General features: G+C 38.2%; 4 protein-coding genes across 8 annotated transcripts in view; 2 read left to right on the forward strand and 2 right to left on the reverse strand.

Annotated features, from left to right (window-relative positions):
• The first annotated feature begins 1,178 nt into the window (after positions 1-1,178).
• LOC127656106 (serine/threonine-protein kinase Sgk1-like) lies at positions 1,179-5,576 on the forward strand. 2 transcript variants are annotated; one of them, XM_052144289.1, is made up of 12 exons: positions 1,179-1,358; positions 1,712-1,760; positions 2,151-2,205; positions 2,467-2,504; positions 3,275-3,332; positions 3,432-3,515; positions 3,606-3,737; positions 4,017-4,129; positions 4,223-4,442; positions 4,558-4,713; positions 4,818-4,907; positions 5,002-5,576. In XM_052144289.1, exons 1-12 carry the CDS (start codon positions 1,292-1,294, stop codon positions 5,158-5,160), a joined length of 1,221 nt encoding a protein of 406 aa, XP_052000249.1. In that variant the 5' UTR covers positions 1,179-1,291; the 3' UTR covers positions 5,161-5,576. The 2 variants fall into 2 exon arrangements, with proteins under 2 accessions (XP_052000249.1, XP_052000250.1); XM_052144290.1 differs by having other exon boundaries at positions 4,035-4,129.
• Positions 5,577-8,806: 3,230 nt separating this feature from the next.
• Positions 8,807-27,575, forward strand: LOC127655919 (lethal(3)malignant brain tumor-like protein 4). Of its 4 annotated transcripts, XM_052143987.1 has the most exons (22): positions 8,807-8,846; positions 11,878-11,907; positions 12,045-12,155; positions 13,959-14,148; positions 14,239-14,449; positions 14,543-14,657; positions 14,767-14,818; positions 17,391-17,485; positions 17,844-17,948; positions 18,034-18,169; positions 18,399-18,490; positions 18,599-18,750; positions 19,467-19,543; positions 19,732-19,817; positions 20,142-20,252; positions 20,376-20,490; positions 20,910-21,009; positions 21,095-21,298; positions 21,411-21,472; positions 25,596-25,741; positions 25,869-25,931; positions 26,072-27,575. In XM_052143987.1, the coding sequence occupies exons 3-22, from the start codon at positions 12,045-12,047 to the stop codon at positions 26,198-26,200; spliced, it is 2,352 nt and encodes a 783-aa protein (XP_051999947.1). In that variant the 5' UTR covers positions 8,807-8,846; positions 11,878-11,907; the 3' UTR covers positions 26,201-27,575. The 4 variants fall into 4 exon arrangements, with proteins under 4 accessions (XP_051999947.1, XP_051999946.1, XP_051999948.1 ...); XM_052143986.1 differs by lacking the exon at positions 11,878-11,907; XM_052143988.1 differs by lacking the exon at positions 8,807-8,846 and having other exon boundaries at positions 11,156-11,926.
• Positions 27,576-40,168: 12,593 nt separating this feature from the next.
• On the reverse strand, positions 40,169-53,421 carry epb41b (erythrocyte membrane protein band 4.1b). Its single transcript, XM_052144379.1, has 23 exons — positions 53,387-53,421; positions 53,178-53,282; positions 52,144-52,362; positions 51,970-52,057; positions 50,916-51,068; positions 50,676-50,770; positions 50,272-50,423; positions 50,073-50,174; positions 49,833-49,916; positions 48,959-49,612; positions 48,687-48,800; positions 46,295-46,600; positions 45,983-46,210; positions 45,637-45,900; positions 44,226-44,456; positions 43,889-44,137; positions 43,018-43,260; positions 42,731-42,919; positions 41,409-41,605; positions 40,881-40,907; positions 40,720-40,788; positions 40,447-40,635; positions 40,169-40,198 (listed from the first exon to the last, which is right to left on the reverse strand). The coding sequence occupies exons 3-23, from the start codon at positions 52,326-52,328 to the stop codon at positions 40,169-40,171; spliced, it is 3,849 nt and encodes a 1,282-aa protein (XP_052000339.1). The 5' UTR covers positions 52,329-52,362; positions 53,178-53,282; positions 53,387-53,421.
• A 1,577-nt stretch (positions 53,422-54,998) lies between these two features.
• LOC127656109 (zinc-binding protein A33-like) overlaps positions 54,999-57,831 on the reverse strand; it is a 4,212-nt gene continuing 1,379 nt past the window's right edge. The window contains exons 4-6 of the mRNA XM_052144292.1: positions 57,753-57,775; positions 57,450-57,568; positions 54,999-56,656 (exon numbers count right to left, since the gene is read on the reverse strand). Coding sequence (XP_052000252.1) covers positions 56,121-56,656; positions 57,450-57,568; positions 57,753-57,775 — 678 coding nt within the window. The 3' untranslated portion in view covers positions 54,999-56,120. The remainder of the gene's footprint in view (positions 56,657-57,449; positions 57,569-57,752; positions 57,776-57,831) is intronic.

The following is a 57,831-nucleotide window of genomic DNA, read 5'->3' on the forward strand; positions in this document are numbered from 1 at the left end:
GTAGTAGAAGGGAGAAGTTTGTAGATGCGTGCACGCCATGGCTGCACAATGAGCAAATCCATGAATAGTGTGTTCGCAGGTGAGTGTGGTTTGTGGAAGTCAGGAGCAGATTCATAGGAATCCTCCGTTGAAGCGTAGTGAGGTGCAAAAAACAGCGCCCAACAGACAATCACTCTCCCAACACATGGGCAGAGATGAGGAATCCTCAGTTGAAGACTAGTGAGCAAAGAGAACAAGTGTACAGCAAACTGGAAGGCAACCACACTCCTGAAATGCAAGCAGAAACAGGCAACCAAACAGATAGAGGACAAACAGATACATGAGACAGGACCAACTAAGCATAGATAGTGTGATAAGTACTTCACATCAAACAACAATCTAGCAAAGATACTGAGAACATGAAGGGCTTAAGAAGGGAGTGAACCATTGGAGAACCAGGTGCTGCTAACACACTAATTAGTGGCATGATCAGCGGTTCCCTGGAAACACTGATCATGCATGCCGGCATCGCCTGCGAGGCATGAGGGAAAGAAAATAACAAAACACAGAGCAAAATGACAAACTCACCGGAGCAGCGACAGCTAATAAAAAATTTTTTCACATGAATGCGATATTTTCCACATAAGATAATTATTATTATTATTTATTTTTTTTTTAACTTTCAATGGTGTCTTGTACATAAACAACATGACATCATACAATTCAATTTGTATCAAAGTTCCAAAGCTCCCAGAAAGAAAGTTAGAGACATCTATCCAAAATATCCTCTAGTGTACACACTGAAAGAAGAGATGTTTAGCATACAGATTCTTTAGAAACACCACAGAATTCACACAATTTTTCAATATCCAAATTAAAACGTTAAAATAGCAGCTTTACATGGAACATTATATGTAGTATTTTAAAGGGATACATCTCAAACTTTTTTTATTATTTATAAAAAAAAAAAAAGTTTGTAAAACGTCCCGACTTAATGCTTTAAAAAAAAAATAGATGACGAAAATATTGTTAAACATGGCACATTATTCCTCTTAAATTTCTTTTAAATAATATATTCTATGACTGCATATGTAGAATATCCAGAATTCCGTCTGTCATGTCATCCTTCGAATAACGGGCGTCGTGACGTCACAGATTTTCGGAGGCATCACGTGTCCTGCAAAAAATAGCCGGTGTCACAGTTGCCTTCATGAGGCATCGCTCAACCAGAACTGACCGGTAAAGAAACCAGCCCACAGACGGACTCTTAACTTATAGCTGGTTACCTGTGCTTTTCTTTCCTGCTGAAAATATGGTTAAAAAGACTAAAAGTCCAGTTACTTACGCAAAAATTAAAGGAATAGTTTCATATTTTACTGGTAAGTTTACAAACTTATTCCACATTCTCAAACTTTAATAAGTAGATTCATATCTTGATATTTCTGGTCAAATGTACCACATAACTTATTTGCTTCCATACATTTTATATTTAAAGATTAAAATTAAAGCTAAATGTACAAACATTTGCAATACATATTTAAATATCTTTATACACATCTATCTATCTATATATTTTAATAGTCTTGTTATACACATCTATCTATCTATATATTTTAATAGTCTTGTTAAGGTTGTTTGCTGTACAGTATGCAGCAGTTACTATTTAAACATTATGAATTTTCCTTTACCTTAAAAAATTGCTTGGTTTTAAAATGCCATTTTATTTTCTCAGCTTTAATAAAGGACAAGAAGCTTGGATCCAACTATCCCATATGCCAACAGTGAGTTTCATCATAGTCATACTTTTCTTGTGCCATAAGCTACAAATGAGGCAGAACTTGTTATGTGTTACAGTTCAGGGTTCAGAAGAAAGACTGATTTTATTATGTTACTTAACACACTATATTAATAATAATGCAGATCCGAATTTCCGAGTAACTGGAACCTTGCATTGCACTCACTCTGTCGTTTTAGACTGAATGCCAGTACACTAAGACCATGACCTACTTATAGCGGCATTGCAATGTAAAACCCTGGAGTAAAGAGCCGTTACATAAAGCAGTTACACCCAACCCTTTATATTTATTTAAAATGTATTTTAAAATGATAATAGTGCTTCTCATATCCCCAGCAATGATTTCTGCCTCACACTCTCTTTTTTTTCATTCTAGGATGGGCTTCTTGCAACATGAGACTAGTCTGTCTAGTGATGACGGAGCAGCAGCTGTAAGTGAGCTCAAAGTAGTTCAAGTTCATTTCCACTTGTGCTGATACTGTACAGTGGACCTATATCTTACTTAATAAAGAATTAATAGAGGTCTCCAGTCTATTAAAAAAGAATAGGTCAGGTCAACTGCCCCGACCTAAGTTGCTGAACCAGTTGACCTAGTGTAAGCTAACAGGAAGTGAATAGAACTGTGGTGTGGATTCATAAGTCATTGGAGTAAGTTGCTGAATCTCTTCCTCTCCCTGGTCTGTCTCTCTCAGGTCTCTTTTAGTAATCCAACAGAGGAGCTGCAATCTCGGTAAATAGGGTGCTCATACCTTAAAGACAGATTTCACCCAAAAATTTAAATTCTATCATCGTTTACTCAACCTCATGCTATCCAAGATGTGTATGACTTTCTTCTGCTTAACACAAATGAAGATTTTTAGAAGAATATCTCAGCTCCGTTGGTCCATACAATGCAAGTGAATGGTGGCCAGAACTTTGAAGGCCCAAAAAGCATATAAAGGCAGCATAAAAGTAATCCATATGACTCCAGTTGTTAAATCCATATCTTCAGAAGCAATATGATTGGTGTGATTGTGAAACAGATCAATATTTAATAATTTTTTTGTTTTACTATTAATTCGCCTTCATGCACAGTAGGTGTTGATATGCATGCAGAATGTGAATCGCCAAAAACAAAAGAAGAAGAATGTGAAAGTGGAGATTTATAGTAAAAAAGGAGTTAACTATTGATCTGTTTCTCACCCACACCTATCATATATCACGCTTCTAAAGACATGGATAAAACCATCTAAGTCTTTTGGATTACTTTTATGCTCCCTTTATGACTTTTGGACCTTCAAAGTTCTGGCCACCATTCACTGCATTGTATGAACCAACAGAGCTGAGATGTTCATCTAAAAATCTTTGCTTGTGTTCAGCAGTCATACAAATCTTGCAAGGCATGAGGATGAGTAAATGATGAGAATTTTCATTATTGGGTGAACTATAACTAAGATATCAGCCCATATGGACTAAGACACAAAGAATTACTCATCAATATTTTTTTATGTGTGATTGTAGGGTATCTGCAGCTGATTTTGACTATTTGAAGGTGATTGGGACAGGGAGCTTTGGCAAGGTATCATATATAATTAAAGCTCCTTCTGCCTTGTATTTGCTATAATGCATTTATTGAACTTATTTGAACATTTTGCTCCATTTAATTGTCTTTTACCAGGTATTCTTGGCCACACACAGGGAGGATGGCAGATACTATGCAGTCAAAGTCCTACAGAAGCACGGTATCTTAGAAAAGAAGGAGGTAGGTTTCCATATTTGTTGCTAAATGTATTCAATTTATAGAAAATGTGTCTGTGTATATTTATTGTGTTGTTGTTTTTTGTGTGTGTAGGAAACACATGTCATGTGTGAGCATAGAGTGTTGTTAAAGACTCTTAATCATCCATTCCTGGTGAAGCTTCACTTCAGCTTTCAGACTAAGGACCGACTTTACCTGGTGCTGGACTATGCATGTGGAGGAGAGGTGTGCTTACACTCAGACACAAGCATGAATGTACAGCTTTGAATCTGAGCTTGTTTGTGGAGATGAATCCATCATAATAACAGGGTTATCCTATCAGAACTAAGCCTGACAGAATAATTTATCAACTAGGGCTGAAATGCTAAGCAGGAGGAAATTCACAAACTAAATGTGTAAAACAAGAGAAAGTTTTTTTTTTTTTTTTGGCATACCCAGGTAATTATGACTTTCTGCATATACTGTTTAATAATAATGTTTTCTTTTCGCCTATTTATTCTGCAGCTTTTTTACCATTTGCAGAGAGAGTGGGTGTTTGGAGAACCCCGAGCCAGATTTTATGCTGCTGAGATAGCCAGTGCTTTAGGATATTTACACTCCCTGAATATTGTCTACAGGTACAGACACTCTGAAATATCTGTGCAATTCTTATGTACTTAATGGGGAAAAAAGAAGACTTCAAGTAATCCATCTCTCACAAATGCTTACAGGGACCTGAAACCAGAAAATGTTCTGCTGGATTCTGCAGGTCATGTGGTTCTGACTGATTTTGGCTTGTGCAAGGAGGGTGTGACTGGACGTAGTACCACTAGAACCTTTTGTGGAACGCCTGAATACTTGGCACCTGAGGTCCTCCAGCAGCAGAAGTATGACAGGAGTGTCGACTGGTGGGGTCTGGGAGCTGTTCTCCATGAAATGCTCTATGGCCTGGTGAGAAAACCACCAATGCAAATGAGTACATTGTTGTAGGCGAATCAAATTATAAGTAGACAAATCTGAACGATTTACCATTTGTTATACAGATTCTGTCTCTTTCTTATTCTAGCCACCTTTCTACAGTACAGATCGTCTTGAGATGCTTAGAAATATTATTTCTCAGCCTTTGGAACTAAAACCTGGAGTATCTAGTGCAGCCAGAGATTTGCTGAAGAGACTTCTAAACAAGGACAGGGCCAAGAGACTAGGGGCCAAGCGTGATCTGGTAACCCAACACGCACACCCACACATTCCCAAACAGTCGCACTATCTCAAATGAATTTATGCTCTGCATAGCTAAATGTCATATTGTTCTTTTGGGGGTTTTAGACTGATCTGCAGTCTCACGCATTCTTCTCCTCTATTCAATGGAATGAACTTTTTGCAAAGAAAATTCCACCCCCTTTTGTTCCCTCACTGGTAAGTGTGTAATCGACACATTTGTCTAAAAACACTTGTGGGAGATATTTTAATGTGTACATAATTTATATCCATTTATATCTCTGTCTTTCAGTCTGGCCCTGGTGACCTCACAAACATTGACCCACGGTTCACAGAACTTCCTGTTCCACAGTCACTAGGTGCATGTGAGGAGTACGGAGCAACTTTTCCTGGCTTTACTTATATCAATGACAATATTCTCTCACTGTCAGCACAGACTCGTGGGCACTAAAATTAAATTTTGTCAGACCAGAAGAGATTTTGGCAGCATGTGAACACGTTTCTACAATACGGTTAGCAGTTGAAAAAAGAATGGAACCAATGATGTTTTACTTAGGAAAACACTGAAGCACAGTTAGTTTTTTTTTTTTAAATGTTAGCTGGACCAACGCATTTGCAAAGTTATATCAAAAGTGACTGTGTTTTTCAAACATTCATATAATGTATTTAAATATTTTTTTAGCCCTGTTGTGAATGAGAACAAATATGTTTGTACTGAAATACATAACGAGGTACTGACCCATCATCCAGATTCAGGTGGAATACCATGTTGTAAAGACTAAATGTTGCATCAGATGTTTGCAGATTTTATGGAAAGAATGTTAAATATGAAGGTTAATGTATGGTTGCATATAATATAAAAATGGAATTGGCAAGTGTTTGTGATTTTTTGTGTGATCACTTAAGGCACGATAAACTATGGAAATATATAAAAGATTAACTTGGACTATTTGTAAATAGCACCTGCCACACAGCATGGCTATTTGCACTGCAATAGTCTTCAATAGTCATTGATTTGAGAGAGAAAATTGGTTGTGGGAAAATGAACCATGGTTTTACTGTAGTAATATTGTAGTAACCATGTTTTTTTGGCAGAAGCCATCATTTTAATGCAAGTAGCCATGGTTTTACTAGAATAATATGGTGATAATATAGTAACCATGTTTAATTTTGTGGTTACTATGGTTTTACAACAAAATGCAATGGTGATACTATGGTTACTGTAGTAAAACCACAGTTCATTTTTGTTTTGGAAAGTTAGGATTAGGTTTAGGGGTTGGTGAAGGGTGTTTGTAGGACTCTAAATAAACACAACAAACACTCTGCAGTGATGCCCCTATACTGTTCTGTATTTTAGTATTTAATTAGGGATGGAAATAATATTGGTAGAAATAGCATTAGGGTTCCCACATGTCTTGGAAAACATGGAATTTTGCAATGCAGTTTTCCAGTCATGGAAAATTCATGGAAAATTTGAAAAATACCTAAATGTCCTGAAAATAATTAGTTATTTTCAAATAAAATATTTTAGTATAACAAAACAGTTTGACTGTGTCACTAATAAGGTATTTGTTAGATGTACAAAAACATGTTAACAATGATTCACTAGATAGGTGTCTAATACACATTTGCATAGTTTTGCAGGCTGTGCTTTGTGAAACAACATCAACAGTTGACTGGGGTGAACGAAGACCTGTCACGTACATTTCCTGGTAATTTGCTGTCATCTCTGCTTTGCTCCAACAAAATGGTTTAATATTGATATATTGCAAAATAGGATTTCTGTTCCAAAATTGCTGTTGTGTTAACCACAAAAACATTTGAGTTTTAAAGTTTAGACAATGACGAAGCAGTCAGACCACTGATGATTTTTAAATAAATTCACAACCTGATGTGGTAGCATGGTAATGCAGCCTTTGCATATTGGGATGTGAATTCATTTTCAATAATTCAGCGATCGGAGTCCACTTATGGTGCCATATTTTCTTTGATGTGGATGGAATCATTTAGTCCAGTCATAAAACATTAACAGCTATAAAACCCAGAATTTGACATATTTGGTACAAAAATAAATGTTTAAATGTACAATTAATCTAATTGAAATGTTGATATGTCCTACTGTGATTATTAAAGCACAAAAGGCTGCATCCACTGGCAACACAGAGTCAAGAGCATTGCATGCTGTGTGTGTAGTAGATAACAGAAAGCAGATCACTCTGAAACACGCAGCACATACATGTTGATTTAAACAAATTTCATTTTTGGGGTTTAATAATCAAACTGGGCCACATAAAATAAACAAAACAAATGGCAAAATGAAAGCTACACATAGCTTCTGCTATTTTTCTAAGATAATGTACGATAATGTTGTTCTACATGGCGTGTTATGTTTAAAGGTGCACTAAGTAACTTTTGTCTTTATTAATGTCATCTTGGACTTACACTGACTCCTAGCAGCTTGAATGCAGCATCATTAAAAATCAACAGTTTTCAGTTTCAGATGCCATTGTAGAAATGTAGTATTCACAGTGAGACATAGTTACTTCAATCAATGACTAAAAATGTCAAATAACAGAATGGATACTGAGATTATGCAAGTAGTATTCAGTAGTATTACACAAATGTGTAAACTGTGTTTTGTGTAAATCAGATGTTTATGTAATTGTCATACTCCTATGTTGCTTGGAACCAGACCCAAGACTTTCACCCAATGTTGCACTTGTGTATATTGTTGAGTGACAATAAAGGGATTTGATTTGATTGATTCAGCTGGTTATGTAATTCTAAAATGGCAGCCCCCATGTTCAGACCCTCTCCATGTAGAATAAAACAGCTTAAAAGGTTAATGACTGGAGTATTCATTTTAATGTGAGTGGTCTTGATTTCCTACATATATTGCAAAATTACAAATCATGCCTTCAGGAGTTAAACTTTTTTAATGAGTAAGACATTAAAGAGTGAACATTTAAATTGCGTGTAGATGATGTATTACAAATGTGTCGTGTTGGTCAACATATTTAAATAATATATAAAGATGTTACAATTGCATGAGTCGCGATGTAGCACTCGGTTTATATTCATAGCAGTGACGTGCACAGACCTTAGCAGAAGCGGGGACAAAGGTACATGGACGGAGTGTGAAAAGTAATCTGCCGTCAATAGTTGAGCTTGTAGTAAAGACGCCTCCGCTTAAATCTCTGCGCTATTAAAGGCACCTCCGCTTAAATGCGCACCTTTAGATTTGTGAATGGCAGGGGCTTCTGCCCCTCTAGCCCCCGTTCTGTGCACGTCAGTGATTCATAGACAGCTGGAATGTTTGAAACTACGGGATATACCTTTTAATTGTCGTTTCTATAGATGTAATAATGCTTTGTTGCCTGACTGTGACTTGCACCTACTTTGCAAAATCAAAACACCACCGAACTGTATGTAGTAACCTTAAATGAACTCAAAGAGCCACTTCTAAGCACACAGCGGCATCTGGTGGTGTTTATTTTGTATGGCCTCCCAGTCAACACTCCACACACTGCGGCTGTCAAAACCGCCAAAACAATGAATTTGAGCGTTCTCTTTTCTCTTTTAGAATTCTCTTTAAAGCTCGAGACGTTGTTGTATGAAGACGCTCTCTCAATTTAGAATGTATTGCATATGCCCAAAGTTTTCCATTTAAAGAGATTCAAGGAGTAAACCCTACACACGTGATTGTTACAGGGAATCAAATCAGAGAGAAACACCACTACTGAACTGAAGAGATACAGGACAGATCCCACTCTGCAAAACAGCACGTTTCAATGAGCAAGCACTTGCAAGATGTTGTTAACGGAATAATCTGCGCCCCTGTTTAAACATAAGCATAAAGCCATTTTTGTTAAAAATGTCGTATAAAGTGTTGAGAATGAAACCCGTTTTCATTCTGTGCTATATTAAGGCCTTCAAATGCTTTTGTGCAACAAGCATCACACTGATATTGCTCAAGCAGAACCAAAAGGATAAATTCACCAGATTCGAGCACCGTTCCATCGACAGTATGTTGTGATGAAGTTGATCGGGGCTGTAGAAGTTGGCCAGAGACGTATCACCCCGCGCATGCGCAATAACAGCTCCATCCAGCTCTAAATAAGAGTTGAGAGAAACGAGGTGAGTTGCACGTTTATCAATAAATATTACGTTAGTGTCGTCACTCACGCAGTAAACAATGATACTAACACAGAGCGAATTCCTTGTTTAACAATTTTCAACCAATACGGTTATTTTTAACGACGTTCAAAAACCGTAAAGATAAATAGAAGTGACAAGTTTGTGCAGAAGAAATTAAAAGCATGCAATTTTTTATTTCTACGAGTATCTGCGCATCCGAGTTGTTATGTTTACACGAACGACAACCCCTTTCACGTGCCTCGGGGAATGTTTTTCTTTGTAATAAGCACATGAAACTGTTGATTTGGTTTATTGTAGGCTGTCCTGCTAATGTTACAGCTAGCCGGGTTATCTGTCGGGCTAACGACATTCCGTGACAAGGGGAAAGTAAGGAGTTTGTTGACGGAGGGCAAAACATTACGTTTTAATAGAACAAGTTGTACACTCGTCCTTTCCGTATTGTATGAAGGCCCTAACGACGTAAACCAGACCAGAGAAGTGTAACAATTTACAAACTTTAAACGTGTCGGCGGCCCTTTGCTATCCTCCGCCATTTTGTGTCTGACGAATGCTAATAATGGGCGCTCGCGTATTGCACTTTATTTATGCGCAGAATAAATTCCGCCATTAGTTGAACATCCAAACAATACGTCTAACGATCATTTGGGGGATGCGCGTGGGGTGCCGTCACTGTACAGTCTGAGATTTTGAGAAAATCTTTATTTATGATAAACGACAGGTCAAGAACGTTATTACAGTATCACTCCCAGTATATGCATGGCAACGTGCGTAAAATAATACTTTCCTCTTTTAAAACAAATTCGAATTGATTATGTGTGTTTTATCGTATTACCCCGACTATCTGTGCGCTTGTAAAACTCAGATTTAACAATATTCTTTAAAAACAAGAAAAATCCGAATTTCTTCGTATAACTTTACTTTTCCTCGGTTTTCCTCATCAGTAACCTCCAAAGTAGTTCAATTGTGTAAATGAGAGTCCATATACATGTGTAGTCCGCATTAATTAATATCATAAACAAGTATAAATAAGTATTTTTGTCATCGTTTAAGTACTGGGTGCAATCCGTACTACAAGTAGCCGTTGCCCTCTAGCGGAATTTTCTGTGTAACTACAAGTGACGCGCAGGTATTTCGTAAATCCGAGTTGCGGTTGTTTTTTTTTTTTAATCCGCAGTCAAACATGGCTTTTGAGGCGAGCTTTGTTCTTTTAGAACCAGAGATCGACGATTTTTATATATCAAATATGACCGTTTTCTTTGTATTAGTGAAAGCAATGCATGTCGAGCTTCCGTATGTTGTATTAAAAAGGTCTTCGTAAATTTATCCCACCCTGTTGGCATATGGAAATGATCACGTCATTTTATTTTCATCTGAAATTTTGCCTGTTTATAATGATCAATTCGAGGTTTTGCAACAAGTTACTTCTATCAAACAGGCATATCGTGCGACTCACACTTGTAAATAGCAAAAGGAATATTCCGGGATAAATTCAAGTTCACCTCAGTCGACAGCATTTGTGGCAAATTGTTAATTACCACAAAAAATATATAAAAATACACAAACGCACATATATATGTATATGTATATGTTTTTTTTTTTTTTTTTAGACTGGTCACTCTCGGGGCCAGTCAGTAAACGTTCAAATATCCACTGTTTCAAAAGCATAGACTCGAGACATCAACAAAATACGTGTTAATATGAGTTGAATATGATAAAATCGCTTACTAACCTTTTCAGTGTAAAGTTATAGCCAATTTAACACCTTGTTACCATGGTGATGTAATATCAACAACCTCTAAAACGACTGTTAAAAAGATGATTAAACTAATTTATAGCTCCAATAATAAACAAGTTTTAACAGAAGAATGAATGTAAGAAATTTAGGAAAAATAATGTTTTACGAAATTATAAGCTTCACATTTCTGCTTTTAAACCCTCCAAAAATTGGCTCCAGTTCTCTTCCATTGTAAGTGCCTCACTGTAACCCAGATTTGTGCTTTTTTTGTGTGTGTAAAGAAAAGGAGACTAGTAAAAAAACATATATATATATATATATATATATATATATATATATATATATATATTTATATATATATATATATATATTTATTTTATTTTATTTATTTATTTATTTATTTATTTTTTTGTGGTATATTATATTATTATTATGCCACAAATGCAGTTGATTGTGCTTAACTTGTATTGAACCCGTAATATTCCTTTAAAGTTTTAACTGTTTTTTGTTGTTGTTGTTTTTTAGCGATCCAGTCATAAATGTTGAATCATGAAAGCAATATTAATGGTTATTAATGCTGCCTTCACGTGCTATCTGAATTATCGTAAATACGAGTTTCCCATTCGGAAGTTGCACATGAATGACCCCTCAAGTAATTCAATGACTATTAATCTTGATACCAGAGTTTCTGAGATGGGAGGAGTCCTAAACTTTCAACATGGTGGAGGAGAGTAGTTGCTGTAGTGATTGTCAGGTTTTGTTAATTTTTCTAATTACAGCTAATTGTTAGTGCTTGCTAACACTATATTTATATAAGCTTGCTGACGATCATGGAATTTTGGTCAAATAAAAACTACTATCACAGTGTAAACATGTGTACAGTTGTTGCTGATATAAATAAATGAATTTGACCAAAATTCCATTATCGTCAGCAAGCTTATTGAATGATATGTATTATGATGTCAAAATAAAAGTTCCTCAAGAATTATGTTTGAATGAACCTGCTGTCGTCTATATTTCCTTTTCTTTCTGACAACAAAGCACATGAACACGATATACCTGTAATTACCACTTAAGAAGTGGGAAGTAGGATAATTCTGATAGCACATGAAGGTAGTATTATTCCTGTCTTTTATCTTCTGCTGGATTCAATTAGTGTATCCAATCCAACTTTTTATTGCCTTTATTTACTGTCTGATTCAGCATGTGTATCTCTGTCTCTTATACTAATGTTTTTTAAGATGTGTTGTTACTTGTAAATTCTCCCAAACATAGGCCTACATACACACAGAGAGAGGATGAGATGTAAGTGCGTCACAAAAATGTTGGTTGACAGACTTCCTTTTTAAAATATCCTTGTCACTTTAAGTTGCTTACTTAAGATATCTTTCCATGTTGCAATAGTATATTTTTCTCTTTTGTCTTCCCCCTCTCATGGAAAGATGGCAGACACATCTACAAGTGATGGCCCTGCTACAGGAACAGATTTTGACATGATTAGTGCTCTTGACTGGAAGGACGGCATAGCCACACTGCCTGGGAGTGATATTCGGGTACAAATGCTTACTACAGTCAGGTCCATAAATATTGGGACATCGACACAATTCTAATCTTTTTGGCTCTATACACCACCACAATGGATTTGAAATGAAATGAACAAGATGTGCTTTAACTGCAGACTTTCAGCTTTAATTTGAGGGTATTTGCATCCAAATCAGGTGAATGGTGTAGGAATTACAACAGTTTGTATATGTGCCTCCTACTTTTTAAGGGACCAAAAGTAATGGGACAATTGGCTGCTCAGCTGTTTCATGGCCAGGTGTGTGTTATTCCCTCATTATCCCATTTACAAGGAGCAGATAAAAGGTCCAGAGTTCATTTCAAGTGTGCTATTTACATTTGGAATCTGTTGCTGTCAACTTTCAATATGAGATCCAAAGAGCTGTCACTATCAATGAAGCAAGCCATCATTAGGCTGAAAAATCAAAACAAACCCATCAGAGAGATAGCAAAAACATTAGGTGTGGCCAAATCAACTGTTTGGAACATTCTTAAAAAGAAAGAACGCACCGGTGAGCTCAGCAACACCAGAAGATCCGAAAGACCACGGAAAACAACTGTGGTGGATGACCGAAGAATTCTTTCCCTGGTGAAGAAAACACCCTTCTCAACAGTTGGCCAGATCAAGAACACTCTCCAGGAGGTAGGTGTATGTGTGTCAAAGTCAACAATCAAGAGAAGACTTCACCTGAGTGAATACAGAGGGTTCACCACAAGATGTAAACCATTGGTGAGCCTCAAAAACCGGAAGGCCAGATTAGAGTTTGCCAAACAACATCTAAAAAAAGCCTTCACAGTTCTGGAACAACATCATATGGACAGATGAGACAAAGATCAACTTGTACCAGAGTGATGGGAAGAGAAGAGTATGGAGGAGGAAAGGAACTGCTCATGATCCAAAGCATACCACCTCATCAGTGAAGCATGGTGGTGGTAGTGTCATGGCGTGGGCATGTATGGCTGCCAATGGAACTGGTTCTCTTGTATTTATTGATGATGTGACTGCTGACAAAAGCACCAGGATGAATTCTGAAGTGTTTCGGGCAATATTATCTTCTCATATTCAGCCAAATGCTTCAGAACTCATTGGACAGTGCTTCACAGTACAGATGGACAATGACCCGAAGCATACTGCGAAAGCAACCAAAGAGTTTTTTAAGGGAAAGAAGTGGAATGTTATGCAATGGCCAAGTCAATCACCTGACCTGAATCCGATTGAGCATGCATTTCACTTGCTGAAGACAAAACTGAAGGGAAAATGCCCCAAGAACAAGCAGGAACTGAAGACAGTTGCAGTAGAGGCCTGGCAGAGCATCACCAGGGATGAAACCCAGCGTCTGGTGATGTCTATACGTTCCAGACTTCAGACTGTAATTGACTGCAAAGGATTTGCAACCAAGTATTAAAAAGTGAAAGTTTGATTTATGATTGTTAATCTGTCCCATTACTTTTGGTCCCTTAAAAAGTGGGAGGCATATATACAAACTGTTGTAATTCCTACACCGTTCACCTGATTTGGATGTAAATACCCTCAAATTAAAGCTGGAAGTCTGCAGTTAAAGAACATCTTGTTCATTTCATTTCAAATCCATAGTGGTGGTGTATAGAGCCAAAAAGATTAGAATTGTGTCTGTCCCAATATTTATGGACCTGACTGTATATCTGAGCTCCCAGCAGAAGTTATTTGCATAGAGAACATTGACACTATAATTGTAATGTAATATACTAAATATGAATATAATACAAACTTAATATAATAAATTGTGTCTAAATATGAAGTTTGTTTGTTTTTACAGTTTCGGATGACCGAATTTGGCACACTGGAGATTGTCACAGAGGCGGAACCTAAAGATAACGGGGCGGAGTCTACAAACCTACAACCTCAAACTGCGGTCACCAACAACAGTCATTCCCCTGAACAAAACAAACCTTCAAATAAGACTGCAATGCCCCAATCAAATACAGATCATCAGAACAATACTGTGGGTTAGTACCTATAATATGCACATATTCCTACCAAATAGATCAGCCTTGTTTACCATTTGTTTTTTTTGTTTTTTCTCTTGCTTTTGCCAGTTTCCACTGACCCCAACAGGCAGGCAGAGGGACACAACACAAGGAGCCCCAGCCCGGAGGGAAGCCCAAGCATGAGCATAGTGTCTAATGCAGCAATTGCTCCTAGCACTGAGGTGGCAAACTGCAGGTCCTGTGGTCGCACTGGTTCACAGGAGTCTTTTCTACAGGGTAAATTTTGCAGCGCTCCATGTGTGCAACCTACCAGTGGCAGGTACTTGTATATATTGATGCTCACAGAAATTAGCCAGTTGTAGGCATTGCATGTTAAAGGTGTATTTCTGAGATTTTGAGTGTGTACGTGCAGGTCAACCCCAGCTGAGGCAGTCGAAGGAGAGCGTTTAGGGAAACGTGTGAGAAAGAAGAAGAAGATGTTTATGGATTCTGGAGATGAAGAGGAGGACAACATAGAAGAGGATGAGGTAACACACATACACATTCCCACTCTTTGATACAAAGGAACATGCATCCATTCTGAACAGGATGTACTGAATTGCGCTAACATTGTTCTTTTTTTTGTGGGTCTTCCAGGAAAAGATGAAATCTTCAAAGGGCAGAAGAGCAGCTAAAATTGCTAGACTAGGTAGGTAATATCCATGTAACACACAAACATAGGTTTTTTTCACTATATTAGTATGGACATTTCATGAGGCCAGTTAACAGTGCCACAACAAATGCCAACAAACATCAACATCCAACAGATTTCTGGCATTCGTTGACATCTGTTTTCAATGATTAAACATATTCAGTCAGCATTTGTCGGGTCTTGGAATGTTTAAGCAGTCTGTTATGATTTTCCTACAAACTCTGATGTAATCTGACTTAATTGCAAACCGTTGCCATGGCAATGAGGTTAGGATCCCTGTCAGCTCATAGAAAACTTCTTTGGTAAAGCAGAAGAAATGCAGTCAATCACGAATAATACAAATTTTGTAGCAAACTTGTTAAAGCATTCCGTTTTATAATAGCGTTGGTTTGCTTGTTTCAATAGTTTGTGTGGATGAGACATGTGAGGGAATATACATACAAATAGGCTATATTCAAGATGCGGACAGAGACAGATTTACATGAAAAGCAGATTATTTATTTCTCAAACATTGTCAGTTTACATAAGCAATGCAAACACTGAACTCAGTGTAGATCTGCAAAAATAAAAAAAATATAAACTTTCCCCTCATTTTATGGACATAATCTCATGTGTAAAATATTTGTAGCACTAGATTTCTGTACTTCGACAGAACTCTTTAAATTAAGTTATAGACTAATGTCACATTGAGTACATGCTTAATATATTTATTTAATTAATCAATCAAGCTTAAAGTGTACCTTTATACACTAATGAGCCAAAATATTATGACCACTCAAAGGTGAAGCGAATAACATTGATCATCTCCTAACAAGGCCACATGTTAAGGTCTGGGTAGATTAGATGTTAAGCGAACAATCAGTTCTCGTAGTCAACGTGTTGAATGCAGGAGAAATGGGCAGGAGTAAAGTCCTGAGTGACTTTGACAAGGGCCAAATTGTTATGGCCAGATGACAGGGTTAGAGCATCACTGAAAAGGCAAGGCTTGTGGGGTGTTCCCGGTCAGTAGTGGTGAGTACCTACCAACAGTGATTATAGGACAGTGGACAAACAGCAAACCGGCTACAGGGTGTTGGGTGCCCAAGGCTCATTGATGCACGAGAGCAACGAAGGCTATCCAATCTGGTCCAAATCAACAGGTCAACTGTGGCTCAAGTCACAGTATATTTTAATGATGGTTACAGGAGTGGTCACAATACAGTGCATTGTTCCCTACTCCTTATGGGGCTCTGTAGCCGCAGACCGGTCAGAGTGCCAATGATGACCACTGTCCACCTTCGAAAGCAACTACAATGGGCATGCGAACATCGGAACTGGACCTTGGACCAGTGGAAGAAGGTCACCCATTTTATTTTACATCACGTGGATGAATGTGTACGTGTGCAGCGTTTAGCTGGGGAAATAATGGCACCAGGATGCACTGTGGGAAGACAAGTCAGTGGAGAGAGTGTGATGCTCTGGGCAATGTTCTTCTGGGAAACCCTGGGTCCGGCCATTCATGTGGACGTCAATTTTACATGTCACCTACCTGAACATCGTTGCAGTCCAGGTACACCCCTTTATGGCAACGGTATTCCCTGATGGCAGTGGCCTCTAGCAGGATAATGCGCCCTGCCATACTGCACACATTGTTCGAGAATAGTTTGAGGAACATAAGGAAGAGTTCATGGTGTTGCCCTGGCTTCCAAATTCCCCAGATCTCTATCAGGATGTGTTGGACCAACAAGCCCTATCCACGAAGGCTCCACCTCTCAGCAACAGTACTTGTGGATCTGCTGCAGATTTACATTTACGTTTATGCATTTGGCAGACGCTTTTATCCAAAGCGACTTACAGTGCACTTATTACAGGGACAATCCCCCCGGAGCAACCTGGAGTTAAGTGACTTGCTCAAGGACACAATGGTGGTGGCACGCGGAGGACCAACATCATATTTGGCAGGTGGTCATAATGTTTTGCCTCATGGTATATATTAAATTATGCATGATAGGCATCTTCTTCAAAGTCGCAAAAGATACAAATATGTAAGTTTGTTGGTGTTTGTTGTATCTATGTGAACAAAACATTATGTTTCTGAGCATTCTAGGCGTTTGTCGGAGCAGTGTCAACTGGCCTGTAGACTTGTATTAATTTCATATCAGGCTAATTATATTTTCTATTTTCCAACCCTACCCCTATACCCCATTATGGCCCTTACAAGTATAGCAAAACCTGTTCACATACATGCACATAGAAAAAACAAATTGTTGCTGGACAGTATTGCATGCTTTGTGTCATTAGTTATAAGGAGTGGTGGTGGTGTAGTGGTCTAAAGCACTAAACTGATAAGCAGAAGGTTGTAGGTTCGATCCCCACAGCCACCATTGTGTCCTTGAGCAAGGCACTTAACTCCAGGTTGCTCCAGGGGGATTGTCCCTGTAATAAGGGCTCTGTAAGTTGCTTTGGATAAAAGTGTCTGCCAAAATGCGTAAATGTAGTTACGTTTTTTTTTTTTTGGTCATGTAATACCATTTGAATGCCTTTTTTAAGAAGCCATATAAAGTGCATTTTTGTGATGCTGTTTCCATAGTGACAGCACCTCCTGCTAAGAAGAAAACATGGAGTTGGTCAACTTATCTGGAGGATGAGAGAGCAATTTCTGCTCCCTTAAAACTTTTCAAAGAGGTGAGATAGTGTATATTTCTTGTGGTTCTGTATCAAAAATCAATATGAATTTATATGCAATGGTCCTAATGATAAGGATGGTTGGTTTGCCACTCATCCTTAGCTCTCAGGTCATTGATCTAATTTATGATACCTGAATTGCTGTTTTGTGAATCAAGCAGCAGGATGTGATCCCCTATTAATTACTTCTCTGTCTAATTCTCTACTTCTGGAAGTTAGCTCTCATGCTAATTGATATTGAGCAAGTGATACAGAAATATTTCAAAGAAAAATATAGTTTTTCAAATATTATTGCAAAGAAAACAAAACATGTAACCATGAAATCCAATAACTCTATGTTTGTGTGCGTGTACTACAGCACCAGTCATTTCCGCAGAGCAGGAATGGATTTAAAGTTGGCATGAAGCTGGAGGGATTGGACCCTTGTCACCCTTCTCTCTTCTGTGTTTTGACTGTTGCAGAGGTAACCTAGAGATGATAAATTTTCAGTCTTTTTCTATGTGCATATTGTAGTATTGAAATGGATAGATATTTCAATTGTATTCTAGGTGCAAGGTTATAGGATTCGGCTTCACTTTGATGGTTACCCTGAGTGCTATGACTTCTGGGTAAATGCTGATTCATGGGATGTGAAGCCGCCGGGCTGGTGTGAGAAAAGTGGCCTTAAGCTATTGCTGCCAAAAGGTACTTAATGTACTTAAAGGAGCAACAGAGAAAATTAGACCTGTGTCAAGAATGGAATATTAGATTCAAAACACCCCTTGTACAGAGCTCTAATTTTGTGCTCTGTAACCTAATAGATATGTACTATAAATAGGTGTTGCTGTATGTATTAAGAATTCTTCATTATTGTGTTTGAAATATAGTGTGTCAGAAGTGGCCTTCTAATAGTCATTTATGTGTTTGACAAAAGGCTGCAGAGATGGCGAGTTTAACTGGAACACATATGTAAAGAACTGTAGGGGTCAACTGGCCCCCAAACATCTCTTCAAAAGTCTTAATACAGTAAGCCACCTTAAATGCACACTGCTTGTGTGAAAGAGAATAAGAGAAAGTTTTGTTTTCTTGAGATCATGTTGTTGTCCGTGACCATTTGTTAAATGTCATATTTAGTCAGTCACACCTTCAGGATTTCGTGCTGGGATGAAACTAGAAGCAATAGACAGGAAGAACCCATCACTTATATGTGTTGCAACCATTGCTGCTGCTGTTGACAACCGGCTTCTCATCCACTTTGACAACTGGGATGATACGTATGATTACTGGTAAGATAGTAAGGAGAAGAGTGTGTCTTTGTGTTTATTTAATGGAATAGTTCACCCAAAAAGGAAAATTCTCTCATAATTTACTCAAGAGAGCCCAGATGTCTATGACTTTTTGTTCTGCTGAACACAAACGAAGGTCAATACAGTGCCGGTGAATGGTGACTAGAACTTTGAAGCTCCAAAAAACAAATAAAGGCAGCATAAAAGTAATCAGCATTACTCCATTGTTTAAATCCATGTCTTCTGAAGCGATATGATAGGTGTGGGTGAGAAAAAGTTAAATATTTAAGTCCTTTTTGACAATACATTTTCCTCACTGCCCAGTAGGTAGCAATATGCACAAAGAATGTGATTCATCAAATGAAGAAGAATGTGAGAGTAAAAATGAAAGTGAAGATTTATAGTACATTCAACTAGGCAGGGAGGGTAATTTATAGGAAAAATTGACTTAAATATCGGTCTTATGGATACATTTTATGCTGCCTTTATATGCTTTTTGGACCTTCAAAGTTCTGTTCACATTCACTTGCATTGTATGTACCTGAGATATTTTTTCTAAAAAATCTTTGTTTGTGTTCAGCAGAAGAAAGAATGTCATACACATCTGGGATTGCATGAGGGCGAGTATATGATGAGAGAAGTTTCATTTTTGGGTGAACTTTCCCTTTAAATTTCCCCATCATTGTGTGTGGGTGTAAATCTGTAATTGTTCTCAGGTGTGACGCCAGCAGTCCATACATTCACCCTGTAGGGTACTGTGAGGAGGTAGAGTTAACGCTGACCACACCTGCAGGTGAGACTTTCTTTTACTATAATGTTCACACCAGTGGTGAGTGGATAATTGAGATTATGTTTAGATTTAGCTTTTATAAGTGATTCAGAGTTTTCTTTTTTTTTTTTTTACACACATTTTCCAACTCCAGTGAACATGACAAGTTATATTAAGGTTATTTAAAATTTGGTCATGTCTCTTTCTCTTAGAGTATAAGCACCCAAAGACTTTTTCTTGGGTAAAGTACCTTGAAGAAACAGGAACCCAGGCTGCACCAGCCAGAGCCTTCAAACAGGTGAGGTTGGATTGCCCCACTGAACCTCAATAGGTGTATTTAAGATACTGAATATACTTTATAGTTGGTAACATGTACTTTAAATGTCCTAGAAGTTCGCATCATGCAAAAGTGTTGTCACAACCTGTACAACATAGAAATACAGTGATAAAATCTACATTACACACCATAGAATAGAATATTCTTTTGATCTAGTCTGAAGTTTTGGGCAGTTTAAAGGAAAATAATAACATCCTTTTTTTCAACATCAGGTTTTTATTATTGTAATGTATTTAATTTTCCTATTTTTATTCGGAACATTCGCTGATCTTTTGCCTTCTCCAGAGACCACCGCATGGTTTCCAAACCGGCATGAAGTTGGAGGCGGTAGACAGACGGAATTCCATGCTCATCCGTGTAGCCACGATCTCTGACACAGAGGACCACAGAATCAAGGTTTACACAAACAAATCTCTAAAAAATAATCAGTATGTCAGCTGTTTAACTTTTCATCTAATATGATGAACAACCATGAAACCATGAACCATGTTTGCTAACTTTGTGTGTGTTTTTATAAAGATCCATTTTGATGGATGGAGTGATGAGTATGATTATTGGCTAGATGCTGATAGTCCAGAGCTGCACCCAGTGGGTTGGTGTCAGAAGACAGGTCATCCTTTACAGCACCCCAATGGTAGCACACCCTCCTACACACATAGATGCATATAAACAGTATTACTGCACGGCGACAGTGATTTTGCCAAGTAAAACATATTCCTGGATTAACAACCTTGTTTGCCCTGGAACCTCATTCCTATCAACCAGTCAGATGTTAGGGTTAGGTAGGGTTAATGTTTGGGTAAGGGGCTTGTGCACCATCCTAGGGGTAGATTATGGTTAAGGATAGATGTAGGAATGGGGCTAGGAATATGTTTCTTTTACAGCAATGTTGTTCCTGGACCATCAAAAAATGTTGATCCAAGAAAATGTCTTAGTTGGAAAAAGCACTGACCGTTTTGACACATGGTGCCATACTGGTCTTACAGATTCATATTCTGCTCAGTTCTCTTTGATACGGACCACTATAGTTGCTTTATTATAATACCTTGTCAGGACCCAGAGATTCTCCAGTCCCACCAGGGCAAGGGTGCCCTACCCTAGGATGCAACGGTGTTGGACACATTAGAGGACCTCGCTACGGGACACATTACACGTAAGTTACGCACATGCTTTTAACAAATAAGACTCATTCAGCATGCCAAGTGCAAACCAGTCTCTCCCTCTTTCTCTCTTGTCAGGGTGGTGAGTTGTCCATACTCAGATCTGAATTTGAATAAGGATGGGCTGGTGCCAGACAGACTCAGCGGGGAGAGACCAGTCACAATTAGTGGACCACCACGTCACCGCCGTGCTGAAACACTAACTCAGACAAACCCTACCACACCCAGCACCAGCACCCCAGAACCCCCTGACACCACCACAGACACCTCTCCACAAGCTCGGTCAGTGCGTAAGCATCAGCAGTTATACAAATTATCACTTTTCTCTCAAAAACACAACACACATATACTCACTCGCTCCTCATTCTTTTTCTCATTACTCCCCGTACTTTAGATCTGGCATTGCACCAAAATGTTCTAAACCACCTCAGGTGAAGCAGGAAGGTGACAGGAAAGGTAGAGATCTCTTTTTCAGTTGAAATTTTCCTAATTCAGTTTCATAGATTTGTGATATTTTGACTTTGTTTATATGTTTAATGTGCCCTCTGAGAATATTGTACATTTGAGAATGTCTTCAAAGCATCACTTGTAGAGGTGGGGGAAAAATCATTTTGGCGGTGCATCGCGATTCATACTGAAATGATTCTGAATCGATTCTGAGTTCAGTTTAAATCACGTCAGAGCAGTATTAAGTGCATACACTAAAGTCAAGTGCACAAACATGACTGTTTGCAGACCAGCTGGCACATGACCTTTTGTGCCCAAATGAAACTACGATCCTGAAATTCTTTCACCAGCCCAAGTACTTAACAACAGGAGAGTTTATTCGTGGTAAGAAGCCAACAAACAACATGAAAGACGAGCTTGCAACCATAATTGCACTGATTTGCAGACAACAGGGGAAACATATAAGAAAATAATGTCGAGGCAGCGGTTCGGGAGATGTTGATGTTTTTCTCTACTCTTGCGCTCTCCATTTCATCGGCTTTTGCTTTATTGCCAGTCACTCGTTTGTCAGGACAGTGCGCACACCTGATGATAAAGGTTTCAAATTCATTGTAAGTTTTGCGACAGGGTCGTGCGATCTTCTACTCGCAGAGCAAACAGATAGAACAGTGCATACGAGACGCTTGAAACATTTCTGAACCAACAACTGTGCTATTTAAACCTCTTTACTATCACCTGTGCAGGTGAGGAGAGGAGAAGCTGACAGCTGCACTCTCATAGAAGCAGATATATCTCTCATCCTGGACCAGCAACTTCCAGTTGTGGTTAAAAATGTAAAATGAATAGCATGGTATAGATTCATTTTAAATAATATTTACATGCTATTAAATGATTTATAATGCTTAAACAAAAATTCAAAAGATAATACAGGTGAAACTCGAAAAATTAGAATATCCTGCAAAAGTTCATTAATTTCAGTAATTCAACTTAAAAGGTGAAACTAATATATTATATAGACTCATTACAAGCAAAGTAAGATATTTCAAGCCTTTATTTGATATAATTTTGATGATTATGGCTTACAGCTTATGAAAACCCCAAATTCAGACTCTCAGAAAATTAGAATATTGTGAAAAGGTTCAGTATTGTAGGCTCAAAGTGTCACACTCTAATCAGCTAAACACCTGCAAAGGGTTCCTGAGCCTTTAAATGGTCTCTCAGTCTGGTTCAGTTGAATTCACAATCATGGGGAAGACTGCTGACCTGACAGTTGTGCAGAAAACCATCATTGACACCCTCCACAAGGAGGGAAAGCCTCAAAAGGTAATTGCAAAAGAAGTTGGATGTTCTCAAAGTGCTGTATCAAAGCACATTAATAGAAAGTTAAGTGGAAGGGAAAAGTGTGGAAGAAAAAGGTGCACAAGCAGCAGGGATGACCGTAGCCTGGAGAGGATTGTCAGGAAAAGGCCATTCAAATGTGTGGGGGAGCTTCACAAGGAGTGGACTGAGGCTGGAATTACTGCATCAAGAGCCACCACACACAGACGGGTGCTGGACATGGGCTTCAAATGTCTTACCTGGGCTAAAGAAAAAAAGAACTGGTCTGTTGCTCAGTGGTCCAAAGTCCTCTTTTCTGATGAGAGCAAATTTTGCATCTCATTTGGAAACCAAGGTCCCAGAGTCTGGAGGAAGAATGGAGAGGCACACAATCCAAGATGCTTGAAGTCCAGTGTGAAGTTTCCACAGTCTGTGTTGGTTTGGGGAGCCATGTCATCGGCTGGTGTTGGTCCACTGTGCTTTATTAAGTCCAGAGTCGACGCAGCCGTCTACCGGGACATTTTAGAGCACTTCATGCTTCCTTCAGCAGACAAGCTTTATGGAGATGCTGACTTCATTTTCCAGCAGGACTTGGCACCTGCCCACACTGCCAAAAGTACCAAAACCTGGTTCAATGACCATGGTATTACTGCACTTGATTGGCCAGCAAACTCGCCTGACCTGAACCCCATAGAGAATCTATGGGGCATTGCTAAGAGAAAGATGAGAGACATGAGACCAAACAATGCAGAAGAGCTGAAGGCCGCTATTGAAGCATCTTGGTCTTCCATAACACCTCAGCAGTGCCACAGGCTGATAGCATCCATGCCACGCCGCATTGAGGCAGTAATTAATGCAAAAGGGGCCCAAACCAAGTACTGAGTACATATGCATGATTATACTTTTCAGAGGGCCGACATTTCTGTATTTAAAATCCTTTTTTATTGATTTCATGTAATATTCTAATTTTCTGAGATTCTGAATTTGGGGTTTTCATAAGCTGTAAGCCATAATCATCAAAATTATATCAAATAAAGGCTTGAAATATCTTACTTTGCTTTTAATGAGTCTATATAATATATTAGTTTCACCTTTTAAGTTGAATTACTGAAATTAATGAACTTTTGCACGATATTCTAATTTTTCGAGTTTCACCTGTATAATAAGTTGAAGTAATAGTATTAAGTGTGTTTTGATGGAGAACCAATATTTTGTTTTCTTGTGCTTTTAAGAGATTTTTTTTATAAGGTTCTGAAGAAAGAAGCTGAAAAACCGAGACATTCTTTTAAAATATAGAACTATTTATTTAATCTTGTGGATGTTGCATGTTTTGTTCACAGCTCATACTGAATGTAAAAGGCCAGTTTGTGTAATGTGACTCATTCAGATTTTTTAAAACAGCTGTTAAATAAAAAGCTGAAAGGGAAAAAATAGAGAGTAAAATTAATTGAAGAAACTGAAAAAAGAAAGAAATGGAAGGACAAGATGCATCATGATGCATCGAGAATTGTTTTATAATCTACTTGTTACACTTTGAATCGCAATCGAATCGTGAGGCCAGTGAAGATTCACACCTCTAATCGCTTGATTAATAGTGATAGACCAACATATCGGCCAGGCCAATTAACCAGATGAATATTTGGTCATTTTAAGATTACTATCTGTCGATCAACAGAAGTGGTATATCACCCATGCAAAAGCTAGGGTATGCTTTGTTTGTCTGCCTGTTGAGCAATCTAGACTTTTAAAGTATACTCTTGACCGTGATCCCATACTGATGTGTTCGACACATGCACTCTACTACTGCTTTGTGATGCTCTTTACTACAATGAACTCCACGCATATACACAGATAAGAGAGACAGACACAGATATTTTTTGAATATCTATGAACAACTGGGCTGCACACACTGTGCTGATGATGACATTTACGTCATGCACACTGCGCAAGACGTAGCACAGTTTTTTAATTTTGAGTAAATATTGTGGTCATTTATTTTAATACATTTTGTGTTGTCTCTTTTGCCATCATTTAATTGTTTTATTTATCTGGGTGACTATTTGCACTAGGTGTAAACAGCACCTGCCACAAAGTGCAGCTATTTGCACTCCAATAGTCTGGTGGAAACAAAGACCTTTTAAACAAACTGCACCCTCCTAGTGTCGTTGCAATGGTGTAGCAGGTTGTGTCGGTGTGGTTGCACTTTTTTTGTGCAGACAACCCAGGTTCCTATCCGTCTTTTGTCCCAGTCTCCACTCGTAATATTTCCTTTAATACTACTTATAATAATAAATAAAAATGAATATAAAGGTTGATTTTCTCATAGAGATTTGGTCACGGTGTAGGTCAGGAATTGAGAGAAAGGTTTGATCCAGGTTAAATTAACCATGGTTTTATTATAGTAATATTGTAGTTACCATGGTTTTTTGATTGAAGCCATAGTTTCAATGCAATTAGCCATGGTGTTACTACAGTAATATGGTGTTAATATAACAACCATGTTTAATTTTGTGGTTACTATGATTTTACTACAAAATACCATGGTGATACTATGGTTAATGTAGTAAAACCATGGTACATTTTTGTAAGGGACGGTTAGGGTTAGGTTTAGGGTTTGGTGTCTGTGACTAAACAATATAAACACACTGCAGTGATTCCACTAAACTGGATGTTAGTATTTATTTAGGGGTGCAAATAGCATCTAACACTGTTTTCACTCATTGCAAAGAAGATATTATTTAGTTGCTATTTACACTATTTACATTTGCCTCTGCCTTTATTTATATATCTGCATTATAATGGTCTTTTGTTGTAGATTCTCTGCAGCAGTTGTTACATGAATCTGTGTTCTGTGGATGGGAACCACCAAAGTTTCAACTGTGCTGGGAAAAGCATGGCAAACTGCTACCTGAAGCCTTAGGCCTCACTGCCAAGAGAGTGGCCAAGTGGAGCACAGAGGAGGTAACAAACACACACACACACACATACACCAGTGTTTGTTCCATGATCTTGAACTGGTAAAGTTCACTGATGACATTGAAGTTTTTATCACTGATCATGTCTCTCCTCTTTTGTACTGTTGTATCAGGTTGCAAGTTTTGTGAGAGGGTTGCCTGGCTGTAGAGAGCATGCTGCCACCTTCAGGAAGGAGGTAAATTCAACGTTCACATTTTTCTTGATAACTAGGTGATAATCTGTGTAGAGCACTGGAGAGGTCACTTTGCACATTATATGAGTAAGTGATTATTTGTAATGTATAAATAAAAAAAAAGATTTCCCTTTTTCCTGCAGCAAATTGATGGCGAGGCCTTCCTGCTTCTTACTCAATCAGACATTGTAAAGATACTGAGCATCAAGCTTGGCCCCGCTCTCAAAATCTACAATTGTATCCTCATGCTTAAGAGTGCAGATGAGGAATAGACTCACTTCCCATCAAACTGGACACAGGCAAAGACCTCATAGCAACCGCTGCTCATTCAATTGGTGTGTTTGAAAATTCTTCATGCCCCCACCAATGAATCCAGTCCTCATCTTACTAAAAGAGCATATTGACAAGACTCCAATCATTGGTTGAATGATAATTTGATTGATGGAAAAATCAGCCAGTTGTGCAGACTATAAGTGATCATAAAAATCACAGATCTTTAAGGCTGATTCAGAGTTTTCTATCTTATGCTAACTGAAGTAAATCCTAAAGGACTTTCAAAACATTTTCACTGCAATGGTCATCTCTGCTCATGCTCTGAACTAGGTGTGCTAATTTTCTTTGTAAATAGATAATCTGATTCATATTAGACCCTGGGAGGGGAGAATACACCACACTGAGGCACCTTAAAATGCTTAAACTGGATTCTTTCATTGTTAATATTTATGGTTACTGAAATGGGTAATTGCATTTGGTGTTGGAATCACGAACAAAAGCCACAATAGTTGAGCTTTTACTTGAAATGTAAAAAGTGATTTAAAAAAATGTAAAACGACTATTGTTTGTAATTGAACACATGCTGACCTTTATCCAGAATAATCCAAATTAGCCTGTTTGAGGCCACTAGAGGACAGCGAGAATATGTATGTGTGAGTGTGTGATTGAGAATTTTGCAAGCAGAGTGTGTGAGAAATAATGTATAAATGTGTGCTTGAATCTAATGTCTAATGAATTTTTGCACAGGGCAAATCTGGATTTGATTGTATCAGTTTATTTACTTCATGAAATGCATGTTCTTTAAAAATGCCTTTGAAAAGTTGTACATTGATGTAAGTGTATATTGAATTGAAATGGATTTGGGAATAAATGTGAGTGTGTGTGTGTGTATTTAAGCCTCCTGACATTTTACCTTGTTACAATCATACCTGAAATAAGCACTAGCATTGTATTGTTCTGAGTTTTCAGCCTTGTCAGTCACCAAACAAATGCTTTTTGTTCATTAACATTTGCTATGGGCATTATACTTGATGTTGCCATTGACGCTGAAATGTACTGTTCCTGATTTTACAGCAGCATCTTACTCGGTCTCCGCAAACCATTACTTTTTCATTTACTGGTTTGGATTTGCAGTGCTTTTCAATGCTGTTAAAATACATACATTTGTATGCAGGTTGATCCATATAAATATGCTTTCATGGGGTCACTGGATACTGGAGAAAATGTATGGAAGCTGATGATACTTAAAGATGGTCGTACAAAACTGCCTGCAATATTAAATAAATATAGAGTATGGTCTGCAGACAATAATAGGAGGACCTAGGTATTTTTGCAGGCAACAATTGACTTAATATGCTTGCATAATTAAGATACATTTTGGGAAGTCCTCATCGCAATGGTGTGATTAAAGGAATATTCCGGGTTCACTACAAATAAAGCTCTCACCATCATGTGTTCCAAACCTGTATCAGTTCACTTTCAGAATGTTTGCATCAGTCACCATTCACATTCCTTGCATTTTTCTTCTAAACTAAATGAATAGTTTCCCACGAGACCAATAGTATTCTGCCCAAGGTGGAACCCAAGTGGTCTGCACAAATGTTTACAAGACTTCCACAGTAGCTCATTTACTACCATGTCACTAGCCGGTTTAAGAAAAATGCGACTCCCCCCGCGCGCATCATGAGACACGCGTACGATTGAAGAATGACAGATTAAAGCGCGTGAATCAGTTTCTTATGGTTTCTGGGTTGTTGGGATGTCCTGCCTGAAAATATGCTCTACGTTTAGACCTCTGTTATTTAAGTGGTATGACTTCTGATCATTTCTATAACACATTTGTTACAGGAATTGTACATCCTGAATGATTTTCTGTCTGAATGCATTTATATCAGTGCTTGTACATCCAGATAAAGTTTTCCTGTTTACAACATGTGTTTGCCATGTTAATAGTTATTTAAAGTGTGGCAGCTCAGCATATTAACAGCTTAAACTAGCCTTATTTTCCGAACAATGGCTGAAAAGTTGTATTTTTTTATTATTCTTGTATGCGGTAGTAACATAGTATTAGTAGGAGTAGGCCCTAGCCTAAGTGTTGTTTTTTAAGTAAAAGTAAAGTATGAGGATGTAGAGAGATTGTATTGCCCGCGAACCTTGATGAAATATCATATTTTCCGTAAACCTGTGTGATATTAGAACAAAGTACTTATCAAATAAGGATTATCCAAGGATTAGTTGTCTTCCCAACAAATAAAGGCTTCTGAGAAACTTCCTGGATTTCTGTAATAACACATGTATATTGAATGCAACAACTCAACACATGTGTCGACTTGGAATTGTCCTTTAAAATGAAAATTCTTCTTTTCATTGAGTGAAACTTTGGTGAGTAAACGATGAGATAATTTTCATTTTTGGGTGAACTATCCCTTTAACTAATGTTGTTAACTAATGTTAACAAATGGAACCTAATTGTAAAGTGTTAACGAAAATTTTAAACAAATTAATATGTTTTTGTTCATTTGCCTGTGCAACACATACATAATACATGAGACACACATTACACACAATAATACACATTTCCCTCAAGTTATTTTAAATAATGTAAGCCTGAAAGTCTTGAAACATGAAGTTTACAGAAATGATACAATTATTAATTTCCATATTCTGTGTCAGATTAGAATGTTTAAATATTAACTGTAACTTTTGTGTCTATATCAGGATATGATAATTACCTATATCGACTCGGTTACTAACGTAACCTCGGTTCCCTGAGAGGAGGGAACGAGTATTGCGTAAGTAGCTTACGCTATGGGAAAACTCCGTTTCTCGAGAAATATTGAAGTCTTTATGTAAAACGCATTGCAGCTGCACAGCAGACAGCAATGAGCGAGGCAGCTCGGTCATTGGCTGTGCTGCGGCAGCTTGCTCGAACCAATGACGGGGCGACTCTGAACGCGCAACCAATGAGCGCGCTTCGCGCTCGCGCGCTCAGAGCCCGCCAAGATGGGCGTGGCTAAGGCTATATATTAGGCGCCCCGTCATGTGAGTGCTTTAGGTTCAATCGACTGAAGCGACTGACCAAGCACAAGCACGGCAGCTTACGCAATAGTCGTTCCCTCCTCTCAGGGAACCGAGGTTACGTTAGTAACCAAGTCGTTCCCTCTCGAGAGGTCTCTCCTATTGCGTAAGTAGCTTACGCTATGGGAACACCATGCAAAACGCCGTGCGTGCTGATTTCGCTCTATAAAGCCAGAGGCAGATGCCTGAGCCTTAAAGCAAAGTGATTATTCAACGAGCCGGCCAACGGCAAGCTATATAATGGGATAATACAGAGCGCCTTTGCCCCAAGGTGGCCCATGGTGGGGCGCTCATTGTAAAAACACAAGCACATATCTTATGTACTGATTTTTCTATTTACTGATATGCATACAAACCCTCTAAGTCAGTCAGAGACGGACCTTATAAGGGAGGAGATAATGCTCAGCATATACGTACTCCAGTCCATACTACAGTCAGGCTGATAGAATGTTGCAATGCAATGAGGGGACCTGTAGGTTATAAAACCTGATAAATGTCGAAGGCGAGGCCCAGCCTGCCGCCGCACAAATATCCTCAATGGGTATACCACTCGACCACGCCCACGAGGAGGCCATGCTCCTCGTAGAGTGAGCTCTGACGCCTAAGGGGCATTGAAGGCCCTTGGCTTCATAAGCCAGCGCTATAGCATCTACTATCCAGCGCGATATTCTTTGCTTTGAAACTGCGAGACCTTTAGTGCGGCCGCCAAAGCATACGAATAATTGTTCAGTCTGTCTGAACGAGGCAGAACGTTCCAAGTATACTCTGAGTGCCCTGACCGGGCAGAGTAAATTAGCGTCGCTTTCGTCTGCTGGAGACGATAGCGCTGCCAGAGATATCACCTGTACTCTGAAGGGTGTGGAGAGCACTTTAGGAATATACCCGTGCTTTGGCCTAAGGACAACTCTGCAGTCGTTAGGTCCAAATTCCAAGCAAGCAGCGCTTGATGACAGCGTGTGCAGGTCGCCCACTCTCTTGACTGAGGCGAGTGCCAGCAAGAGCGCAGTTTTGAGCGAGAGCTGTTTAAGGTGCACGGTTCGGAGAGGTTCGAACGGGGCACTCTTGAGTGCGTCCAGGACCGTGGCCAGGTCCCAGATCGGTACCGGGGGGGTGAGGAGGGTTCATCCTCCTAGCGCCTCTTAGGAAACAAATGATTAGGTCGTTTTTCCCTAATGAGCGTTCTTTATCAGGATTGTGTGACGCTGCTATGGCAGCCACATAGACTTTGAGCGTGGAGGGTGTGCGGCCCGCCTCCAGCAGCTCTTACAAAAGGCGAGTACACTTGGTATCTCGCGACGATTTGGGGTTCAAGCTCTTGGTATCACACCAGTCACTGAACACTTTCCACTTTTGGGCATATAAGCGCCTCGTAGAGGCGTCGCGCCTCAGTGATGGTTCTCAACACTCCGCTGGGGAGGTTCTCTGGAACCCGTTGAGGGACCATGCATGAAGGGCCCACAGATCGGGCGGGGATGAAGAATCATCCCGTTGGCCTGCCTGAGGAGGTCCAGCCTCAACGGAATCGGCCATGGGGCAGATTGCATCATCTGCATTAGTTCTGGAAACCACGTCTGGTTCTTCCAGAGTGGGGCTACCAGGAGCACTGCACATTTCACCTCCCTGATCCGACTGATGACCTGAGGTAGCATCGCGATCGGGGAAAAGCATACATGGGGCGGCTCGGCCAGACTTGGGCGGCGGCGTCCGTGCTCTTTGAGAAGAAAAGAGGGCAGTGCGCATTTTCCCTGGAGGCGAAGAGGTCGACCTCTGCCTCACCAAAGGTTTGCCATAACCACTGAACCGTCAGGGGGTGGAGAGACCATTCTCCTGGGAGAACTTTGTCTCTGGACAGCATGTCCGCTCCCTGGATCAGGACGCCTGGCACATGCGCTGCTCTCAGCGAGCGCAGGTTGTGCTGTGACCATAAGATGAGCTCCCTGGCCATAGAGTGCAGGGAGCTCGACCTGAGTCCACCCTGGCGATTTATATACAATACTACAATCATGTTGTCCGTTCGGACCAGGACGTGTTCGTTTTTCAGGTACGGAAGCAGGGCTCTGAGAGCCAAGGCGACCGCTTTCATTTCCAGACAGTTTATATGTAGGCGCTTTTGACCAAAAACCGGAGACAGGCCTGCCCTCGTAAAGGGCCCCCCATCCTATTTTGGAGGCATCTGTCGTGATCATTTTTCTCCGTGTGTTCACGCCCAGACTCACGCCGGTTTGATACCAGTCGACGGCCTTCCACGGCGTCAGGGCTTTTATACAGCTGTGATTCGCTCTGATTAAAAAGTGGCCCGAGCGCCACGCGTGAGTGGGGACACGGCTCTTGAGCCAGCGAGCCCGAGGTCTTCCACGGCTTTGGACAGGATGCGGATCGATCTCTGAGTCCATGCTGGTGCCCCTGCTCGTGTCCGCTAATGTCGATGGCGCGGGGTCGAAGGCCGAGCCCGGCCAGTCGTCGGATGCAGCATCAATGAAAAGGCTGTCATCCTTTTCACCGTCATCCCCTGACGCGCCGAACGAGAGGAGACCCACCGCTCCGGAGGGGTGCTGGTCCGCCTGCGTGAATTGAACTGGCAGCAGGGATTCCTCGGGTGGTGGTGAAGCACGCGTGGACTGGCCCGGCGTGACGTCACTGAAGTCCGCTTGCTCTGGCGGCCTCCGTGAACGGCGCTTTTTCTTGCGCGGCTCGAACAGAGGGGATGGCAGCACGGTTGTAGCAGGCTCGTTCGCGGCGAAGGCGGCAAAGCGAAGCGCGCAGCTCGGTGAGGCCCAGGGAGTCACATTCGGGGCATCCGCCTCGAGTGAGAGCAGCTTCTGCATGGTCAGGTCCCAGGCAGCGAGCGCAGAAAATGTGACGGTCCCCGTCAGGAAGAGGGCCTATGCACGAGGCACAGGTCGAAGGCATTTGAAACAACGCCTCGAATTTGCTCTTTTACTAAATGACAAATAAGCGTCGTAGAGGCGAACACTTGCAAAGTAGCTTAGTAAAAGGATATCAAGGTGACGCGCGCCGGATGGCGTAGCAGAAGGCTTTGAAGGCGGCTGAGGGCGCCGGCGTCCTCGTAGCAGTCCTGCTGTAGGCTTGTCGACGGCGGGCGAAAAGACTCCAATAATCCGGAGGATCCAGCGAAGAGAAGGTCTTTGCTGAAGGAGATTAAATCTAAAGAACTCTCATGACGTGGCGCCTAATATATAGCCTTAGCCACGCCCATCTTGGCGGGCTCTGAGCGTTTGGTTGTGCGTTCAGAGTCGCCCCGTCATTGGTTCGAGCAAGTTGCTGCAGCACAGCCAATGACCGAGCTGCCTCGCTCATTGCTGTCTGCTGTGCAGCTGCAATGCGTTTTACATAAAGACTTCAATATTTCTCGAGAAACGGAGTTTTCCCATAGCGTAAGCTACTTACGCAATAGGAGAGACCTCTCGAGAGGGAACTATTATTTATTATCTAGACCTTATCTTAGACCCTCTTTCTCTCACATAACCTGTTCCCTCTCTTCCATACTTTTACAATTCTACAATTTGTAATATTTATGTCTTCATCAAGTATTTTGGAACTTTTCGGGTGATTGTTTTTCTGACTTAAAGTAGTATTCTTGTTCAAATTATGCATGAACATGTATGTGAGTTTTGGCCTTGAGGTGGAACAGTAGGCCTATATGGATTACTATTTTTGACCTTCTTTGCTTCATTTTACTAGGATAATGTCTGAGGTGGCTGCTCCCGCAGAAAAAGTCTCTGTAACAGTTCCAGAGTCAGAGACTCCCCACCCTAGGAAGGATGCAGGCCCTGTGATTCGTGGACTGCATCTACGATCTGCACCAGGGGCTTGTTTGCTATATGCTTGTGTTTTGCTTATAGTAGGAATCAGCGTTGCTGTGGGAGGCTATAGGAACAATCAGCCACGCCGACAAACACCACATCATGCATTAAACTGAATGACTGCCTCATTGATTCCTCATACTCAGAGCCTCCACCCCTCCCATATAAGATGGGAGTGGAAAATGTAACAAGGGCAGAGCTATCACAAGTGAATCCAATAGACTCATCTCTAATAACCATGATGAGCAGTGGAGAACAAAAGGATAGGTAACTTTTGCTGTCTTTACTAAACGTCCACAGGTTAAAGTGTTACCTGGGATCACTACAGTTGCAATCTAATTACAGTTTGATTGTCATGAAGGTGGATTAGCAATTAAAGAGTTTTTAATCGGGAGTCGCGTGGTGCCATGCAAGGTTCGGACAAATGAACGGTTAGCTCAGCGCACTTTGCTAGTCATAATCCGGTGAGAGTCCATACACCCTGTTCCATAACTGTTCTATGAAGACAATATGTAAAAGAATTCAAAATCCTCGTGCTCTGGAGACATTAAAATACTCTTATGTGCTCAAGCTGAAGCCTCTGAGCAGCAGACCACAATTCCGGGACTCAATTTGGCCAGTGAGGTGAAAAAGATTCAGCGTCAACTGTTGAACATGCCGGTAATGCTAACGAAGGTCATTGCTGACTTGGAGGATCTTGCTGTAATATGTCGATCGATCACTGCCATGGTGTTGTGTATTGAAGTATATGTAACACTAGATGCGCTGTGTACTGTGTATATATAGAGGATACGGAGTGCAGAGGAAGAGAGTTAGGAAGATTTGTGAGATGTACAATAAAGAGCTTGTAGGTAATACGAGAATCCTGAAGTTATTCTGGTAAATACACCACACATGGAGAAAACAACTTCCGAAATGTTGGAATTCCTGAGGACGAAGAAGGCAGAGATATGGTGAAATTCCTAGACAAGCTCTTCCCAAGTCTGTTTGATATAACAGGCCATAAGCTGGAAATCTAGCAAGCTCACAGTGTTCATCTTGTATTACACGAGGCAAGGAGTAAAGGAAGGCTTTCTTGGAAGAACCACAGCATTTTCTTGTTCCCTGATTTTGCGAATTCGACAAGAGAGAAACGTGATCGATTCAAGGAATGCAAGAAACGTTTACATCAACGGAAGGTCGCTTTTGCACTGAAGTTCCTGGCCAAATTGAGAATAAATGCTAAGGATGGCCGCAAAATATTTACATGCCCACAGCAAGCGATTATAAAGTCAATGGAATGAGTAAGTCATTGTATGACGTTTAGAGGGATAGGCACCGTCGTGCGCAGGGTTTTTATTTCACGTTTTTCTTTTTTCTGTTTTTTTTTTTTGTTTTGTTCTGGGGATGTTCGGGGGTTGATTGTTGTACCAATGTTGGAATGTGGTCTTGATAATTTTATTTTTAGCAGTCCATTTTTTCTCATCTGTCAAAATGTCAAATGTTAAAATGAACAGATTGTCTCTCTCCATGTGGAACGTGAATGGGTTGGGGCTCCCCATAAAAAGAAGGAAGGTTATTTATTTTCTTAAATGTAAGACATTTTATTCTGAGAAATTTGTTTCTTCAAGAAACACATCATTTCTCTCAGGAAGCTGGGAAATTTGGGAAGATATGGGGTGGACATGTTTGCTTTAGTGCTGGATCAAGTAAGAGCATGGGAGTCAATACATTGATAAGCATCTACAATTCTCAAATATCTCAAAAGATTAAAGATAAATTAGGAAGAGTCATATTCTTAAATGTAAGACATTTTATTCTGAGAAATTTGTTTCTTCAAGAAACACATCATTTCTCTCAGGAAGCTGGGAAATTTGGGAAGATATGGGGTGGACATGTTTGCTTTAGTGCTGGATCAAGTAAGAGCATGGGAGTCAATACATTGATAAGCATCTACAATTCTCAAATATCTCAAAAAGATTAAAGATAAATTAGGAAGAGTCATATTCTTAAATGTAAGACATTTTATTCTGAGAAATTTGTTTCTTCAAGAAACACATCATTTCTCTCAGGAAGCTGGGAAATTTGGGAAGATATGGGGTGGACATATTTGCTTTAGTGCTGGATCAAGTAAGAGCATGGGAGTCAATACATTGATAAGCATCTACAATTCTCAAATATCTCAAAAAGATTAAAGATAAATTAGGAAGAGTCATATTGTTTTAGCAGAAATTCAGGGGCAAAGGTTGAATTTGGCTAATATTTACGCACCTAATGCTGAAGATCAGGGCTTTTTTATAGATCTTGAACGGATGATGCAAGATGCTGGCAGCCCTCATGATATAATATTGGGAGGAGACTTTAGTCTTTTGATGGACTCAGTCTTTGATCATAGGGAAGCAAAAGTGTGTAAGCCCCCTAGAGCAACAGTGACGCTTCACAGGATGTGTAAAAATCTTGGTCTTACAGATATTTGGAGACTTTTGAACCCATCTAGTAGGGACTATAAAATGTTTTCATCAGTCCATAAGATTTATTCTAGAATAGGTTTTGTTTTTATATCTAAGTCCCTCATCTCATCTGTTGTTGATTGTTCAATTGGAAATGTTTTAGTCTCAGATCACACCCTGGTTTCACAGTTTTTTTTTTTTCACATTTTAGAAGTGTTGCCACATCTCAAAATAGTAGAAAAAGAAATCATATAGTTGGTGCTTTAATGTGTCCCTTTTGCAAAATCCTGAATTCCAACAAATGCTAAAGGCTGAAATCAGTGTCTATATGGAGACCAACTTGTCCTCAGTATCCTCTGTGGATGTGGCTTGGGAGTCCCTTAAGGCAGTTCTTAGAGGTCGGATCATATACAGTAGTAGGCCTCATTCATAAAAAAATCCAAAATACGAGAACTCGTGGAGTTGGAAGGGAATAGTGAAAGTGCAGAGGCAGAGCTGAAGCACCGAATGTAATTTGATGGCCTCAGAGAATTTACCTGATTGAAATACAAATATAAATTGTGGAAGGTGGAGTTTTGGCTATTAAGAGTAAGACAAAGGACAAAGCAGGGAAGATTTTGGATAGATATATAAAGCAGAGAGTGTTTTTTTCTACCATTCCCTCAGTGAAATTAGCTGGTGGTGATATATTTACCTCAGCCATTGATATTAATAATGCTTTTAAAGAATTCTTTCTTGACCTCTATAGTTCCATGTCTTTGTCTATTGATGAAGACATTCAAAACTTTGTGGAACCATTAGAACTACCTAAATTGACAAATGAGCCAAAAGATTCTCTTGATTCTGAGATAAACTTGGAGGAGCTTGGCGAGGGTATTAAGGCCATGCATACAGGCAAGGCTCTGGGGCCAGATGGCTTTGCTGCTGAATATTTAGATCTAATGCTACAGAACTGGCTCCACTTTTGTTAGAAGTTTATATGGAATTATTAAAGAATGGAAAGCTTCTGCCAACCATGACACAAGCTTGGATCAGTCTGATTCTTAAAATGGACAAAAATCCAAGCTAGTGTAAGAGTTATCGTCCAATTTTTCTGAAATAATATTGTCAAAAATTATGGCTTACCAATTAAGTTATGACATCTCTTATACATATAGATCAGTGCACTGCCCAGTAACGGCTTTCCAGCTGGAAGCTTTCCAGTGGCCCAAACAGGGCATTAAGTATTTGGGCATTTTATTCCAAGCAAATTTGTGTGATTTAGTTAGTTCATTTTGACCCCTTAATAAAAGTTTTTTGAGCGATATGGGCAGGTGGGCTTCATTACATTTATCTATGATTGGGAAGGTTAATGTTATTAAAATGAATTGTGTTCCAAAATTTAACTACCTGTTACAATCTCTCCCTGTAGATGTCCCCAACTATTATTTTAAGCAATTTGATAGCATAGGGAAGTCCTTCATTTGGAATGGTAAGTGTCCTAGATTACAATTTTAATAAATTACATAGGCTGTGGCTAGGCCTTCCCAAGATTTTGATTTATTATTATGCATTCAGTCTCAGACATTTGGCTCATTGATTGCTTCCACCTGAGAGAGCCCCTCCCTGGTTTGGTATAGAACAGGAAGTTCTTGCCCATATTTTGCCATTGCAAAGCCTTTATATCAAACTAATCGGAGAAGTTAAGTTACACCGTTATCTCGCATTTGCACTCTGTATGGACAAAAAGTGTGCAAAGTGTTTAATTCGGACATTTATTTAAATGTTGCCTCAAGCATATGTCTGAACCCAAAATTATGTATTAATAGGTATCCTTTCTGCTGGTCAGAGTGGATTGTGAGGGGGGTTACTACACCCGGTGACCTATATGAGAGTGGAGTGTTGAGATCTTTTGAAAATTTAGGGATTCCTAGATGTTAGAAACATTTTGGGATTCCTAGATTTTCCCAGACTTTAATGGGGTAGTAGTGGGGTTAAAATGTTAAATGTGATTCAATGTATATATGTTGTGTTTTGTCTTTGTGATATGTCTATGAATCTTTAAAAATGTTAAATGAAAATAATTTTTAATCATGCTGAAATGGTTTTGTTAAGAGCAAATTAATAGCAATTATACTTTACACATTGTTGATATATAAAATACTTATGCAGTTTTGTGGTGTTTGAGTGATAAACATTGTAATCTGACATTTCTTGAGAGCTACATTAGAGTGAGAGTGACATTAGGCTCTGTAGATTTTTGTTCATGTGAATTTTTAGTAATCATTGTGTTTGTAGTGTTGGTCTTTATAGTTCACGGAAATGTCAGAGCAAATATTAAAGGCGGCCACCCATGAGACAACAAACACTAATACACACAAGCACATACATACAGCTTTTTTGAGGACGCGGCTCTTGTCTTAAAGGAATATTACGGGTTCAACACAAATTAAGCTCAATCCACAGCATTTGTGGCATAATGTTGATTACCAAAAAAATACATTTGGACTTATTCATCTTTTTATTTTATTTTTTATTTTTTTATACAGTTTGAAGTACTTACAATGAAAGTGAATGGGGCCAATACTTGGGAGGGTTTAAATTCACAAATGTGAGATTATAAATTTATAAACTCAGTTCTTCTATTAAAATTAATCTATTAATTGAGCTATGAAGTAGTTTAAATCATAATTTTTACAGTCCTTTTAGGGTTTGTTAACCATGTCATCTTGACAGTGGAGTAGTAAAATTAGCTATAAATTTACACAGAAAAGTTTAGAAAGCCTTGTGGCTATACTTTTGAAATAGTGAGTATTTTAACGTTTCTGGATTGGCCCCATTCACTTCCATTGTAAATCCCTCAGTTTTATACTTTTTCTTTTTTAAAGAAGGGGCAAGCCATAATGAATTTGAGTGGTAATCAAGATTATGACACAAATGTTTTCGACTGAGCTTCACGTTTATTGAACCCAGAATATTTATTTAACTGCACTGCAACCAACATGTTTGGATTAGAGATTGGAGGATGAGCTTTTAAGAAGCCACACCACATAACCATTGTCAGCCACATTCAGGATATTTGATTGCTGTGCATTAATCCGGAACAGCCAGCTGTACAATTGCTGCAAAACTAGTACAGCTTTGTGGTACCCAGCATCAGAGTTTAAGAACATGGATTAAAAATGTATGCAGTAGCATCAGTATAAGGAAAGCCTCTGTAGCTCACTTTACTAGCCAACACATGACAACTTAGAGACTTGTTTTTTCAAATCATTTTTTTATACACTGTAAAGAACCTTTCATTTCCAAATTATGATTAAAAACTCTCAGAGATAATATCAACTGCAAAATGTTAAGACATGTTTAGCATAAAATTGGATCAAAAATGCAAAATAATCATACTGAGATGATAACTTGACTCAAACATAACGATAACGTGACGCTGAATTAAACATGAAACGTAGAAAGGCCATGTGAGAACAATGTAGCATACTGCTGTTTGAAACATTATGGTTGCATATTCTTTCCCATACCTACAAAAAAAGGCAGTAAATGTATTTACTGTAAAGTATGCAGTGAGTAGTATGCTAGTATTATATTCCAAACAAAGCCTGTTTTATAGTTGATTTCACCTATATTTAGTCCCATTTAAGTTAAGTAGTTTGCAAGGGATGCAGTGTTGGTTTGGAACTCATTCTATTGTACTGTTTTATGCAAGGTTATGTGTCTTTAACTTAGAAGTTCGGTCAGAAAACTGTAAGGGCGCACGCTGATAGGTTCCCACAGTGAAATTCTCTCCAGCCCATCAAATCTTTAGGCCTATTTTGTCAAACCTTTTAATATAGTCATACCTTGTTTTGTGGCAGCATGAAGCTGGTCTCTTCACAGCACACAATGAGATTCCAATTTACTTTCCCACTTCCTCCCAATCTCCAAAGTTTAGATCTGTTTATGGTGGATTTAATGGTGTCCATTGTGTAGCAGCAGCAGCACCATGGTTGCATAATAGGTTTAATAACTATTTGTTTTGCAGTAGCAAGTTTCGTACTTGCTGAGCAGCAGTGGGAGCAGATCTAGTCCACCAAGACCAAATACATTTACCTGTCATATCCATCAATAAGCATTTATTAAATCATTCCGAGAGTTGTCATGACTGAAATTAGTACAGAAATGGATCATGGGTTCAGTTCATTCTCAAAATAAACATCTCAAATTGGCATTGCATAAAAGAGCTTTATTCTGTTTAAATTAATAGTACTAGATGTAAGCAGTTTATATTAAACTAAATGTAATCCCATGATTTTATTTAGATTTTTAGTTTGAATGTCTATACAAACTAAGCAATGCTGCTTGGAGTCAATCAGTACACTGTTGTGAACATCATTACCGGTGTACAACTGAATAACTATCGGAAATGTTATTATAATGTTATAAAATGACTTCGATCAGATTGATGAATACCGCAAAAGAGGATTATATTCTATAAAAGAAGATAAAAGTCTTTCTGTTTCTTCACAAGTTCACATCCTTAAATGTCCTAAGTTAATTACATTTCACATTAAATATTTGCACACACACACGCACACACAATAATCAGTGACTATATGCAAATGAGTAGAAAATGAAATAGCATATTTTGTTTGTGGGTGGAGCTTCATTACAAGACTGTTTTTCCATCATCTTCAATCTGCAAAAGAACATTTTACAGTTAACATTGGTGCACAGACTTGCTCTGTAGCTTAAACACTTTTCTTTTCGAAGGTTGTTGTAATTAACTTTCAACAACTTGAGTGTGCTAATCTGAAAGCTGGAAAAATCAAACTGTTTGCTGTTGAACCCATTCCTGCAAGGGTCTGGTATGGGATACTGTTTTGCATTGTTTAGCACATTATCATTATAACTGTATGTAATTGTGTGCATATGCATGTAACTCACTAAGCCCATTCTGATGAGTATTTCACTTTTGGTTTGTGGGAGCTGGGCTTTCTCTGCAGGTGAGTACGAGGAAAGACGTCTATCCCATTCAGTCGGTCCAAAATCTGGCATGGGCTCCATGAAGACACGCTTAAGTTCACTAATGCTGGCATGGTGCCTCAATATCACCTCCTGGGACACATCAAAATCCTACAGAGAGCATGTATTAAAGATTGAGTAGTATTACATGAGACTAAAGATCTTTCATAACAAACAAATTTAAATGTCACATACCTCCAGCATTAGAATGCTGTGACGAACATAAATGCTCTCTCCTTCAATTCTCTTTGTCCATCTCCGTGACTAGGAAAAAACGAGGCGATTATGGATTAATATGCTCTGGATAAATCTGTGCGTTTATTCATGGCAATAGTAGAAATTAATGCGCATCTTACCTCTCTCAAGAGCACAGACTCATCAGCCTGTTAAGAGAAAGACATTTTAGGGGATTCTCATTATGATATACAGTATATTCATTTCTGAGATATAGCTGTGGAACAGAAAGGTGCCTAGTGATTTTATTGCTATTTCTATGTGTCCACATACTGTACATGCTCCTAAATGACTAGTGTATTTTACAGTTTCAGTTTTCTATTAGTTTACAGTTTGCAACCTCAGACTCCAGTGTGATGTCCAGTATGTCTTTTTTCCTCTCCTGATAAATTGTTTTTGTAATGGACACAGGATGTGCAGTCGGAGTGGAAGTCAGTGGTTGGTCAACTGGGATCTGTGGGCGGGATTTGGGCGGGACCACTGGGGAAATAACAGGTGCCACTGGATATGTGGGAACTAAAGAGAGAGAAAGAGATGTATAGGAAGCCATGGTAACACATAGATAGAGAATATCATTTCTCATAATCAAGTGTTTCTGATGTCTCTTCTGAAGTACAGTAGTGCATGTCTGGTTATGAGTGTGTGCATACCAGAATCTTTAGGGAAACTCCCACAAAGGTAAACCAGTCATCTTCCACTTCTCTCTGGAGCTGTACTGGTTTTTTCTCTGGTATAGCTGGTCTTTTTTGCTGTCTGTCCTCCACTTGTATCTGCTTCCTTCTCTCTTCTTCTCTTCTCCTCTTCTCTTCCTCAGCTCTCTTGTCTACTTTAATGACATCTGCAACAACTATATAGAGTGTAGAGAAAAAGAGAGGCAAAATCGATAAGAGATAAGAGACAGTCTGCTGTAAGTTACAATATGTCATTTTCTATGTTATATGTATTTTTCCGAAAGTAATAAGGAAAAACGTGACCAAAAGACTCTCCTGTTTATTATATTTATGTGTGTCTGTGGGAATTTCATACACTAAACTCACTGCAGTTTGGTCTCGGAGTAAAACAAATTTGCTCATTGCATTCTACGAGACCTTTAAAACTATATATCTCATCGTTTTTTTTAATGGTTTTAGCAATTTGCAAATGATGAGTAAGACACAGTTCTTATTTTTCAGCAAATTAATAATGCATTATTTAAGACTTGGTAAGATCAGCTATATGGATTGTAAAGTCCAGATTCTAAGCTTTAAAATTACACCTATTTTGTTCAGATCAAGCAAGTGGTTTTAAATTGATTATGTTATTAATATATATTTTTTTTGTTTTGTTTTGTTTTTTTGCTCAGTTCAATGAATGTTTCTATCAATAAAACATATATATATTTAAATATGTTCAAAAAAGGAGTACAAAACCTGTCATAATTAGTAATAAAGAAATAAAATGATCTAATGCAATATCTTGGGATCTAGATAAAGATCATTTTGACTCGATATTACAGTGAGACACTTACAACTGAATAGGGCCAATATTTAGAGGGTTTAAAGGCAGAAATGTGAACCTTATTATTTTATAAAAGCACTTGCATTAATTCTTCTTTTTAAAAAGTTATTTAATTTGCCAGTTTTTACAGTCGTTACAGGGTTTGCTGACTTTACATCGTCATGGCAGCGAAGTTGTAAATAATGGTTATAACTTTACAAAGAAAAGTCCCAATTCACTTCCATTGTAAGTGCCTCACTGTAACCCAGATTTGTGCTTTTTTTAAAGAGCAGTCAAAATGTATTTTTGTGGTAATCAATATTATGTCACAAATGCTGTTGATTCAGCTAAACTTGTTTTGAACCTGGAATATTCATTTAACAAATACAAATATAGAAGCTCACTGTCTCTGTCATTAATTTGCTTTTTGGTAATCTTTCGCACTAAGTAAATTAAAATATCACACAAAAAAAACCTACAGGATATTTCGGTGTACCTGTTTCTTTAGGTGAAACATCAAAAAGAATGAACCAGTTGTCTTTCACTTCTCTCTGGGGTTGCTCTACACTTTGCACAGTAACAAATGGTTGAGCTCTTCTGTCCTCCAACTCCTGTTTTTGCCTCTCTTCTTTCTCTCTCACTCTTCTCTCCTCCTGCTCTTTAATTCTCTGCTCGTCAGTGCCCACTAAAACCATAGACCAAACATATAAAAGTGTTACTGATTAGAATATGCCCTTTTTAGAGTCAATGCTAATATAATATATAAAAAGGGATGCTTGTTACCTGAAAGAACACTCCTATTTTCAAAAGGTGTTGGATTAAGAAGCTCAAACCAGTCATCATGAACCTCCCGATCCCCAACAGGAAATATCTGCTGGATGATGTCAGCTCTCTCCCTATGCTCATCAATGATTACTCTCTTTTCTAAAGTTGTCACTCGTTTTTCTCTCATCTGCTCCTCCATTATCCTTTGAACTCTCTGATCTTTGGTGGGTTCACGGACCTCAATGACTTGGCTTCTAACATCTGAAATAAGAACAATAAGCAATGAGCTTTGTGTGATTTTATAACTGCTTCACAAGGACCTCATGAGAATATTTGTATGTAAAGTCATATAACAAATGAAATCGCACTTTATTAAGAAATGCTTCACTAATGATCCATTACAAGAGTTATCCACTTAGGCAGTGTTATGATATTAGGGGAATGGATTAAAAATGATATTTTACACAGGTTTTGTTGGTCAGTTCTTGTTTTATGCTAATATTAGTTTGACTTTGTTTTAATGCTTGGAGTCCAGTATACCCCAATAATATATGGTTTAACAATTGTAATCATTTAAAAAAGTGTTCCTCTGACCAACACAAAACCAAGTAGACAGATATTATTGAAGCTCTCTGTTGTATAATAGTAGGCATGCACTTTTCAGAAAGCATGGTTGTTTCTGTTTAGGGTCAATTTTGGATTGTTGTTCTCATAAGACATATAGTTATGAAGAATCAACCTGCTACTTCAAAGCTAACTATGTTTTTCAAGCAATTAAGATGGTCTTGGTGTCTCTCAGACCCCTAAAAGATAAAATTATGCTCCTGAAATGCTCATAAAACCTTCACATGATCATAAGTCTGCTATTGGGGTGTATCTGGTACTGTACCTGATGGAAAACTTCTCTGATCATAAGGTTCTGGGTCAAAAAGCTGAATCCAGTCATCATCAATATCCCCAGACACCACTGGAAACTCCTGTGGCTGTTGTATGACACTCATCCTCTTCTTCTCTGTTATTACTGTCTGTTCTTGAGAGCTCACTGTCATCACTTGCTCCTCTCTTCTAACTCTCTCCTCTCTGGTCTCCTCATAAAGCTCAACAGTTGTCTCTTGCAGGTATGGATGAACTAAGGGCACTGAAACAAACACAATGCATATGAACATTTGTATTTGTGTCTTCAAGAGTGTGTGTGCATGATTGTGCTTGTGTGTGAATGTGTGTACCTTGTTCTTTAGAAGAAACATCATAAATGATGAACCAGTCATCCTCCATGTCTCTATGAGGCTGTGGTGCCATGTCCTCCAGAAGAACTGTCTGTGATCTGCTCTCTACCACTGTCACCAGTTTCTGTTGCTCTTTCTGCATCTCCACTATTTTCCTGCTCTCCACAGCTCTCTTTTCTTCAGCCTCCAAAGAAGCCACAGGGACTAAACGACTCCCTGGATTAACTGACTCTAAAATGAGAAATGTTATCAATAGAAATAACCAAAACATCTGTCTTGGAGTGTGTGTCATGTATAAGCTCACTGCTTAATATTTCAGGTATAATGTCCTTTGCTTTAAACACACAACATTAAATGTATATTTCATCCCAAAATGAACATTATCTACTCAATTTCATTCTGTTCAAAGATCTTTAGTGGAAAAGTTAAAAAAATGTCAGTCTTTTTTTCACACAAAGCTATTGCATAGCTAAAGAGGATTTGGCACACAAAACAGATGGACTACTTACATATTATTTATGATTGTTTACTCCTTGTTTGATATGGGAATGGCTGCATATATTGCATATGTTTCAATCAAACAATAATATCAATAATTATTCTTGATAAAAATGAAGTGTTTAATTTTTAACTAAATTAAATTAATATGTAATTTATTTTGTTTTTTATTATTATTTTGTTATAAATTACTTAATTTAATTTGATGGAATTTTGTAATTAAATAATAAAAAAGTATGTGCAATAAAGTTTTTTATTTTTTTTGTGCAAAGGTTAAACATATTATTTACTTATACTATAAGCCCTAAGCAGTTTTCTTGAGTTTATAGTTCACACTGAACATTTAAATGTTTTAAAATGTAAAAATCTGCATTTATAAAGTATAAAGTTTAATTTGTATATTTAAAACAGGAAATCAATTAAATTTACATATACATTCACAAACTTTCCCAGGTTTCCAGAACGTTAAAGCTTATAGTAAGTAGACTAAATTTTAAAGGATTGTTAACACAAAAATGAAAAATCTCAATCTAAATCATACGAACAAACCAGTTAACTAAAATGAATACGTAGGTATTTCCTTATGATTCATATGAGAATGCGTTTGATTCTCTTTCTTAGTGTGCTTACAAACAAGGGTTTATATGTGTGAACGCATCAGGAAAATATTGAAATTCCATTTTTTCTTTTTCTTTTTCATTCTTTTAATTTTATTATATGGAAAAGAGCAACCAGAATATTCTTCAAAAAGTAACCTTTTGCATTCCACAGATGAAAGAAAGTAATCTGGGTTTGGAATAACATGAGCGTGAGTAAATAACAGAATTTTTGGATTAACTAATCCTTAACCCTAATAGTTTGATCTTTATCACAGACATACCTGAAGAGTTGCATGTAGTTGCATGTAGTTTACCTGACTGAAAACTCCTCTGATCAAAAGGCACCGGCTCATTAAGCAGAAACCAGTCGTCAACAACTTCCAAGGGCACCACTGGAAGCTCGGCCTGTGGGTTTTGTATGACACGCATCCTCTTCTCTGCTATTTGTTCTTTAGTGCTCAATGTCATCACCTCAATAACTTGCTCCTCTGTTCTCACTCTGCTTTGAGGCTTCTTCTCTCTGATCTCCTCATAGAGCTCAACAGTTGTGCTTTGCAAGTGTGCATAAGCCAAGGGCACTGAAACAAACACAATCTATGATGCATGTTTTGATTTGTTTGTGTGAGTGTGTGCTTGTGCTTATGACTGAGTTAGTCATACCTGATTCTTTGGGAGAAACATCCCAAATCATGAACCAGTCATCCTCCACATCACTTTGAGGCTGTTCTGCTCTCTGCTCAAGGATAACTGGTCTGCTCTCTATCACTGTAACCTCCTCCTGTTGCTTTTTATGCAACTCTTCTGTACTTACTTTGCTCTGAGGCACCTCCTCTCTGATCTCCTCATGAAGGTCAACAGTGCTTCGCAAGTGTGGAAAGGCCAAGGAAACTGAAACGAAACATTGCACAATGCATGTTTTGATATGTGCATTTAGGAGTATGTGTGATTGTACTTGTGTGTGAGTGCGTGTACCTGATCCTTTAGGAGAAACATCCAAAATGATGAACCAGTCATCCTCCACATCACTTTCAGGCTGTTCTGCTCTCTGCTCAAGGATACCTTGCTGTGGTCTATTATAATTTACTTTAACCTGCTCCAGTTCTTGTTTCTGCATTGTTCTCATCCCTTCTCTGCTCTCTTCATATAGCTCAACAGTCACCTGCTCTCTGCTCTCTGTTTTTGGTTCCTCTGGTGGCAGCAGCTCCAGCTGTATTTTCCTTTCAGGTTCACTTCTCTCTTCTTCAGCCTTATCTTCTTCAAACATGGAGCTGATAACATCTGGATGCAGAAGCACAGATTTTAGTGGAACTAAAACATGTTAAGAAGCATGTTACAATGCTATCAGTTTACTTTTCTTGCTTTGTAATAAAATGAGGTCAGAGAAAACATTTGCTTGGCTGAACATCTAAACAAGATAACTGTCTAACTTAAACTTAAAGGTGCTCTCAGTCATTTTTTTTCCTGATTAAAAAAGCTTTATACCTAAAAAATGTATTGTAATATTAAAACATCCGAATAAAATCATGACCACTCATATAAGATGAATATTGCAGTGTGGCAGGGCGGAGGGCAAATTAAGTCTCGGAAAGGAATAAAGACTGATGACAGACGGTGGTGCGATGAGAGAGAGATAGTTTACGGACATGTCCGTCATGTGTGTGTTTGTCTTTTAAGTTTATCATTAAAACGATTATTTATATTGTCAAGCCGGTTCTCGCCTCCTCCTTCCCATTGAATCCTTTACATGCAGACATATCAGTAACCTTATAAAAGCTTTTTGTATTTTACATGGAATGTAATGAATGAATACTATTCACCTATTCTCAGTAACCACCCTGATTTTGGACACTTTAACTCTTAAATTACTTATGGCTGAATGTGAATGAACTACTACAATAGTATCTGTATCAGAAAACTATTGCATCCAGGCCCTAGGTATCAGTGTCCAAGTCGAGTCCAAGATGACATACATAACGAATGAGCGAGGAATGCTTAAGTTAATAGTTAAAGAGATAGCTTACCCAAAAATTTTATTTATCATCATTTACTCACCCTCATTCCATACCAGAAGTGAATGACTTTTATTCTAACGCAGAAGACAAATGAAGATTTTTAGAAGAATATCTCAGCTCTTTAATTCCATACAATGCAAGTGAATAGTGACCAGACCTTTAATGCTCCAAAAAGGATATAAAGGAAGCAAAAAGTAATCCATATACTGTAACTGCAGAGTTTAATCAATGCTTTTTTTGTGATCCAGTTGGTTTTGTGTAAGAGCAGACCAAAATCTTGCCATTGAAGTCTCTAGGCACCATCATGATTTCAAGCTCGATTACACGTCCTAGTGATTGACGCACATGCAGAGTGCTCAATGGTACTATAGGAAGTGTAATCGAGTTTGAAATCATGATTGCCAAGGAGACTGCTCTAAAGATATACAGTGAAAAAGGTGTTATATTTTGGTCTGTTCTCATCCAAAACCATCTAATCGTTTCAGAAGACATTGACTAAACCTCTGGAGTCTGATGGATTACTTTTATGCTTACTTTATCTGCTTTTTGGAGCTTCAAAGGCCTGATCACCATTCACTTGGATTGTATGGACCTATAGAGATGAGATATTCTTCTAAAAATATTTGTATTCAGTATAAGAAAGAAAGTTTAACACATCTTAGATGGCATGAGGGTGAGTAAATTATGAGAACATTTTCATTTTAGGGGAATTATCCCTTTAAACTCAATTAACAGAATTTGTGGCATAATGTTGATTCCCACAAAAAACAATTTCGACTTGTTCCTCCTTTATTTAAAAATAGCAAACATTGCGGTTCCACTACATTAAGGCAATTTCAATGGAAGTGAATGGTGCCAGCCAATAAAAGCTAAAATGCACAATCTTTCAATAGTATAGCCACAAGATGTAAACACAATGCCTTTTAACATGATTTTAGTGTGATAAATCGCATACTAACCTTATCTGTGTTAAATTATACCCAATATTACACCTTTTTTGTCATAACAACAAACACCTGTAATCCCGGTTTTGGATATAACTTAACACAGATAAAGTCAGTAAGTGATTTTATCACACTAAAGATTATGTTAACAGGCATAATGTTTACATCTTGTTGTTATACTTTTGAAACAGTGTGTATTTTAGCATATACGGACATGCCCCATTCTCTACCACTGTAACTGTCTCACCATAACAAAAATGTTTGCCTTTTTTCCCCCTTTTTCTTAAAGGAGCAAGTCAAAATAATTTTTTGTGGTAATCAACATTATGTCACAAATGCTGTTGATTGAGCTTAACTTGTATTGAACCTGGATCACTCCTTTAAAGTTGTTTAGTTTTTCATAGATACCTGGAAGAGGGGGTGATATATCTATGGGACTTGGAAGGATCTCAAATAGAAGGTACCAATCATCATCCCACTCCATTGGTTTGGGTGTGTCTATCTGTTGCAACTCTTCCTGGGCTGGTAGAAAAACAATGCAATGTATAATTGCCTGCAGAACTTCATAATGTTGTATTTCACTTAATTTTGAAATAAACAGCATTTACCAATGATAAGATTGGTTGTATGCAATGTATTTAATTTTGGATGACAGGTGCAAAGCTGATTAGATAACATACCTGTGTGGGTAATAGTGAACATTGATGGACTGCGATCTAGTACAATGTACCAATCAGCTGTCTCCACTTGTTGAAGCCCCTCCTTCTCAACTTGCTGCAACCTTTGCTCCAAATGTTCCACTTTCTGTAATCCAACCCTCAGTGCTTCAACTTCCTGCAGTTTCTGTCCAATAGCCTCAACTTCCTCTAGTCTCTGTTTCACCATTTCCAATCTTTCGAATGTTTCCTCAGAACCAATATTGAGCAGTTTCTCCCCTTCATTCACCATCACATGTCTTTCCACTGTCTCCACTCTCTCTATCCTTTCCTCTACAACATCATCTTGTGATTCCACAAAAAAGTTGACCTCCTGTGTCCATTGCTTAGTGATTAATACCCTCTGTGTTCTTTCTCCATATACTTCTATTATTTCCTCTTTTAGCATTTCCTTAAAGGGTTCCACTATTTCCTGTTTAAATTCATAATCGGTATGCTTTTTCTCACTTATGTCCATTCTCATTTGTCCTTCCATTTCCACAGACCCCTCCTGAACTTTATATGAATGTTTTATCACAACCTCTTCTGTGAGACTCTCCTCTGCCTCTTTCTCCTTCACAACCTCCACTTCTCCCTGTTCTTCAGTATGAAGGAGCTGCTGGAGACCTACTGGTAAAACTGGGACAAAATAAGGCAAAATTACTGACAAACGCAGGGATTCCTCTTACCATAAGAGACTATCAAGTGTTAAAGGGAACTAAAACATTATTTATCTAGATCAGGCTTATGGGATTTTCTTGTGGAATGTAATGGATAATGTCAACCCAACTTGCTCCTTTTTGCCTTATGTCAACAAATTTGGTTGATAATGTACATAGGAGCATTAGAAGTGACTCACATAGGCTTCTGTCAAGGAGGACAAACCAATCATCAGCATGCTTCTTCCACTCCTGCAGCTTTTTGCTTTCCAGGATCATATCATCTGTACAGGGTGTTTACAGTTTATCAGAAAACATAATTTAGGGGTATAGTGAACTATAGCTTCAAGACTCAAAAAGTTCAAAAAGTTGAGAGAAGACTATCTGTGAGGCAGATTTTTGTTGATTACATCATTGACATTTTTGCTACAGGACTTTACCAGATGCAGAAATGTTCCATTTGTCTGAACCAAGTACCAGGAACCACTCATCTAATTCTGTTCGGACTGGTTGCTTAAGAACCTCAAGGATTTCTTCATTTGCTAAAAGAAAGAAAGAAAGAAATACATAAAATACAGTCAATCATTTGTACCCACGTTTATAAATGAATACATAAATAAATAATGCACACACACAGACCTCTTCTCTGGATGGCTAAGCGTGTAAATTGTGGAGGAGCTCGAGTGATGTTGGCACTCTCCTCCAGACACTCAGACTGAGTGCGTCCATGGTAACGGAACCTTGATCCCAAAGTCAGAAACCTTTTGGGTTTTGTGTCTTGAAGTCTGTTTCTGAGAAACACATTCAGGAGTATGGTCTTATCAAAATTGGTTGTATATGAAACTTTATGATTGTACTTGAAAATTTCCAAAGAGACTAAACATGCTAGAAAGTAGGTCTACCAAAAAATGTGTTCCTTGTGGTCACGTGGACACCAAAAAGTGCTGCAGCTTTTTAAGTGAAGTAAGCAATGATAATATACAGATGTTGAAATTAATGCTTGTTGAAGATGGTCAGCAATCCAAAAACACAGACAAACTTACCTGAAGAAACTATGATGCTCCAGAGAGCATTTCCACAGATGTTTGCAGGCCCTGTAGTTGGGTAAGCTGAAGCGGACATCTCCCTCAGTATCTTCCTGTTAAATCAGGGCACAACTCCAGAGTTAATGCTCCAAAAGAGCAAAAGAAATACGTTATCCAATGCTAACACATAAAGAAAACAAAACAAATGGGTTATAAAGAACAAAATGTGCATATTAATGTCCTGGTGAGCATGGATACCTCAGTAGGGCGCATCTTGAGAAGAAAGGTGCTCCGTTTGTGAGAGATTTTAAGAACTCTGGGCCATGCAAAACTGTTTATTTTTATCTCATCCTCATACACCATCATTCCCTCAGAACACACACCGAGCATCACTTCTGCACCGCTAATATCCTGTAAACACATTAAACAATGTACTAAAGATGTGCACTGTTCATGCAATACATTGAAACACATTTTTAAAAATACCAAATACATTCCTACCAGTGCTATTAACAAAAGCTCAAAGGAAAACTAAATTAAACAATTTCTGTCAACAGAAATAAAAATAAAATTGACATAATTGACAAAAAACAGAAACAAAATTCAAATACATTTTCATGACTCTCCTTAATAAATGTACTATAAAGTCAATTTAGTGTTAAACATTTTCAAATAATATTCAAAAACGTAGCCCTAAAGTAATAAAACGAAAACTAAATATACTGAAAAATTAAAATAAAACCCAAACTATAAAATACTGAAAAAATAAAACAAAAATTAAAAGTCAATAATAGTGTAAACAAAAACTAACTAAATTGAAAAGACAAAGTGAAAATAAAATAGAAATAAAAAACTAAATATACTGAAAAATTAAAACTAAACCCAAACTATAATATACTGGAAAAACTAAACAAAAATTAAGCTAAAACTAACAGTCCACAATAGAGTCTAAACAAAAACTAAACTAAATAGAAAATACAACATTTTATAAAATAGAAATAGAAACTAAATTCAAAATTCAAAACTATAATTACCCGATTCAATTTAGTTGTTATTTAGCGTAAACAAAAACTAACAAAATAGAAAAGACAAAGTGAAAATAAAATATAAATAAAAAACTAAATATACTGAAACATTTAAACTAAACCCAAACTATAAAATTCTGAAAAATCTAAACAAAAAGCTAAAACTAACAGTCAATAATAGTGAAAACAAAAACTAAACTAAATTGAAAAGACAAATTAAAAATAAAATAGAAATAGAAACTAAATACAAAATTCGAAAATGAAATTAAAATGATAAGCACACATACTTTGGCAGGATGCAGATCCACCCCATACATGGGGAGCATCTTGGCGTTCTCGAGGAAAAGCATATCTGCCTGTGCAGGTATCATAAATCTGTGTAATACACAAATAAATGAAAAAAGTGGGCGTGTTTGTGAGTTAGTGGGCATATGAGTGTGGGAGCTATTTGTGTAGTATACCTGTGTGTGGAATGCAGTTCCATCACTCTCTCTTCTAGCTCTTCACTCTGATTGGGTGCAAGAACAATTTTACTGACATAGTTGTTCTTGTGGAGATTTGGGTCATAATCTCTAAGTGTTGACTGAACTGTGTATGAACCCAACAGAGCCAACATGTCTGATGGACAGGGCAGTCGACCAGTCATAATGTCATTCCTCAGCTGAAGACACAGCAGATATCTGAAATAATCAAATACAAAAATGACTTTTAAGTAAATAGAAACATGCTCCAATCTACCAGTAAGCAGAAAAACAATTATCTATGGACATGCATAAAATACTTTTGTGTTCATTTTGAATGTATTACATTTTTTTACATTTAAATATATCTGTAGTTTTAAATGCATAATGAATTTTACAAAACTAATTTAACAAAATTTACAACATTTTGTGAGAATGTTTCATTGAAAAGTGTGTTTGAGCTATACTTCTTTCAATAAATTACACTAGTTTGATATTTTGTTATGTAAAGCAAGGACATTCATGTGTGACTTAAGTGCCCAAATACTTTTGATGCACTGTGTCAACAATTCACAACCATACAGAACTTGAACTGCTTTAAGGAGTTGTGTGTGTGACTATATGAGTGTGTGCATGTCTCTTGTTTCACCGTGTGATGTCCTCAGCCAGAATTGAGGGGTCAGGTGGGTAAAACTTGAAACTGAAAAAGAATTCAGCTACTGGACCTGAAACAATAAGGGAGAGATGAGCACCCCTGAAGCTGAACATGCAAGCACAAGCACGCACAAAGCTTTTTCTTCCAATAAAACATGTACATGTGAATATCACATACCTTTAATCTGTTTTTGAATCGCTTTTGTACAGTCCAGCCATACCTGAACAAACACACACACACACACACACACACACACACACACATACACTTTTTTATATAAGCAGAGATACTCCTTTGTTTTATAAAATATATATATTTTTTTATTTATGAAAGGTTATATAGCATGGAAAATGTGCCAGATTGATAAAACAATGAGTACCCTGGTTCTTGGTGAATCCCACATGACCAGGCCACAAAAATCCTTCTCTAAAAGATTGAGGTGTTCACACACTTTATTGAAGAGATCCTGCCCCACTGCATTTTTCTATGGAATAAATATAAACATATACTTGAATTTGGTCCTGTTTGTAGGATAGAGAGAGAGAGAGAGAGAGAGAGAGAGAGAGAGAGAGTATGATAAATGTATACCTCCAGCTCCCATACAAAATGGGTGTCATCCAGAAAATTCACTCGACACTGCAACATCTTTGGAGCCCTCTGCTCTCTTTGCTTTTATCTTGTCTTGTTTATCCCTCTGGTGGTAAAGTTCAGGCTGTTCTCTGTGACCACTTTACATTTCAGGGAATCAGCTGCAAAAGTTAATGCAAAATCGGTACAGTTCTAGTAATGTGCCAGAATGACAGTATGTATGACCCTTCACTTGTGTTGCAGTTAGGGATCATACGTTTGTATGTGGTGTCATAAGCTGCCCTGCCCTCCTGGACTGACCTGTTGTGTGATAGGGCTGTGAGTGTTTCAGAAAGATATGCCACACACACACACACACACATGGAAATGCTTGATAAAATGTAAGGGAACACTAACATCACATGACAAACATGAGTTTATATATGTTGCCCATCATCACTGGAGGGAAAACTATAAGTTGAATGGATCTGTCTGAATCTAAACTGGTCTCTTAATAATGTTACCCGCTCTTTTCTGTCAGAAATGAACATTCTAGCTGATAAGAATGGGTGCGGTAGAGAAAATTTTATGTAGCTCCTCCAATATTCATATGTAACAGAACTAGTCACAAAACAAAACAGTATGCCATTTGCAGTCGTTTAATGTGACCTTTTCAATACTCCAATACTCCTCAGTACTAATAAGATTGACATTTTAAAACATAGAAGTTACAAAAAATACAAATAAAAATACAAATATTGTATTGCTATATTATTATTTTATATGAAATTTTTATAGAAATTAAATTAGTTTCTAACACTTTTGTTCATGCTTGTATTGACACTTTGAAGTTTTAATATCTTTTAAAGAAACTGCAATATATAATAAACATATATGCACTTTTTATAAGATGCTGTGGTGAAAAATGATCTAAATGTAGAAACACACCGTTGTTTTGTATTACAGGTAGTATACATGATCGTATTTATACATTCTTTAGAAAATGGTAATTTTTCTGCTGTTAACACTCACACAGCATCACATTGACTATAGATGGACTTGCTGGATTGAGACTTGCAATATTCAGCCAAACATCTTGTACAAATCTTCTGTGGACACATTCAGATTTCCTCCACATTTCTAAGTAGTTGCACATGGAACACAATTCAGCACAGATATGAAGTTGTGTATTTTGAGTGGAGTACATTTTGAACGCAATTTAACTTTTTGAGTTACCTTTATCTATTCCCTAAACCAATTGAAAGTTTGCTAGAAAATTCTGAAACAAGATCAAACTGGGCGATAAATAATAACACGTGTAATAAACCTACCTGTTCACGTTCATCTGCCTTCTTGTTAAGCAGCTCTCACAAACTATTCGTGAAGGGTGGAGAATCAACGCAAGTTCCCATGACGTCACTGAGATAATGAACAGAGCACAAGAAACCAAACCACCCATGGGTTCCACTTATAAGTATCTTTAATCACTGTATACTTCAGCTAGTAAAATGGTGAATATGTCTGAAAACTATTTTCAAACAAGTGGCTACATTTTCCCTCACATATCATTAGTAATAACTGTTCTTAATTTTATTTAATAGTCATTATTTCTTTAACACTTTCTTAAATTACTATGCAGTCCCGGTAAACCCTCAAGCCTTTATTTCGGTGGAAGCTTTTATTTAAAAAACTGAAGGGACGGAAGTTTATGTTGTTTGAAGAGCAGTTGACAACAGCCTTTTAATGCAGTGAAATGCTCTCATCTGCAGATAGATATACCCAAAATAATTTGCATCTAATAAGAAATTCAATATTTTTAATAATTTCTATTTATAGTCCAACCCATAAAATACTTGTAGAAATGTGCACTTCCTGCAATTTCTTTTTAAAACGTGAACTTACACAAGAATTTAGACATGACTCTTGGCACATGCACTACATCATGTGTGAATGCTAACAATCTTGGTTAAACCTAATGAGGCTGATTAAGTCATTGACCTTTTATTAACAAAGTCATTTTATCTCGGAATTATTTGGTCCCTATTGTGTGTGGAAGTGCTTAAAAATTCCCCCTTTTGGTTATATCAGAAATGCGACACATACAAACAGAGACATTATATCTATTTAGTCACATAATTATGTAATTTGGCTGTTATTAAATACAGTTAAAACATGCTGTATATTTGTAAGAAAACAAATATGGCACAAAATCAAAAGGCAAATAAAATGTAAAAAATAAAGATTAGCTAATTTCAACAACAAAACCGGAGAGCTATTTTGCATGTATTTACAAATGTAGTTCTTGTGTCACTTGACTAGTCGGTCAATGAAAGACCCTTCCTTATAAATTGACAAGTGGAAATGTGAATGCTGCTGAATAATATTTAGGTTGATTGTTCTTATACAACAGTAGTAGAGATAGTAAAGTGTTTCATATACAAGTTTCTCTAAATAACAATCAATAGTGTTTAGCAGAAATGACAATCAAATTTCAAGGAAACTAAAAGAATCCCTCTATCCGGACAACAATTTCCTATGCATGCCAAATCATCCCAACATGAAATTAATTAAAACCCTTTTAAAGACCAATTAACAAAGGCATAAGATGAATTTCAAGGATTTCTGACATTAAATCAACATCTGCATTCTTCCATTTATTGTGCTGTTTTTTAAAACACAAAAACACGTTGTGTGAACTGCCCCTTACTTTTTCGACTTAACATGTCTGTATGCTAAAGATGCATACCAAGTCTACTTATTGTTTATGGATGGTTACTTTGGCAGGCAAGATTGTCAAGGGTGTGTGGTGGAGGCCTGGGCCAAAGATGGGGAACAGCTTTCCAGAGAACTTATCAGTAAACGTGCATAGGTGCTTGTTGTTGCCTGTATCCCAGAAGGATACTTCTCCCTTTTCTATATTGAGCTTTATCCGTATGGTTTCTGGCCTTCTTTCTACATTCAGCACAGTGCGTGGAGTGGTCAGGGCATTGTAGACTCCTTTACTCAGCCCAATGGTCCACACACCTGCTGTTGTTGTCACTGTGAACTTCCTCTTCCGAACCACTGACTCCTTGCATACTCCCAAGATCCATTTGGGGTTGTCGGCTACATGGACCTCCCAGCGGTGGCGCCCTGAGGAGTAACCCTCTGAGCCAAGGACAAAAACACAGGGGTCAAACCTCTCAGGGTTGTCTGGGAAAGACTGCCTCTCAAGACTCTCTTTCACACTGGACAATTCACGAGACACAGAGAGCCAGGGAGAGACTGTGTTGGGATCTAGGATTACAGGCACTGCAGGCAAATCAATTAGTGAGAATGACTGAATGTTATGCCAATATTTTATAAAGATTATCTTAAGCCAGTGCCACACTAGCAGAATTTTCCAGCAATTTGAATGTGTGTGACTTCATTAACATAATCCTCAGCCAGTAGGTGAGACGATGTGGGCATTTTCACACCTGGCTCGTTTGGAACATTAAGGCCTTGATATAGAGTGCATTCATATCAATTAAAAAAGCAGGATGTTGTTTATCGCTAAGAATCTAGGAACCTATGCCCCTGCTCACGAGGTACACCTGTTGTTATTTTGGCAAAATCCATGTGACAGGGAATCAGAGAGAGAGAGAGAGTCGGAATGTCTGTCATCCCTACACTATTCTTAATTGGCAAGTTTGACTTACCTCACATATCTAAAGACACATCTCTTTCACGAGAACTTGACCAAATCCTACTAATGTAAACCTCTCTTCTCAACTAAAAAAAAAACTAAAAAACTCTAAATTCATTCTTGCTCACCTTCCTCTCTACTTGTGCTTTTTGAAGCAATTTCAACTTTGTATTGCACCACTTCTCTTATTACTGCCTCCTTCGGATTAATCGCTTCTGTTGTACTCCTCATTTGTAAGTCACATTGGACTTACATTTTGTCTACTAAATGAATAAATGTAAACCTCTGACTGAAAAGAGTGAGATCTCAGCAAAACAGTCTGCAAGTGTCACCTTTGGCCAAAATCAAGTTGTTTTGAGTCTGCGAGTGTGGCGCCGGCTTTACATATTCATTACATGAAGTGAAATGTGCACTCACAACACTGGACATGAAACTGCATTTTCTCCCAGACTTTGTAACCCAGAGCACCAACATGCGAGGCCATGTTTATAAGAGCTCCTTGGACCTTCGGTGGATCCTCACCAGTCCACTGGGTTCTGAAATAGATGTAAAGAGATCATCTTTAACTCCCTTCAACATCTCAAACAGCAGAATTACCATAAGATTTATGGGAAAAAATACCCTGCATCAGTGTGAGAAATTAAAATACATCTGTAGCGGTATTAGGTATGCAACTGACAGAATTCTGCAGCACTAAGAAGAAGACAAAACAACACATACCTTCTCTTAAGCTTCTGGAAATTCTGAGGAAGCAGAAATGTGAAAAGTTTAAGTATAAGGGGTGGATATAAGAAGGGTT

This window comes from Xyrauchen texanus, chromosome 15, assembly GCF_025860055.1.
Source record: "Xyrauchen texanus isolate HMW12.3.18 chromosome 15, RBS_HiC_50CHRs, whole genome shotgun sequence".
NCBI lineage: Eukaryota > Metazoa > Chordata > Actinopteri > Cypriniformes > Catostomidae > Xyrauchen > Xyrauchen texanus.

What these genes read in the sequence shown, in the direction of transcription:
- LOC127656106 (XM_052144289.1), top strand. Translation starts at nt 1,292, where the DNA reads ATGGTTAAAAAGACTAAAAGTCCAGTTACTTACGCAAAAATTAAAGGA. An exon ending in ACTATGCATGTGGAGGAGAG is followed by an intron (nt 3,738 to 4,016) that starts GTGTGCTTACAC and finishes TTTATTCTGCAG; the next exon opens with CTTTTTTACCATTTGCAGAG. An exon ending in CCCCTTTTGTTCCCTCACTG is followed by an intron (nt 4,908 to 5,001) that starts GTAAGTGTGTAA and finishes TCTGTCTTTCAG; the next exon opens with TCTGGCCCTGGTGACCTCAC.
- LOC127655919 (XM_052143987.1), top strand. Translation starts at nt 12,045, where the DNA reads ATGGCAGACACATCTACAAGTGATGGCCCTGCTACAGGAACAGATTTT. An exon ending in GTGCAACCTACCAGTGGCAG is followed by an intron (nt 14,450 to 14,542) that starts GTACTTGTATAT and finishes GTGTACGTGCAG; the next exon opens with GTCAACCCCAGCTGAGGCAG. An exon ending in CCAAGTGGAGCACAGAGGAG is followed by an intron (nt 25,742 to 25,868) that starts GTAACAAACACA and finishes CTGTTGTATCAG; the next exon opens with GTTGCAAGTTTTGTGAGAGG.
- epb41b (XM_052144379.1), bottom strand. Translation starts at nt 52,328, where the DNA reads ATGACTGGTCGACTGCCCTGTCCATCAGACATGTTGGCTCTGTTGGGT. An exon ending in CTTAGCCATCCAGAGAAGAG is followed by an intron (nt 50,175 to 50,271) that starts GTCTGTGTGTGT and finishes TCTTTCTTTTAG; the next exon opens with CAAATGAAGAAATCCTTGAG. An exon ending in TGTTTCTCCCAAAGAATCAG is followed by an intron (nt 45,901 to 45,982) that starts GTATGACTAACT and finishes TGTTTGTTTCAG; the next exon opens with TGCCCTTGGCTTATGCACAC.